The following is a 72,089-nucleotide window of genomic DNA, read 5'->3' on the forward strand; positions in this document are numbered from 1 at the left end:
CAAAATCTATATAGGGTCAATTAAATGAAAGACAAAATAAACCTCTCTGTACAATAAAGTAAATTAACGCGGGTAAGAAAAATGTGATGTATATCTACACTTGTTTATAAATATGAGAAATGGCAATAAAAAGATTTTTTTTTAAAAACATCCTTCCTTAAATAAAGTGCCCAGAACTGAACACAATACTCCAAACGTGATCTGACAAATGATTTGTAGAGCTGTAGCATCACTTCCTTGCTTTGATACATTATATCATAACAACTGTTTCAGCTTGCCTGGCCATCTTCAGAGAATTATGCACTTGAACCCCAAGGTCCCACTGCTCCTGTACTCCCCTCAAAGTTGTACCATTGAGCCTGTATTGTCTCTCCATGTTTCTTCCACCAAAATTCATTCCCTCACATTTTGCTGCATTGAAATTAATCTGCCAAGTGTCTGCCCATTTGGCCAAATTGTCAGTGTCCCTCTGAAGTCGCTCAGCATCATCCTCACAATTCACTATTCTCCCTAGCTTAGTATCATCTGCAAATCTAGAGATTTTCCCTTATACTCACTTCTAAATCATTTATATAAATGATAAAAAGCAAGGCTCCCAATACTGAGCCTTGGGGAACACCACTTAAACTCGTCTCCACTCTGAGAAATGTCCACCCTCTGTTTCCTATCTCTTAGCCAACTTCTAATCCATGCTGCCAAGGACCCATCAATCGCAAACATTTTTAATTTGCTAACCAACCTGCATTGTGGCACTGTGTCAAATTATTTCTGAAAGTCTAAATGTACAACATCCATGACTTCATCCACTGCCTTTATCACCTCGTCAAAGAAGTCAATTACATTTGTCAGACCTGCCCTTGACAAAGCCATGTTGACTGTCTAGTATTAACCTATTTTCCTCGAAGTGTATATTTCTCTCATCCATATTATGGCCTCCTTCAGTTTTACCACTATTTATGTCAAGCTGACAGGTCTGCAGTTTCCTAGGTTATCCTTTGCCCCTTTCTTAAAGAACGGCATCACATTTACAATCCTTCAGTCCCCCGTGTCTAATCCTGTGTTCAGAGAGGCCTGGAGAATCTCTGTCAATGGCTCCGCAATATACTCCCTTACAGTGGCGGACTGGGTCTAAAAATATAGGTTGCCAGGAGACAAAGGGGGCCCACCCACAACTACAATGCTATCATTTAATTTTCATAACGAATAAATAAAATTTTCAAAAAATACATATGGAAAAAAGGGTACAATTACAATTTTTGTGGAAAAAATGTGTATTTTTAGTAATTAAAGTGTACATGTACTGTACATATTACTGGCAGTAGATACCAAATGTAAATACAGAATGTTATAATTGAATTTTTTTATTTATTTTTTAAAATTGTAAGTAATTGGTTGATATTTTTAAATAGTTTACTGCACAATTTACACATTAACAGATAGTTCAAAAGCACAATAGAGCATTACATGCAGTCTACTATATTAAGAGCAATCGTTTGTGTTCGCTAGATGATTGTGCGAATCTGCCAATAATTGCTTCTGCATCTAATTCATCTAACAATTCCTTTTCAATGGATAGCAACATGTATGATTCCAAATTCTCCTCAGACAGCAAATTTCTTAACCTTGTCTTTGTGATCTTTAGCTTTGAAAATGTCCTCTCACATTGGACTTGAGTAACTGATAGTGTGCAGATGACTTTATAAAGTTCATAAGGTTATCATATGCCTTGTCATGAAGTCTGTTGGATACCAGAATTTTTAGTACACACGATGGGCAAGTGCTGCAAATTTTACAATTGTTGCAACTGGAATCCATATTCTCACCATCATTAAGCAATAACTTTAATACATCAAAGTTTGAAGCAAAAGAAAACAATTCCAATATTACTTGATCTTTGCTGATTTGTGGAAACAGCTTAATAATGCCTTCCAATGCTTCATCTTCAAGGCCCTTCTCTGCAATAGTTTTAAACTTTGCTGGGTCCAAGCAGGACAAATCTTTATACAACTGTTTGTGTTGGACAAAGCTTAATTCTAGTGACTGGACAATGCAGTCCATTATTAGGTTAAACACATTTACTTGAAAATCAGCTGGAGAATCTGAGGAATTTCTTTCATCATCAATAAGCTCATCTGCCATTCTTTTCTCCTTCCTCTGCCTCTTAACTGGCAATGCTGTTTCCAAAGCATCAATTTTCAATGTTTGATTTTCATCCATATTCATCTGTGAAATCCTGTCGTTACATTTATTTACAAATTCCAAAGCCTTGCTGTGAACGTTATCAAATGTTCTTGTCTGTTCCTTCAACTTTGTTGTAGCTGAATCTACCAAACTCCATGCAGTAAACATATCTTTTTTTAAAAAATAATTTTATTGGAATTTTTTGAAAAATATATATCGACAGAACAATAATAATAATAAACACCACCCGACACCCGTAACAACGCATATAACAACTCCCCCCCCCCCCAAACCCAATAAACAACAAAATAAATTAACAATAAGCAAATTAACTTAAACACTATCCCCCTAAACCCTGTCCCCCCCTCCCCCCCTCGGGATGCTGCTGTTGCTGACCTAGTACCTTATCGTTGAGCCAGAAAGTCGAGGAAAGGCTGCCACCTTCTAAAGAACCCTTGTATCGACCCCCTCAGGGCGAATTTGACCCTCTCCAGCTGAATGAATCCCGCCATGTCATTAATCCAGGTCTCCACACGCAGAGGTCTCGCATCTTTCCACTGCAGCAAGATCCTCCGCCGGGCTACTAGGGACGCAAAGGCCAAGACATCGGCCTCTTTCGCCTCCTGCACTCCCGGCTCCACCCCAACCCCAAATATCGCGCTTCCCCAGCCTGGCTTGACTCTGGATCCCACCACCCTCGCCACCGTCCTCGCCACCCCCTTCCAGAACTCTTCCAGTGCTGGGCATGCCCAGAACATATGGGCATGGTTCGCTGGACTCCCCGAACACCTGACGCACCTGTCATTGCCCCCAAAGAACCTACTCATCCTAGATCCGGACATGTGGGCCCGGTGCAGCACCTTGAACTGGATGAGACTAAGCCTCGCACATGAAGAGGAGGAGTTCACCCTCTCCAGGGCGTCCGCCCATGTCCCCTCCTCAATCTGCTCTTCCAGTTCCACCTCCCACTTAGCCTTCAGCTCCTCTACCAACGCCTCCCCCACCTCCTGCATTACCTGGTAGATGTCAGACACCTTCCTATCCCCAACCCACTCCCCCGAAATCACCCTATCCCTTACCCCCCGCGGGGGCAGCAAAGGGAACCCCTCCACCTGTCGCCTAGCCTACGCCTTGACCTGAAGGTACCTAAACATATTCCCCCGGGGAGCTCAAACTTCTCCTCCAGTTCACCAAGGCTCGCGAACCTCTCGTCAATAAACAGATCTCCCAACTTCCTAATGCCCGCCCTGTGCCACCCCAGGAACCCGCCATCCATGTTCCCTGGGACAAACCGGTGGTTCCCCTGCAGCGGGGCCTCCACCGAGCCCTCCACTGCCCCCAAATTTTGAGGGTAGCCGCCGCCACCGGGCTCATAGTGTACCTCGTTGGAGGGAGCGGCAGTGGCGCAGTTACCAGTGCCTTCAGGCTCGTGCCTCCACAGAACGCCATCTCCATCCGTTTCCATGTTGCCCCCTCCCCATCCATTACCCACTTACGTACCATCGAGACGTTAGCCGCCCAATAGTACCCAGAGAGGTTGGGCAGCGCCAGCCCCCCTCTATCCCTGCCCCGCTCCAAAAAGACCCTCCTTACCCTCGGAGTCCCGTGTGCCCAAACAAATCCCAGAATGCTGCTGTTCACCCTCCTAAAAAAGGCCCTCGGAACGAAAATGGGGAGGCACTGAAACAAAAACAAAAACCTCGGGAGCACCGTCATTTTACCGGACTGTACTCTACCCGCTAACGACAATGGCAGCATGTCCCACCTTTTAAATTTCTGCTCCACCAACCTAGTAAAATTGAGCTTGTGCAGAGTCCCCCAGCTCCTAGCCACCTGAACCCCCAGGTACCTAAAACTCCTCGCTGCCCTCTTTAGTGGGAGCTTACCAATCCCCTCCTCCTGATCTCCCGGGTGTACGACAAACAGCTCACTCTTGCCCAGGTTCAATTTATATCCCAAGAAACTCCCGAACTCAGCAAGAATCTCCATCACCTCCGGCATTCCCCCCACCGGGTCTGTTACATACAACAGCAAGTCAGTCCTGCATACAGCGACACTCGGTGCTCCTCGCCACCTCGCACCAAACCCCTCCACCTCCTCGACTCCCTGAGAGCCATGGCAAGAGGCTCAATTGCCAACGCAAAAAGCAAGGGGGATAGGAGGTACCCCTGCCTCGTCCCACGGTGGAGCCTAAAGTACTCGGACCTCCTCCTATTTGTCGCTACACTTGCCATCGGGGCCTGATACAGCAACCTCACCCATTTAATAAACCCCACCCCAAACCCGAACCTTTCCAACACCTCCCACACTAAAGACCTCATTGACCTCTGCCCCCTGCCGCACCACATTCCCACCCCTATCCTTCACTTCACCAATCTCCCTAGTCGCGTCCCGCATGCGGAGCTGATGTGCCAGCATCCTGCTCGCCTTCTCTCCATACTCATAGACCGCTCCCTGCGCCTTCCTCCACTGTGTCTCCGCCTTTCCTGGTGGTCAATAAATCAAACTTGGCCTGCAAGCTACGCCGCTCCCCGAGAAATCCCTCCTCCGGGGGCCTCCGCATACCTCCAATCCACACTCAACAGCTCCTCCACCAGTCTCTCACTCTCCCTCCTCTCCCCTCTCTCCCTATGGGCTCGGTTGGAGATCAGCTCTCCCCTGATCACTGCCTTCAGAGCCTCCCACACCATCCCCACCTGGACCTCCCCAGTATCATTGACCTCGAGGTACCTCTCGATACATCCCCGAACCCTCCTACACACCTCCTCAGCAGCCAACAACCCCACGTCCAGACGCCAAAGCGGGCGCTGGTCCTGCGACCTCCCCCATCTCTAGATCCACCCAATGCGGAGCATGGTCTGAAATCGTGATAGCCAAATATTCGGCCTCCTCCACCCTCGGGATCAGTCCCCTGCTCAAAACAAAGAAATCAATACGGGAATAAACCCTGTGCACATGGGAGAAAAAAGAGTACTCCTGAGCCCTCGGCCTCCCGAACCTCCAGGTATCCACTCCTCCCATCTGCTCCATAAACCCCCTCAACACCTTGGCCGCCGCCGGCCTCCTGCCTGTCCTTGAACTAGAACGATCCAGTAGGGGATCCAGCACCGTATTGAAGTCCCCCCCATGATCAAGCCCCCAACCTCCAGGCCAGGAATGCGGCCCAACATACACCTCATGAAACCAGCATCATCCCAATTTGGGGCGTACACATTAACCAACACCACCCTCTCCCCCTGCAGCTTACCGCTCACCATCACATATCTGCTGCCACTATCAGCCACAACCTCAGATGCCTCAAACGCCACCCTATTCCCCACCAGGATCGCCTCTTCGAGTCGAGCCCGGAGTGAAAAACCTGCCCCACCCACCCCTTCCTCAGATGGACCTGGTCCGCCACCTTCAGGTGGGTCTCCTGGAGCATGGCCACGTCCGCCTTCAGCCCCTTCAGATGCGAAAAAACCCGGGCCCGCTTAACCGGCACATTCAACCCCCTCACGTTCCACGTAATCAGCCGGATCAGGGGGCACCCTGCCTCCCTCCCCCTTCGACTAGCCATAACCCATCGACTGCTCGCCCCTGGCCAGCACCCATTCGGCCCGTTTCCCACGGCGATAGAATCTCACCCCGACCCCCCGACCCGCACCAACTCCTACCTGGCCAATCCAGCAGCAACTCGGTATCCATCCCAGGCGAGGACCCCACCTAGCCGCGACTCTCCCGCCACTGTACTCCCGTGAGCCAGCTGACTTCTGCTGAAACCGGCAGCTCCCGCTCTATCTCCGACCCCTCCCGATATGAGGTCCCCCCTCCTCCCCTGCATCAGCTCTTTGGCACTGCTTCAGCGCAGGAAACCCGGTCTATTAACCACGCCCCTCGCCACCAGCTCCACCCCCTCGTCCCGCAGCGCGGGAAACCAGAGAAAAGCCCGTGCTTTCACACTGCCCCACCCCACCAATGCAGCTCCGAAACCGCAGTCCCAACCCAACCACCAACTCCATACAAACAAATACACAGATCAACCACAAACCCCAGTACCCCCCCTTAGAACACAAAACCATAACCCACATCTTCCGAAAGCGAGAGAAAAAACAGAAACAAACAGAGTAGCCTGCTACAGCATAGAAAATGATAAAAAAATAGAGAAACTCCCACAGCCCCCAATCTCTAGTTCGAGTCCAACTTTTCAGCCTGCCAAAGGCCCACGCTTCCTCCGGGGACTCAAAGTAGTGATGCCGGTCCTTGTAGGTGACCCACAGGCGCGCAGGCGGCAACATGCCGAACTTCACCTGCTTTCCGTGGAGCACCGCCTTCGTCCGGTTAAACCCGGCTCTCCGCTTGGCCACCTCCGCACTCCAGTCCTGGTAGATACGCACAACCAAATTCTCCCACTTACTACTCCTCACCTTCTTGGCCCATCGGAGAACACACTCCCGGTCACTGAACCGATGGAACCGCACCAGCACCGCCCGCAGGGGTTCATTCGCCTTAGGCCGCCTGGCCAGTATTCAGTGGGCCCCCTCCAGCTCCAGGGGCAGATGGAAGGATCCTGCCCCCACCAGCGAGTTCAACATCACGGCCACATAGGCCGGCAGGTCCGACCCCTCCAGCCCCTCCTCGAGGCCCAGGATCCACAGGTTCTTCCTCCGTGACCGAAGCTCCATCTCCTCGAACCGATCTTGCCACTTTTTATGAAGCGCCTTGTGTATCTCCACCTTCCCCACGAGGGCCGAAACCTCCTCCTCGCGCTCAGAGGCCTGCTGCTGCAACTCGAGTATCGCTGGAACCCTGGGTTGTCTGGGTCTCCAGCAGCTTACTCGTCGTCACCTTCAGGGATTCCAACAACTCCCCTTTCAGCTCCGTGAAATAGCGCAGAAGGGCTGCCTGCTGCTCCTCAGCCCACTGCCTCCACTCCTCAGGGGCTCCACCGGCCGCCATTTTGTCCACCTTCCCCCGCTTTTCCAGGGGAGCTGCTGCCATTTTTCTCCTCGCCCCACTTCGAGTCCGAACCATAAATCCCGGGGGGTTTTGCTCCAGACCCCTTTATCCACCGGGAATCGTCGAATCAGCGTCATTTGGGGCCCTTAAAAGAGCCCACAAGTCCTTTTAAAGCGGGAGCTGCCGAACGTGCTGCTTTGCTCCGCATAGCCACAACCGGAAGTCCCGTAGTGAACATATCTAAACCACTTGTCTGTAGGTAACTTGATGACGGGGCTTGTAGTTTCAAATATATACAAGTAAGTAAATGCTGTCAATATGGTTTCAAACTTTAGACGACTTTGAAGTAAAACATTTGCTTCATGTTTTGTTTTTGCATCAAACTTTTCTGAATCTTGTATCATTGATAAGCATGTCAATAGATTTACGAAAGTACTGGCAGCGGCATCATCAAAACGTCCAAATATAGTTGTTGCTGCATTGGATTTTCCTGACCATCTGGTCTCACCAATTAGCTTTAATCATTTAATTTTTTCTTGTCCTAGATGTTTTCCAACAACTTCTAGCCATGCAGCCATTCTCTTGTATGATGCTTTCACAAAACTTGCTATATTCTGTAGAAAATTGAAAAAAGAAACTGCAGGCACACAACATTTTGTTGTTTCAGTTATCACCAAATTCAAGACATGGGCATAGCACCATATATGAACATGTTGATCAGCCACATCAGCAATTTTACTTTGTAAACCATTATACTGGCCATGGTAGCTTGCAGCGCCATCTGTGTTATCAGATAAATATTTTTGGGGGTCAATTTTAAGATGCTGTAATGTTTCAATCAATAGATCGAAAAGACCCTGTCCTGTACCATCATTACTTGGCACAACTGAAAGTAGTCGCTCACAGATAATACCTTTAAGCACATACCGAATAATAATGCTAAACTGATCGACGGATGAATTATCCTGTGTTGAATCAACCTGAATAGAATAATATTTTGCTTGAGAAACTTCATGACTAATTCTTTCTTGTATCATATTCTTCATAATTTTGATTAACCACACTGATATATTGCTGAGCATTTCTGACATGTGTTGTTGTCGATTCATGTAAAGTCAAGCTCTGGCTAATACGCCTGTAGTCACTAAAGCCACGTACAAAGGGTGATGGATTACAAGTGTTGGGAAACTCAAAGGCTAAGCAGTATGAACAATATAAGCATCTGTTTTCTTTGTTATATGTTAGCCATTTTCTTGGGACTGAGTCATTCATAATTTTCCTCTCATACAAGCAAGCATCAAATGGCAGATCATCAAGTGGCTGAAGTGGATGATCAGCAAAAAACTGTTTTAGCTTTGCTCGTGATGGATATTGGAAGATTCTAGTAATTGATCTTTCATTTTCTTGCATAAGTTCATTTACAAGATGTGCTTCAGAAACCAAGTCATTTATGCTTGAAGGAATATCTGATTCCCTGTCACTAGTTGAAGCTATGTGTTCAGATGTTGCAACTACAGGCAGTACAGATACCGGAACCAGGAAGCCAGAAGAAATATTGGGCCTGGGTTGATTAGTAATGGTTAATGGATGCACTTGTATTTGTCTTTACATTCAAAGTAGCTCTTCTCTGTTCTTGTAACTCGCATGTCATTGCATCATCACCATGAGCATTGTTTCTTGCTTCTTGATTATTTGTTGTAGAACTGTACATCGATGTGGATTGTGCTTGTGGTATTATAAACTCTGTAATAGGCCTGCATCGCTTGGCTGATTCCTTCCTTTCTGCTTCTTTTTGTTCTTTGCGTTTTAGTGACCCAGATTTATGCTTTTTATTTTCCATGCTGGTAGGGGTAATATTCCTGAAATAAAAACTTAATTAAAAATAGCCCACATTGGGAAAAATGAATATTGATGATTGCAAGAATAACTTGAAGGAACGCCAGATAAACCCCTACATAATAAAAAATATAAAATAACTTACTTACACTTCAATAGGCTATGTTCAATAATCAATACTACTGTGGCCTATGCAGCTTCAGAAGAGGAGACAATCCACTGTCCAGTGTTCACACCAGCAAGCAACGGAGACAACTGTTGAAACTTAGAAGTTTGGTCCGACTATAGTAAGACATTAATAATGGTTCCACGACCAAAGTTAACATGTCCAGTTTGATACCAGTGTAGTGTTACAAGTCGCAACCCTTTGAGTTTACCGATCTTGGCTTATCACTTCAATATCTTTGAACTCATGATTCACGGTCAAAGGTACCGCTTCTCTTTTTCGGTGACCTCACGACCCTATGTACTGCTTGATATCCTTTCAAGTTGCCGACCATCTCAAATCACGAACTGTAAAATTCACACACACTTGCTGAAAACGTGGATTTCCAACTATGTCCGACCCGGGTGAACCAGCCACCCCCCCCCCCCCTCCCCCCCCCCCCCCACCCCCCCCACTCCTTTTCACATCCGTTTAACACTGCTTTGTTCCTTCATACACGGAGTGATTATTTGTTTGTTTCTTTATTGCATTTTTATTTGGTATTGCTCTCTTTAAAAACAATTATATTTTATTAAGTTAGAATACAAATCTCAGGAAAGAAGTTGGAGATTTATTTATCTAATTAATTATAATTTTTAAGGGCCCTTCAGAGATTCACGGGCCCCTTCTTGGCTCTCCAGGCCCCGGACCGATGTACCGGCTGAACCAAGACTACTGCTTGATATCCTTTGAAGTTGCTAACCATCTCAAATCCCGAATTGTAACTTTATCTTTAAATTCACACACTCTTGCTGAAAACATTGAATTTCCTTAATTATGCCGACCCGGGCCCCCCTATTCCACATCCTTCCACTACCTCCCCTGATTCGTTCCTTTTCATGCACTGCTTATTTGTGTCCTGTTCTCTTTTTTTTCTTATTCCATTTTATTACTAAAACAGTTGTCTGTGTTTGTTTCTTTATTGCATTTTTATTTGATATAGGGGGCCCACTTCATCAGGGGCCCACATGCCATCGGGAAAGCTGACACCCTGGCCAGTCCGCCACTGCTCCCTTACTTCTCTCAGTAATCTAGGATGCATCCCATCCGGGCCTGGTGGCTTCTCCACCTGGAATGCTGCCAGCCTCTTTAGCACCTTTTCTTTATCTATCACTATACTGCTCAGTTGCTCAACACCCACATTTTCAACTGGGCCATTGTCACCATCTCCTAATTTGCTAAAGACAAAAGCAAAGTACTCATTCAGTACAACAATAATCTTTATTAGTGTCACAATTAGGCTTACATTACACTGAAATTAGGTTACTGTGAAAATCCCCGAGATGTCATACTACGGCGCTTGTTCGGGTACACTGTGGGAGAATTCAGACTGTCCAAATCACTGCACACAACGTCTTTTGGGACTTGTGGGAGGAAACCGGAGCACCCGGAGGAAACTCATGCAGACACGGGGAGAACATGCAGACTCTGCACAGTGACCTAAGCGGGGAATCAAACCCAGGTCCCACTGCTATACCCTCTGCTTCAGTGAGCAATTACCCTGCTTGTCCCTTATGGGCCCCACTCTATCCTTCACTAATCTTTCACCATTAATATGTTTGAAGAAAACTTTACTATTTGCTTGAGCACAGCCTACCATCCTTTCCTCATGCTTCCTCTTAGTCTCCTTATTCCAGCCTTAGCCTCTCTCCTGCATTTGAGATACTCTTCCTGATATCTATTGCTCTTATTCCTCCGGCATGTATCACCCTGCTGTTCCAGGCCGATCCCAGTAACCTCCCACAACTCCTTTACCGATACATTGATGACTATTTTGATGCCACTTCATGCTCTCGGCCGGACCTGGAAAAATTCATCAACTTCGCTTCCAGTTTCCATCCCTCCATCACTTTCACATGATCCATCTCAGACACTTCCCTTCCCTTCCTTGACCTTACTCTCTCTATATCCGCAATAGACTATCTACTAATACCTATTACAAACCCACTGACTCTCACAGCTATCTGAACTACACACCCTACACCCTGTAAGGACTCCATCCCTTTCTCTCAGCTCCTTCGCCTCCGTCGCATTTGTTCTGATGATGCCACTTTCCAAAGTGGTGCTTCGAAAATGTGTTCCTTCTTCCTCAACCGTGATTTCTCACTTACAGTTGTTGATAGGGCCCTCAACAGCGTGCGGTCCATTTTGCACGCCACTACCCTCACCCCCTCCACTCCCTCCCAGAACAAGGATAGAGTCCCCCTCGTTCTCACATTTCATCCCACCAACCTCCATATTGCAAAGCATAATCCTCCGCCATTTTTGCCAACCCTGGCGTGATGCCACCACCAAACACATCTTCCCTTCACACACTCTGTCAGCATTCCGCAGAGACTGTTCCCTCCGAGACAATCTAGTCGACTCCTCCACCATAATCAACATCTCTCCCATCATCCATAGCATCTTCCTATGCAATCGCAGAAGGTGTAACACCTGCCCCTTTACCTCTTACATGCTCAGCATCCCAAGCCCAAAACCCATTCTAGGTTAAGCAGCATTTCACTTGTCCCTCTTTCAATCTGGTCTATTGCATTCACTGCTCCCAATGTGGTCTCCTCTATATCGGAGAGACCAAACGCAGACTGGGTGATCGCTTTGCTAAGCAGCTTCGATCTGTGCGCATTCAGGACCCTGACCTTCCCGTTGCTTGCCATTTCAACACAACACCTTACCTTGTGTTCCCCTATTGTGTATTTTCTTTTATTCCCTTTTCTTCCCATGTACTTAATGATCTGTTGAGCTGCTTGCAGAAAAATACTTTTCACTGTACCTCTGTACACATGACAATAAACATATCCAATCCAATCCCATGCCCACATATCTGTTCTTGGCCTGTGGCAATGTTCCAGTGAAGCTCAATACAAACTGGAGGAACAGCATTTCATCTTCTGGTTAGGCACGCTACAGCCTTCTGGTCTCAACATCGAATTCTACAACTTCAGATGATTAGATCTACCCCACCTCAACCCCTTTGTTTTCATTCCATTTCATTTTAACTGACTTTTTCCTTTTATTTCTTTCTTGTCTTTCTTTATATATCTCATCCCCCCTCTCTTTATGTTTTCTCCCCTTTGCTTCTCTCCTTCCCCCTAACATCTGTCACAGCTTACCCTCTGATTTTAGTTTCTCTGCTGTTTTGCCTTTCACACTTTTTATTCACTCTAGGGACTGCCATTGGCACTCTTTTCCCTTGGTTTCTGTGGCTATTAACACTCTTTCCCTTGGTTTCTGTGGCTATTAACACTCTTTCCCCTTGGTTTCTGTGGCTATGACTCATCTTTCATTCCCTCACCCCACAGTATAAATATCTCCCATTTTCTCTGTCTTTTAGCTTTGCCAAAGGATATTTGGACTCAAATGTTAGCTCCTTTATCTCCCTACAGATGCTGCCAGACCAGCTGAGATTTTCCATCATTTTCTCTTTTGATCCCATGGGTACATACCTAGCTTGCACCTTATTCAATTCTCCTTTGAAAGTCTCCCATTTTCCACCACTGTTTTGTCCACCAAAATACGTTAACAATCAACCTGTTCCAGTTTAGACCCCTAAAATCTTCCCTTTTCCAGTCTGGGATCTTAATTCCTGACTGATTTTTATCCTTTTCCAACTTAATATTGAATCATATTATATTATGATTGCTACTTCCCAATGGCTCCCCCACTCAGATGCTCTCCACTGCCCTGCCTCATTTCCTCGGACCAGGTCCAGCACAGCTTGCTCCCCAGTAGGACTGGAAATGTACTGTTCCAGAAGGTTCCCCTGCACACACTGCAGGAATTTCTCCCCGTCCATGACCCACACTCTACTCACTTCTCAGAGTAGACTCAGGCACCATGGTGATACTTTCCCTCGAGTCATCTATGCCTAATTCAGTCGTGTCGCTCACTTCATAGGCATCTAAACTTTCATACCTGTTAGACAGCTTCAAGGAGTCCTGGGTTTCCTCGACCTGCTGGTCTCTTCCTTTTGATGAATGGTCATCCACTCTCCTGTCATCCCTACACTTCTCCTTGCTTGCCTATCACAATGTGGAGTGGCCATCCTCTGGTACGATTGTTCCAGAAACGTCTCTCCCTCTTCTATGGTGTACAGTGAAGAGAGTCGCTGATCCTAATCAGCCACATGTTGTTCAAAGACTGCTGTCCTCTGGCACTTCTTGCAGATAATGACTATCCCAGACGTCTTGTGGATCCAAAACCTCCCATATTTTGCATGCCACAAACATCACAAGATTTCCAAGAGACACTGACATCTTTACTGAGCAAGATGATGCACACTGTGAGGCTCTGCTGTTTCAAAGCCACAAACAATTATCTAACAACCTCTTTCTCTCTTGGGTTTCAGGAGGAGGGAAGGCTGGAAACACGACAGCAGTGTAATTGTTGGGACTTTATCGTTCTTTGACACTGGATCCTCCACGATCCCTTTCTTAGTTGTGGTGAGCGAGCCGACTTCGCCCAGAATCCTCCTCAGTCACTTCGCACTACCGCCCTCTTGGGGAAATTGATGGACATCAAGAGGTCAATGGTTATCCAACTCAAATATATACTTAAAGATCTTACAGAGTAATGTAAGAACATTTGATCAATTGATATCGTAGTGTGAGGCCGTTTATCATATAAGATGTTTTGTGTTTAAACCAAACCATAGGATGTAGCTAAATTAGATTACAATAAATCTGATCACTGGTGGGCTAGCGCCCATAAGCAAACTACGATGAAAACAGCAATATACTTTTTAAAATGTAATTAAATGGGGTAAGTAGACTTTCCTGAGTCAGGAGGGTCAGTTACAAGAAGACAGAGCTTTAAGTTAAGTGGCAAAAATAAAACAACGAAGAGCATTTCCTTTACTCAGCGAGTTGTCATGAGCTAAAATGCACTGCCTGGAAACATAATTGAAACTGATTCAATAGTAATTTCCAAAGGAATTGGATATATACAGCCCTCCAAAAGAAATAAAAACTTGAGAAGTTATGGAGGTGGGACAGGGTGGTGAGAGTAATTGTCCTGGATCAGTCTTGGATCAGTCTGTGATCATTTTTTATGCATTGAAAAGAATCAATATAACAGTTTATTTTCCAATAGGTGGTTCAAGACCATCTAATATAACTCTTAAAAGTATTTTTGAGAGCCTCCAATGGGTATGCTGACTCAACTATAATGACCCAACCACTCAATACAAGAGCTAGCGACCACATTGGGTCAGCATAGAGGAGACCATGCCCCTATCTACATCAATAGGAACGAAGTAGAAAGGGCCAAGAGCTTCAATATTTTAGGTGTCTAGATCACCAACAACCTGTCCTAATCCCTCCATGCTGACACTATAGTTAAGAAAGCCCATCAATGATTCTACTTTCTCAGAAGACTAAGGAAATTTAGCATGTCAGCTACGACTCTCACCAGCTTTTACAGATGCACCATAGAAAAGGGGCAGCACGGTGGCACAGTGGTTAGCATCGCTGCCTACGGCGCTGAGGACCCGGGTTTGAATCCCGGCCCTGGGTCACTGTCCGTATGGAGTTTGCACATTCTCCCCGTGTCTGCGTGGGTTTCACCCCCACAACCCAAAGATGTGCAGGATAGGTAGATTGAACACTCTAAATTGCCCCTTAATTGGAAAAAATAATTGGGTACTCTAAATTTATAAAAAAAAAAAAAAAAAAAAAAAATAGAAAGCATTCTTTCTGGTTGTATCACAGTTTGAAGCCTTACAACACCAGGTTAAAGGCCAACATGTTTGTTTCAAACATGTTTGTTTCAAACACTAGCTTTTGGAGCACTGCTCCTTCCTCATTACTCCTGAGGAAGGAGCAGTGCTCCGAAAGCTAGTGTTTGAAACAAACATGTTGGACTTTAACCTGGTGTTGTAAGACTTCTTACTGTGGTCACCCCAGTCCAACGCCGGCATCTCCAAATCGTATCACAGTTTGGTATGATTCCTGCTCTGTCCAAGACCGCAGGACACAATAGTTAAGAAAGCCCACCAACGACTCTACTTTCTCAGAAGACTAAGGAAATTTGGCATGTCAGCTACGACTCTCACCAACTTTTACAGATGCACCATAGAAAGCATTCTTTCTGGTTGTATCACAGTTTTGGTATGGTTCCTGCTCTGCCCAGGACCGCAGGAAACTACAACAGGTTGTGAATGTAGCCCAGTCCATCACGCAAACCAGCCTCCCATCCATTGACTCTATCTATAATTCCCGCTGTCTTAGAAAAGCAACCAGCATAATTAAGGACCCCACGCATCCTGGACGTACTCTCTTCCACCTTCTTCCGTCAGGAAAAAGACACAAAAGTTTGAGGTCACGTACCAACCGACTCAGGAACAGCTTCTTCCCTGCTGCCATCAGACTTTTGAATGGCCCTACCTCGTATTAAGTTGATCTTTTCTCTACATCCCAGTTATGACTGTAACATTACATTCTGTAATCTCTCCTGCCTTCCTTATGTACGGTATGCATTGTCTGTATAGCATGCAAGAAACAACACTTTTTACTGTATACTAATACATGTGACAATAATAAATCAAATAAAATAAAATCAAAAGGTGTTGGGTCATGACGGCTGACTTTTTATACAGATAAGCTACCTCACCCTAGTGGGGGAGCTCATACTCCCCAAGGAGCACGGGGAAACAATCATCCTCACACCGTATGTTCTGTGCTGGTTATTACATTCCTTCCCTCCCCGCACACCCAAAGTCTGAAGATCCTTTCAAATGACAATGAGGAGGCAAAGATGACAAAGAAGAAAACCCGAGAAAGACAAAGAGGAAGAAACTTGTGCTGCTGTCACAACAGCCACAGCCGGACAACAAAAGCATTTCGGCTCCAATAGGTTGCCGTCGAACAGATGACCAAACCAGTCAGTGGGGTATCTAACCAGTGGTTACATCTGACCCGTCACCCCCAGACATCACACAGGGGCCGAAATCGGCATCAGCTGAACACGGGGATGGCGCGCAACGTGGCGTCTGGCCCATCGACCCAAGGCCTGAATCGCTGCAGCGTGCTTTCCATGCCACAGAGGGTCCACGTGTGTGTGTGGGGGGGGGGGGGTGGGGGGGGGGGGGCAGCACCCGACAATGGTCAGCTCCATAACCTGCATCTCCTGATTGTGGAAAAAGGGAGATTTGCAGCGCCCACTGAAACGCTAGGGAGCTGTCGCCCAGAAGTTTTCTTTTGTGTTTCTTTCTTCGCTGATATTCTTCCGAGCTTCACAAAGCTCTGTCGCAAAAAAAACTAGCCGAGTGCTGTGCACACTGCCCCAGAGTCAGCATACTGATTTGGAATGAGCCAGACATTGCACCATAAAAGGCGTCTTCAATATCCTAGTTAGGAATTGGATAGTATATTCCAATCACACTTCACAGGTGAGCAGAGTGCTACCTGCAAAGGACAGTAACAAATGGTGTCTCCTCTGATCCCCAATTGCCTTCTCCCACAGTAAACAACCCTTCAGCATTTTAAATTGCAAAGCTCCCAGCCACATGGTAACCATCATCATGTCTTTAAAAGGTCATAGCCATTTACCCCACTGACCAACCGGTCACGGAGCATGTCAGTCAATACAATGGCGTACTCACAAGATGCGGCGATGTTCTAAAGTCTAGCAGCAAACTCAGCAATGGACACCCCAGCAAACTGTTCTACTCTATCGGACCTGTATCGCTAAAACAATGTTAGACGGAAACGGGTGGACACATCGCAGTACCAACGCGATGAGCGGATCAAATGGCACCGTATCCAGCACCGCCGCAAACATGAAGTTCCGGGCTACTCCCTATATATGCGCTCCACAGGCCGGCAGCAGAATCTCAGCCCGGTGCTTGTTTTCCGTGTCATTACTGACTGTGTAAAGCACCGCAGTCCAGACGTCCATACCGGGGTCAAAAGCATCCAGCTGCCCAAACAGGAACAAAGTAAACCAAACAACTCTGTATCGTGGCCCAAAAACTAAAATTCGGGGATGAGGTTCAGCTGGACAAGTGGCACGTCGACAGCTTCAGCTTTACCCTCATCACAGTTTAATGAAGCGCTGGGAGTCCACAGCGAGTTTAACATGAAATAAATTTATTTTACAACAGTTCATACATGAGGCCTGGTCAATATCACCGGGTACACTCTCTCTTGTCGGTCAGTTCCACACTGGCCGACATTTTATACAGGTACGGTAAGTGGGGGAGCTCGTACATCCCACGGAGCACGGGGAAACACTCATCCCACACCGTATGTCCCATGCTGGTTACTACAGTATCCATAAAACTAGTTGGAATAATGATTGTTACTGCCTCAAAACATTTCTGAGTGAGGTGCATGCTGTTATCACTCCTTCAAAATATCTTGCTCAGAAATAAACTACAAAGCTGTCAGTAAATAATTGCTTAAATTATTTAAGCATCACGTCACCATATATGGGTTATATTATTCTAGTCTCTAGGAGGTGATGTATTTATGACATCGCAATCTATTTTTAAATTACTTTTTAATGATCGGTTTAAATACAGCAGTAACAGGCAATTATTCAGAGATACGAGCAGTGCAATTTAGTTTCATTTATTGGAAGGCACAATTCGTCAATCAATAATGATTAGAGTTGCATTGCGTTGCAGGGAAATGACTTTAAAATGGCTTGGCATTTACTAGCACTCTGGAGACTGAGTTCCCAAACATTTGGCCAGTCACAGTAGGATGGAGCAGGGTTCCTGGCATTCATGGTGATGGGACCAATAATGTGGTTCAGGGAGCTTCCCACACCAGGGGCATCAACCCAATTGGGAGATTGAATGTCGGTGACCACAAAACCACTATGCTAGGGGAATGTTTAGCCTGGGAAGAGCTGAAGCAAAAGTCAGTTAAGTTTTTCTTCGACTCTTGGTGTCATTTTCAATATTGGTGTCTTTAAGTAGCCCTCAAGGGAATTCAGGCCAGTGAGAGTACTGGTGGGCCTTAGAAGGCCATGCTTGGAGGTATTCCAATTATTATCCAGCAACTTGCTAAGCTTCCCCTCTTGATTTTGGAACACTGACAGAAGACTCACCTCTTCCCAGGTAACTAGGATTTTGTGTTCCCTTGCATTGAACAAACATGCGGCGGGGACACTCGATAGGAGGTCTTCCAGAATTCAGCCGTCACAATACTCCCAGAATTTAAGAGTCTAAATATTTATCTTTGCATTAATCACAATTCTAAATGTTATAAAACACAGCCTAGCTAACACCCTAGAGGTTATCTAATGGATTTGCTGCGTCCAACATATACAGAATTGAAATCCATGATATTCTGTTATTGCAATCCAATCTGAAATGCTGAACAGGGATGGGCTTGTATTCATAAGTATATTTTCCGTAAGTCTAGGTGTTCATGCACTCCAGCAGTTAGGCTTTGCACCCTTCCGCTGTACATATCCATATAATATGGTTCATCTTGATATGTTACAATGGTGGAAACAGAATCCCAGAAATTCCAGAATGCCACCAATCCTGATGTACGACTGCTGATCCGTCTCAGCACCCAAATCTTTTACATCCTACACCCAACACATGCTTGTGTCAGTGAAGTATGGAAACTTTCCATAATATCAAAAATAGGCCTCATAAAATTTCCCAGCACAGTAATCCAATAATTTAAAATTTGTAGTAGTATATTAAGGTTATTACAGGGGTCACTGTGGGGTGTCATCCTGTTACAGAGGTCCCTGTGGCGGGTTTCGCTATTACAGAGGTCCCTTTGTGGGGTCCCTTTATTACAAAGGTCCCAGGCGATTCCCCCTATTACACACGTCACTGTGGGAGTCCCATTATTACAGGTGTCCCTGTGGAGATCTCCCTATTGCAAGGGTGCCTGTGGAGTCCCCCTTTTACAGATGTCTCTGTGGGGCGTCCCTCTGTCACAGGGGTCTTTGGGAGTGTTGCTCTATTACAGGGGCCCTTGTGGAGTTTCTCTCTATTTCAGGAGTACCGGGGAATGTTCTCCTGTAGCAGGGGTCCCTGTGGATGGTCTCTCTATTATCGGGGTCCTTGGAGTGGGGTCGCCCTTTTCCAGGGGTCCATGGGAGGGTTTGGTAGAGGAGGCATGGGCAGGCACTGCATTGTTGGGGGGGGGGGGGGGGGTCGATGGCTCTCGGATGGGCTCCATTGCCCCTTTGGCTCATTGTAAGGCCCACCACGCAAGGCCATTCTGGCAGAGACCACAAGTGATCTGTGCCTATGTGATTCCTGGCCACGGAGACCAGAGAATCATGAAAGGACGGAGCATAGGGCATCAGGCCCACTAAATAGTTGCAAATAGGTGCATTTATTTGCATGCTCTGGCTGGCATGTGGCATGGACCTCATTCCCGCCATCAGCAGGGAGTCAGTGCATTGTGATCGGGCCAGCGCCTCATTTTGCTGCGACACCCAATTTTCCATCCTATCAGGCATATGATCCAGCTGTGCCGGGACGGAGAATTCCGCCCAAAGTCTTTTCTCTTCCACTTACTTTTTTTTCCCTTTTCCACCACTCTGTGTTTGTCTGTCTTGTGGGTGTTTGTAGAGGGTGGGGAAGTAAATTAAAGTAGGAGTTCGGTATTTGTTCATGGTCAACCCACTGTAATTGCTGCGTATTTCATTATAGTTCTTGTTATAAGTAAACGGTAATCGTATTTATATTTACAAACCTGGTGACTGTAATTATTGGGCAGCCAAGGGCCAAAGTCTTTGGATATTTTTATAAGAATTATTGGTTAATACACTTGTGTTGTGGCTCCAGGACGAGTGGGGCTTGAATTGACCACGCACTTCCCCAGGGTTGTTGTAACAATACCCATAGCATAATAACTGGAGAAAGGCTACGATCACATATATACTGTTGGGAACTCTTTACTTCGATCTTCACGTATAATTCCCTGTTTGGCTTGGGATTATTCATCTTAAAGACTGGGCTGGATGCTCCAGCTCCACAGACATTTTTATCTTGGCGTCACGCCGGTCACTGGTGGCAGGATTCTGCTTTCCCAACGTTTCTCAATGGGATTTCCCATTGAGGTCACCCAACACTGCCGGGAAACACGTGGGCCGGGGTGTGCTGCCAGCAGGAAAATTGAATCACAATGACCGAAGAATTCTGGCCAGTGATTGTGTGTGGAATGGTTGCTTTCTTTAAGATTTTGAAGTTTAAATAGGGAGTGATGGGAGGTGGCTCAGTTGCTAACTTTCTCCTGGGTTGTGGATGAGGTCACTCAGGCTAGTTTACAAAGGGTGACTCAAACAAAACTTTTGGGCTTGGTGGAAAAGCTGAAGAACTTTATCTGAAGGAATGAGGAAGGTAGCGATAGTGCATGCAATGGCTCAGAATTTCAATTTGCCAGAGACACAGCTTGAATCGTTAGAATGAGCTAGAATTCAATAACAAATGAAACAAATAGAAATGCAGTAAAAGAAAAGCAAAGAAAGGCAATGTCAAGACCAAAGAGGAAAGAGAGAGAATTTGAACTTCACAAAATTGAAATGAATGAGAGGGAGTTGGAAAGGAAAAGAGAATATCAACTTAAACTGTTGGAGTTAAGGGCAGTAGTTGACAAAGGTCTAGAGGAAGGGAAAACGCTTCCTAGTCAAAAGCTTAGTAGCGATAGGTTTAAATATATTCAAGCACTGCCAAGGTTTGATGAGAAATATGCAAAAGCTTTTTTTATCTCATTTGAGAAAGTGGCTAAGCAATTGAATTGGCCAAAGACCATGTGGGTAGTGTTGGTTCAAAAAGCCTTGTTAGGTTGAGCTTGTGACGTATTTGCATCACTATCAAAGGCGGTATCTAGGGATTATGATTAGATGAGGAAAAACATATTAAGTGCACAAGAACTAGTGCCAGGAGTCTACATGCAGAAGTTTAGAAATCCAAGGAAAGAATCAGGTTAGACATATTTAGAATTTTAAAGAAATAACAAAATAATTATGATAAGTGAATAAGAGCATTAAAAATAGACCACACGTATGACACTCTTAGGGAAACAATTATTTTGAGGAATTTAAAGATTCACTTCCCATAGTAGTGAGAACTCATGTGAAAGAGCAAAGGGTTAAAATGTCTAGACTGGTAGCAGAAATGGCAGATGATTTTGAATTAGGTCACATAGCAAATTCTGGTTTTGGACATTCATTTCAATCTGTGAAGGATAGAAACTTGGGGAAATGAGAAATTCACAGGTAGTCAAGACAAAGTAGGTCTATCTAGTTGGTGATATTAAGGAGAGTTTGGCTTCGATTAAAAAGGAAACATATGACAGTGGAAGAGAGATAAGAAAACGTAAGTGTTTTCATTGTAATAAAGTTGGATCATGAAGTCGCAGTGTTGGTGGCTTAAGAAAATTACTGGTTAGATAGAATTGTTAAAACAAGATAATTCAGTGGGTTTTATTAAAGTGGGATGAAAAACCATTGTTTGAGTGGAAGAGGTGCAGTACAATGCCCACCTGTTCAGAGGTTGGTGGATAAGCAGGTACCAGAACCTTTTACGGATCTTATTTGTGGGAGTAAGGTTTACTTGTGTGTACAAGGTGGAGTAGGTAAGAAGATGAAGATCTTAGGGGATACAGGAACAAGTCGATCTTTAATGGTGACAGAAAAGTGGATGTCGTTTGGAAGGAGTATTTCCAGAAAAGGTGCTACTATGTGGAATTAATGGTGAGCGCAATAGTTTTGTAAGGTAAGGTAGAGAGTCAGGTGAAAAGTGTTGAAGTGATAGCAAGAACAATAGCAAAATTATCTTTTGTAGGGGTACAATTTATCCTAGGTAATGATATAGCTGGATTACAGGTGTGAATGCATCCTACTGTGGCTGAAAAGCCAGTGGAAAGTAATAAACTGAGATGTTGCAAGAAATATATCTGGGTCTTCATTGTATGGTCACATTTTACGTGGCCGTCGCAGCTTCAGTGAGGGTGCAGCGCCACATAAAACGCCACAGATCCTCCGCACTTAGCCTCAGAATCGGAGAATCCAGCCCTACGTGTTTGATCAGATAGTAAAGAACAAAAGCAGGTGGTGAATGAAGCGGATATCTTTAGTTCAAGCAAGTTGGTTGAATTACAGCAGATAGATTCAGAGATAAAGCAATTGTATCAGAAAGTGTTTACAGAAGTGGGATCGGAGTGTATACCAGAGTGTTATTACATTAGAAATAATGTATTAATGAGAAAGTGGAGACCTTTGCATATTCAAACAGATGAGTAATGGGCAAAGTTCATCAAGTAGTATTATTGATGGGTTATTGAAAGGAGGTTTTGCAGGTAGGTTATGACGTTCCAGTACAGGGTCACTTAGGAGTCATGAAAACTCAAGCCAAAGTACAATTATGTTTTTATTGGCCTAAACTGCATAAGGGTGTAATTCAATTTTGCTGTACATGTCAGGTAAAGGAAAACCTTAGACAGCAATGAAACCAGCATCTTTCATACCCATTCCAGCATTTGAGGAACCTTTTACTAGGGTCCTAATTGAATGCGTGGGACACATGCCTAAAACAAAAAGTGGGGATCAGTATCTGTTGACCATAAGGGGTGAGTCCACTGGATTTCCAGAGGCAATTCTATTAAGAAACATCACGGATGGGATTCTCCGAAAATGGGGCTAAGTCCATACGCCCGCCGGAAAAGGGGTGCGAATATCATTCCAGACTTTTTTCAAAACGTCCGGAGTGATTCTTTGGTTTTACGAGGGATACCAGAGTCCTAGTGTGTGCCGCGCAGTTCCAGCTGCCGATACGGGCCCTGCACTTCTGGCCGCGGGTCCGTGCATGCGCGCGGCGGCTGGGCATGGGTCTGTGCATTCACGAGCTGTCCGTTTACGCGCCGGCCCCCCGCAACATGGTGGAGCCACACAGCCGGCCAGCACGAAAGAAGATAGGCCCTCCCGCGGATCACGCACACCCGCCGATGGGTTGCCTCCAATCACAGACCTGTCCGTCATGGAGGACCCCCCCCAGATTCTGATCCCCCCCCGACCCCCACCAGGATGGCCAGCACGGCTGCGAGTCCGGCCTTCCGCCAGATGGAACCATATGGAACCACGCCGGCGGAACTCGGCAGGAACTCAGCTGGTCAGTCACGGAGAATTTCCATGGGGACCTGTTTCAATGGCCACCGACTGGCGGCGCGTCGACCACGCGCGCACAGCTGGCAGCGATTCTCCGGTCCACAGAGAATCGCGTCCCGGCGCCGTGGGTCTGAGACTCCATTCTCCACCCCCGCACCAAGCGCGATTTTGACGCAGTGGCTTGGAGAATCCCGGCCTACATCTAAGAGGGCTGTAGAGGAGTGGGTTCTTTCACGGGGTAGCAGATGAGTGTGAGATGGGTGGGTGGGGGCCAGCGAATCATGCGCACATGTTTTGTGGTTGTGGAAAATTGGGAAGATTCTGGGCGGGAGTGTTCGCGGTTTTAGCCAGGATAGTGAAGGAGGGAGTGGACCTGGACCCTTTGGTGGTGATATTTGGGGTTTCAGAGAAGCCGGAGCTCATGGAGAGGAGGAAGGCCGATGTCATGGCCTTCACCTCTCTGATTGCACGGCGACAAATTTTGCTGGAGTGGCGGTCAGCATTGCCACCGGGGTAGCAGCACGGTTGGGTGACCTGTACAACTTCCTGCGGTTAGAGAAGATAAAGTATGAGTTAAGAGGCTCAGCAGGGGAGTTTGAGAAAAGGTGGGTGATGTTCGTGACTGTGTTTGAGGAGCTGTTCATCGCAGAGGGGGGGGGGGGGGGGTGATGGGGAGGGGAGGCGAAAAAGGAGGAAAATCTGTACAAACTGTCTAGTTGATTGTTGGGAAGAATGTTTCCCAGGATGTTTATTTGCTGTAACCTACTTTGATACAAGTTTGAATAAAATGCGTTTTTAAAAAAAAGGGCTGTAGAGGAATTTGCCACATTTTTTACCAGATGTGAACTGCCGAAGGAAATCCGATCAGATCAGGGGTTCACTTTTATGTCAAAATTATTCAAGTTATGGATATCTTCGGAATAAAGCAATTTAATTCAACTGCGTATCATTTGGGATCAGAAGGAGCATTAGAAAGATGGCATCAAACTCTAAAGATCATGTTGAGGGGCTATAGTCAAAATTATGCAGAGGATTAGGATAAAGGAATTTCATTTATACTATTTGCAATTAGGGATGTATTAATAAATCAACTACATTCAAATAGATTTTTGGTTATGAGGTGAGAGGACTACTTAAATTGATCAAAGGGAAATTGGTGAGTCAGCGATCGGAGAATATGTTGTTGGACTATGTGTCAAACTTTAGGGAGAAATTAACTAGGGCTGGTGAGTTGGCTAGGAAATACTTAAGATTGTCACAACATGTGATGAAAAATGGGGCGGATAAGAAATCAAAAATTCATAGTTTTGTTAGTCGGGAGAAAGTACTAGTATTGTGACCAATGGTAGATGAACCATTAAAAGTATGATTTAGTGGAACTTACCGAACTGAAATAAAATTGACTGATGGAAGGAAAACTCACAGAGTGGGCGAAATTCTCCCAAAGGGAGACTGAGTGCCGACGCCGGAGTGAAACCCGGAGTGTTTCACAACGGCATCGGAGGCCACTCCTCGCACCCTATTCTCCTTCCCCAGGCGGCTAGGAGCGGCGGTTCATGAATCCCGAACGCCCGGCCTTGATGCTTGCGTCAAAGCGGCGCGCCGGGAATGACGCGGCCGGCGGCACCGAGGTGATGTCAGCCGTGCATGCGCAGGTTGGCTGGCTCCAACCTGCGCATGCGCGGTTGCCGTCTTCCCCTCCGTTGCCCCCGCAAGACATGGCGGCTTGATCTTGCGGGGCGGCGGAGGGAAAAGAGTGCGTCTCTTAGAGACGCCGGCCCGACGATCGGTGGGCACCGATCATGGGCCAGTCACCTCATGAGCACGCCCGTCGTGCTCGATCCTCTCTCCGCCCCCAACAGGCCCCACACTTACCTGTCGCGCGCTGTTCACGATGACAGCGAACAGGTGTGGTTGCCGCCAGCGTGAACCGGCTGGGTTCATCAGGCCGCCTGGCCCATCCGGGCCAGAGAATCGCCGGCCACCGTGAAAAACGGCGAGCGGCGATTCTCCAAGCGACGTGTCGAAAAACGCGACTCACCATTTTTGGGGGGGGTGGGAGAATCACGGGGGGTGCCAAGGCGGCGTGTCGTTATTCGCCCGGCCCTCCCGTGATCCTCCCACCCGGCGTGGGGAGCGGAGAATGTGTCATATTAATATGCTCAAAAGGTATTTTGATAGAGAAGGAAAGAATGAGGAAGTGTTAATCAGGGAGAAGAGATAAACCCAGGCAATTCACATTTTGACATTCCTCAAATTAAATTGAATAATGAGGAAATATTTTAAAATTGGGGTAAATTATTGAATTACCTTCTGGAGGAAAATCAAAATGACATAAAAGAGTTATTACAGTCACATAGAGCTGTATGTGGGAACAAATTGGGAAGTATGAAAATAATTATGCATGATGTAGATATAGGAAATGTTATTCCCATTAAACAACATCCATACAGACTCAATCTACTAAAGTTAGCAAAGGTACAAACATAGATTTCTGATTTATATAAAAGCCAAACAGAACTCCTTGACAGAGTTAATGAAGAGCTAAATGCCAAGGAGCAACTGGAATCGGAGCCTCATCAAGCAGAAAGTATAAGTGATGGTTACAAAGAAGAGAAAGCTAGCTAGGAAAGGCAGATTCAAGAAAAAACTGAGATCCAGCATCAAATTGCAGAGGAACCCTACCATAGCAGCAGTCACCTGTATAAGCTAGAAGAGGCGCAATAACATCTTCAACAAGAGAGGGAATTAATTACAAGAGAACAGGTTGCAATGAAAGAAAAAGCAGGAACTGTGGAACTCCAGTAGCAGTGAAATTCCTGTCATGGTAGTGACACAGGAGGTAATGATCCTAATATCGCATCAGGAGGACAAATGAAGGACTGGAGCTGTTTCACATAAAGCATCTTCAGTGGTATAATACCAGATCCGGCAGCGTCAGGATAATTTATCCTCGTCGCCAGATACAAAGATGCACATTTACAGACTTTATCAATGAAAACAAAAGATATTTATTGATAAGAATTGTTGGCTGTAGCTCACTCCCAAAATGTCTCTTTGCCTTTGAAGCCTCTCTCACCATGGGGTGATTCCACACTCTGTCCCAATTGGTCACACATGTGACCCTTACTCTGTTTTACTTCCCTTAAAGAGACAATCACAAAAAAAGGTGAGGTCCAGGAGGGAGGAGGGATGGGATTTGGGCGACTGTCTTGATGGCGAGGCCAGGAAGGGGTAAGAACCTGTGAAAGATGGATCTTGAGCTTTGAGGGGGGCAATATGGAAAGGAAACACTTGCCTTACCCACAATAGTAATAGTCAAAGACCCAATTTAATGCTCTTGTATACAAGAAGGTAAATGAGAAGGCTCCTTACTTTCGTTTTTTAAGGAGTTTGTTCCATTCAATTTTAAAGAAAAAAGATATTTAACAATCACTAAAGACTATAACTGCATTACCTACATCAAAAAAATACATTTTTTAATTTTTGTAATATTGAGAGGAATCCTATTGTGGTTTTGGAAATTGCCTTCTCTCAATACTTTAATCATTATTTTAGATTAAGGGAAAGAGTCAATTGATCTGACCATGAATATCAATATCAATCACTTCAAAGTGGTATTGATCTAATGAAATATTAATGATGCCAAAGTGGGATGCTCCATGTGAGTGAGGGAAAGGAAAATCTAATCCAATTAAAGCTGTTGCAATTATACATCTTGGTGTCGGCCACCAAGAATTATACCTTTTGATAGTTTAATAAAATCTGGGGCAGATCTTCTTGCTTGTTGCATTGGATACCCTGGGTGCAGTGGATAGAAGAAACCCAGATTTGAAGAAGACAGCTCCACTCAAGTTTCTGTCTATTGCAGTTAAATAATGGGCTGCTATATGAGCATAAACTGTTCCTAGCCTAAATATCCTCTATAAGCAACATTGGTACCGGATCCTCACCCACAGCTCCTGCAAAACACAACAACAATCTGCATTTATAAAACATTTAGGGCGGGATTCTCTGTTTCAAAGACTAGGGGCAGGTTTCTCCATCCTGCCGCATCAGTATTCCGGTTCAGCACGCCATCAGGATTCTCCGTTTCGCCGGCTGGTCAATGGGGTTTCCCATTGTGGAGCAGCCCCACACCGTCGGGAAACCCCCGGGGTGCCGGCAACACAGAGCACCCCGACGGCGGACAATTCAGCCCTAGGTGCTGATGCCTGGACAGAATCAGTGGACTTGTACGACAACAAAATTGACGTAGCTCTCGGCGTAATTCCGGAACCGTTAACAGGCTAGCACCAGTGCCACGTGGAATACGAGCGATTCCAATGAAAAATGGTGTCAGATTCGCTGGGGTTGGGATTGACACACGAGAGGCTGACAAGTTGCAGCCGCATATCAGCACTCCACTCCCCACACACACTCATCTCAGCCAACAAGGTGGCAGCATGGAGAGTAGCACGCCGGTATGCGGACGCAAAGCTGGAGACCTTGCTAGATGCCTTGGAGGAGAAGGGGGCTACCCTGTACCCTGGGGTGGGACGAAGGCTGCCACCAGTTGCTGTACACCAGGACAGGTCGCAGGTGGCAGATGTTGTAATCGGCGTCGGTCCCACCGCTAGGACAGGACAACAGTGCAAAATAAGCTGACCAACCTCCTCGGGCCAGCCAGGGTGAGGAGGCAGCACGCCGCCCCTGGCAGCAACCCCTGTTCACATCCCATAACCCTGCCTCCGCCCCACTTGCCCCCCCACCCGGAGGGTGTCCAAAACCAACCCACCAGCAATGTGTGTGCTCCCCACCTTGAACCACATGCCAGCACCCATCCCGGCTGCCATGGTCAGGTGCCATGGCCACTGAATCCACCAGCTACCCACCCCTGTGCTGCATGTGTCTGACTACCTAACACTGTGCACTTTCTGTCTCCATCCCCAGCAGAAGGTGGTGCATAGTCACTGGGAGAGAGAAAAGACTAGAGGGGGACAGCCAGATCTGCGCCGGATCACTGCAGCTGAGCAGCAGACACCAAACCTGGTCAGTGGGCCTGGAGGGAGGGCAGCATCAGGCGATCAAGTGAGTCCCTGCTGAACTGCAGTTCCCCATGGCGTGAGTGGCACACCCCTATCACCACCACACCAATCCCCACCACCACCCACCACCCACCATCACCACATCAACCCCCACCACCACCCACCACAGCCAAACCCCCATCACCATCCACACCCCCTCCACCACCCCTCACAAATACCACCATCCCCAAGCCCACCCCCAACCCCCACCCCCTCATAACCCCTTCACCACCCACAAAACATAGACCGCCCCAACATGTGATCCAATCATGTGTCATGCTTTGTGCTTGCAGGATCACCTGGCGATAAGGTGGCCCTTCTGCTTTCCCCCACTCCCGACCCCAATCCCAAGTGGATAGCAGTGAGGAGAAATCTGTCAGTGACAAGAGCCTTCGAACCGCAGCCCAAGGCACCCCGGAGTACCAGTCAGAGGTTGACACTGACGTCCCGACACAGCTGTCTCCAACATCCTCCACCATCCCAGAGACACTCACCTCGGTTGGGCACTTTAGCGAAGAGACTCCTGGGCCACAACTGATGAACACCACACATGCGCTATGGTACAGCAGGTGGAGGTAGAAATCCTGAGGGGATGGAGGGTGGGAGGGCGGCCTGACACTAGGGAGTAGCTGCCGCCAGACAGGTTTCAGGCTTCTGGAAAGGGCAGTCCCACCGATGCTGGAGATCCACTCACAAGCCAGAGACTGCATGAGGGGTTTTCAGCAGGCACCCAGCGCCTACAGATGCAATTGGAAGAGTCCAACCACCCGCTGGGGCAGGAGGCAGTGCCAACCATGCATGCCACCAAGGACAACACTGCACGTTGGCATCCACAGTGGAGGGTTTGAGGGCGAAGGAATTGGACATGGGTCTGGATGTCCAATGTGTAGGCAGTGGCCAAAGCGCAGGACAGGGTTGTCCTATCACAGGCAGTCATGTATCAGGGGCACCTGGACATTGCAGCTTGGCCCAGTAAGAGCGGGTCATGGCTGAGTGCGTTGGTGGCTTTGCCCGGGTGCTGGCTGAACTGCGGGAGGCACATAGGGAGGTGGCACAGTCACTGGCTTATGTGACTGATGTACCATCAATTGAACGCGAGACGAGTTGCTGTACAGAAGTATGGCTTTAATCAGCTAGATGTTAGCCCTGTGGTCGATTACAGTATATGGACGACCGCCGGGCATACTGGGTATTTATACCCCGCCCTGGAGGCGGGGTTAACTCAGCCTCTCAACCAATCGGGGAGCCATCACATGACTGGTCTCAACCAACTGGTCGAGAGGCATATGACCGACCAGGGCCAATGGTAAGCCGGTGTTCTGCACCAATGGCAGGCGGCTATACTAATCATACCACCACAGTGACCCAATCCCTGAGGGAGGTAGTCCACTCCCTGTGCTCCATGGTCGTGAGCATTGAGACCCTGGTTGAAACGGGAGCTGGCCTCTAGGATCAGCAGTGCCAGTTGTGGGGAAGCCTCAATGGGAGCCTCAGGGGTTAACTCCGCTTGCAGCCCCATGCCACGGAATAGTCCGGGGACCATCAGGCACCCCGAGAGAGGAGGTGCTGACTCGCCGATGACTCGCACAAGGGTGGTGCCGGAACACCACAGCACATCGGACTCCCCCACCCCTGCCATCCCTGGCGCATCTGATGGGCAGCGGGCAGAACAGGGTGGGGGCTGGGTTGCAAGGGTGTCAGGGTGGGGCACCCATACAGCCGGTGTCACTCTGCGCAACCACGGGCAACGGAGGGCAGTCAACTTGGTGCTCAGGAAGATGGCTGCCTCGCAGGCCGCAGCAATGGTGGTCCTGGATGTCCTGGTCCCATGGGGGTGGGTTACCCTGATCCCACGGCCCATGCCTCAGTCACCCCCCACTGTCCTCCCTCCACCCCCCCCACCCCTCCCCCCCTCAAGGCCTGGAAGTCACCACCAGCCCCCACCCCACCCCACCCCCCCACCAGCCAGACCAGCCAGTGCCACTACCAACATCCCATGGTAACATCTCTGCATGTCCTACCTCCTATTTCTCCATCATCAGCCACAGCGCCTGTTTCCCGATTTGTAAAACCACAAATGATACCCGCCATTAGTAATTCCCCCTAGCAAAGGTGGAACATTGCAGGAGCCCCGGAGAATGCCAGGTCAAGCCCACTAATGGTATGCCCATGGTGTTTACTGTAGGTGCGGAGTAGAATACATTGGCACCGCTGTTGATTGACACCAGAGCACGGCATTCTGTCGGGCACCCGGCACCTGCACGATTTTCGCCTCACGAGTGATTCTTCGCCAAACGTTTTCCCAATTTTGACATCAGCCGACGAAGATTTTTGCTCTTGGTTCTTGTAAAGGTTTCCCTCTGTGGTCTTCTGCGGTGGAATTCCTACAAGAGGTGCATAATAAATGCAGTGTTTGCACACATTTATTAAAAAATGTTGGGCAGGATTCTCCGTTCTGCCAGTAGAGTGACCACGGCCGTGGATTTTGTAGGGACGTAAGATGTCCACAATGGGAAATCCCATTGTCAGATGGCCGGATGGAAAATCCCACGGACGGTGAGGATGGGCTGACGAGGAATCAGGAACAGCTCATGCCTCACACCGTTCTGGCAGAGCACTGAGGCATTTTGTAACGGTGTGAACAGGTGTTTAATATGACAACTTATATACAAATTTGCACCCTAGCCCTAAGTAAACTGTGCCTGAACCTCTGCCAACTTAACTGGTGTCTAACTTTCTGGCCTTACAGGCCCTAACGCTATGTCTAGGTGGTCCCCCAGACGGTACATCAGGAATGGAAGCGGCCAGGTGTGATTCCCGCTCTGCGACCTGGGTTCCCATTGGCGGTCGCCTTCTGGGGTGACCAGGCCTGGATGGGCCCGGCTGCTGCTAGGGTATTCCAGGTGGGGTTGCAACGCCCTGTTCTGCCCGCTCCCACTAGATGTGCCAGGGACAGGAAGGGGCGGGGGAAGTCCGAGGCGCTGCGGCATTCCGGCACCCCCCCCCCCCCCCCCACACCCTCCCGCCCCCCACCCCGGCACGAGTCCAATCACCTCCTCCTCCCTCAAGGTGCCCGCTGGAAGAAAGAATATTTAAATGCAGCTATCAAATTCCCCTAATAAATTGCAGATATTTACAATTTTAAAAACCAGTCCTTCAAACTCTCTTTGTTTCTCTCCACAGATCGCTGAAAGAGTGGAGTCAGAAGGTGTGGAGGGCCCCAGATGGCTCCGTTTTTGATGATGACTCCCGACGTCTCCTTCTGCAGGCTGTAAGTGATAGGGCGGAGGTCCTCATACCCACTACCAGGAAGAGGAAACCTCTCAGCCAGACAGAAATATTCTGGGCAAAGGAAACAGTGGAGCTCAGCAGCCTTGGGGTCAGTCAGTGCAGTTGGCTGAAAGGGTGAGTCTGCCACCATTCTGGACATGTGGGTTGTGGTGGTTTTAAAAGTAAGTCTGAATGCCTCAGGGGTTCAAATAAATGAAGAGCTTTATTAGAAGATGTTAACACTATAGACTATTATGTTACACTGTTACTTACTTGGCAAAGAACACTAGCAATAAAGTACACATTGGCCACACATTTGAAGGTCTGATTGCAGCACAGTTTCTGCATTCCAATTTCACTTTTTATTTGCAGGAGAAGAGGGTGCACTGAAACTATCTGGTCTGCACCCAGCAGATACATGTACCTCAGTGGGTATGCACACTTTGAGTGTAATGGATAGACATCACAAAGCAAGAACAGCTGTCAGAGACTGAGCTGGAGCATGGCTTCTGGGAGCTGGAGGAGTGCTGGATGCCACCAATTGATATCCAGTCAGGTAGCAGATGCTGGACGTGTAGAGCAAAGTTAATGGAGATGTAGCAGAGATACCATAGGGGTTGCATGCAGTGGCGGACTGGCCAGGGTGTCAGCTTGCCCGATGGCAAGTGGGCCCCTGATGAAGTGGGGCCCCTATATCAAATAAAAATGCAATAAAGAAACAAACACAGACAACTGTTTTAGTAATAAAAAGGAATAAGAAAAAAAAAGAGAACAGGACACAAATAAGCAGTGCATGAAAAGGAACGAAGCAGGGGAGGTAGTGGAAGGATGTGGAATAGAGGGGCCCGGGTCAGGCATAATTAAGGAAATTCCATGTTTTCAGCAAGAGTGTATGAATTTAAAGATAAAGTTACAATTCGTGATTTGAGATGGTCGGCAACTTCAAAGGATATCAAGCAGTAGTCTTGGTTCAGCCGGTACATCGGTCCGGGGCCCGGAGAGCCAAGAAGGGGCCCGTGAATCTCTGAAAGACCCTTAAAAGTTATAATTAATTAGATAAATAAATCTCCAACTTCTTTCCTGAGATTTGTATTCTAACTTAATAAAATATAATTGTTTTTAAAAAGAGCAATACCAAATAAAAATGCAATAAAGAAACAAACAAATAATCACTCAGTGTATGAAGGAACGAAGCAGTGTTAAACGGATGTGAAAAGGAGTGGGGGGGGGGGGGGGGTGCTGGTTCACCCGGGTTGGACATAGTTGGAAATCCACGTTTTCAGCAAAGTGTGTGAATTTAAAGATAAAGTTACAGTTCGTGATTTGAGATGGTCGGCAACTTGAAAGGATATCAAGCAGTACATAGGGTTGTGAGGTCACCGAAAAGGAGAAGCAGTACCTTTGACCGTGAATCATGAGGTCAAAGACATTGAAGTGATAAGCCATGATCGGTAAACTCAAAGGGTTGTGACTTGTAACACGACACTGGTATTAAACTGGACATGTTAACTTTGGCCGTGGGACCATTCTTAATGTCTTACTATAGTCGGACCAAACTTCTAAGTTTCAGCAGTTGTCTCCGTTGCTTGCTGGTGTGAACACTGGACAGTGGATTGTCTCCTCTTCTGAAGCTGCATAGGCCACAGTAGTATTGACTAATGAACATAGCCTATTGAAGTGTAAGTAAGTTATTTTATATTTTTTATCAAGTAGGGGTTTATCTGGCATTCCTTCAAGTTATTCTTGCAATCATCAATATTCATTTTTCCCAATGTGGGCTATTTTTAATTAAGTTTGTATTTCAGGAATATTATCCCTACCAGCATGGAAAAGAAAAAGCATAAATCTGGGTCACTAAAACGCAAAGAACAAAAAGAAGCAGAAAGGAAGGAATTAGCCAAGCGATGCAGGCCTATTGCAGAGTTTATAATACCACAAGCACAATCCACATCAATATCCAGTTCTGCAACAAATAATCAAGAAGCAAGAAACAATCTCATGGTGATGATGCAATGACATGCGAGTTACAAGAACAGAGAAGAGCTACTTTGAATGTAGAGACAAATACAAGTGCATCCATTTGTAATCAACCCAGGCCCAATATTTCTTCTGGCTTCCTTGTTCCGGTATCTGTACTGGAATCTTCCAATATCCATCACGAGCAAAGCTAAAACAGTTTTTTGCTGAACATCCACTTCAGCCACTTGATAATCTGCCATTTGATGCTCGTTTGTATGAGAGGAAAATTATGAATGACTCAGTCCCAAGAAAATGGCTAACATATAACAAAGAAAATAGATGCTTATATTGTTCATACTGCTTAGCCTTTGAGTTTCCCAACACTTGTAATCCATCACCCTTTGTACGTGGCTTTAGTGACTACAGGCGTATTAGCCAGAGCTTGACTTTACATGAATCGACAACAACACATGTCAGAAATGCTCAGCAATATATCAGTGTGGTTAATGATGGCACCTTAGATAATTTTTTTGCAGCATCACTAATTAAAAGGAAAGAAGAAGTATTGAAGCAGAGAAGTATTGTCATGAGGATTATAGACATCATAAAGATGTTAGGCAAGCAAGCACTTCCTTTTCGAGGTCACAGAAATGAATCGGCCTCACTCTAGATAATGAGGTTCTGAATCATGGCAATTTTTTAGCTACAGTGCAGTTGATGGCAAAATATGACTCCATTATGGCAGCTCACGTTTCTGCAGTGCAAAACAAGTCTAAACAAAGAATCAAATGATTAGAGCAACAAGGAAAGGCTCAAAGTAAAGGCCATGGTGGACTTGTTACATACCTGAGTAAAACAACTATAAATATGTTAATCAAAATTATGAAGAATATGATACAAGAAAGAATTAGTCATGAAGTTTCTCAAGCAAAATGTTATTCTATTCAGGTTGATTCAACACAAGATAATTCATCCATCGATCAGTTTAGCATTATTATTCGGTATGTGCTTAAAGGTATTATCTGTGAGCGACTACTTTCAGTTGTGCCAAGTAATGATGGTACAGGACAGAGACTTTTTGATCTATTGATTGAAACATTACAGCATCTTAAAATTGACCCCCAAAAATATTTATCTGATAGCACAGATGGCGCTGCAAGCTACCATGGCCAGTACAATGGTTTACAAAGTAATATTGCTGATGTGGCTGATCAACATGTTCATATATGGTGCTATGCCCCACGTGGCCAAAGGACAGCTGCTGAAATCATCCCAGGCAAAGTGCATAAATACCCTTAGCTTGTCTTTAGTACAGCTGGCAGCTAGGGGGCAGCACCACACCATAGCATATAGAAAAGAATAAAGAAAACCCCACAGTTGTCACATATGAATGGTTTACTTATTGGGAAATGTTAAAATTGTTTTGATCTTTGTGAATAGAGTTTTCTTTTCACATGATTCTCTGGGTTACATATGTTCATTGTCTTTGCCTGATGTGATGGATTTGATATGGATTGTTTCTCTGCTATTATGAGAGATTGTGTTCATGTGGGGCCCTCTGATCCATGTTATTTGGTGCCTCACATTACCCTTATGCAGCCCTAGTGTTTATGGCAGGGAGCTAACAGGAGAAGGTGCCTACGGCCAAGAGAGTGTTATGGAGCGCAAGGAGATACTTTGATACTGGAATCTTCTAAGTGTAAGACCATATCTTGTCTCATGGGTATCCAGATCCTTTCTGCTGCTTGGTGCAGTTCACCCTCCTCTTTATTGATGGTGTCATTAGAGGACTTTGATTCATTCTCTGCCTTGTCCTGTACACTTGGTTGGCATGGTAGCGCCTTCACCCTTTCACCTACCACTGCCTGCCAGCTGCTGCTGTCTCTGTTTCACATGGTGTCTAAAAATAGCTTCTGCAGAAAGCCTTTCTTTTCCCAAAAGTTACTTCAGTGGTTCCTCTTAACCACTTACGATGATACCTCTTAAAACTGAATTGTTAGCATACCACTAGAGTAGTTTTACATAAGTTACTTTCTTAAGGATTGAGACAAATTATAGGACTGAGTAATCATTATTAACCATTAAAACATGTATTTTTAGGACATAGCAATAATAAGCAATCAAATGGGATTTAGGATAGCTAACTTGACCAAAAGGACATTACTTCTGCCATTTTGTCTTTGTGAAACAATTCAGGGTTGTTGCTTTATTAATAATGTTGGTGAACACTTCCGGTAGTGGCCATGCTCCCGCCGGGATCGGAGTTTCGAGCCTTTAAACGGAGCGGCAACGGCACTTTAGCAGTGATTCCCGGTGTGGCAAAGGACGCTGGAGAGGTTCCCCTCACTGCTGCATGGAGGGAACCAGGAGTGGGGCTGTTAAAAGAGCGATTGCGGGGAAGCGAGCGGAGCGGGTCCGGGAGGACAAAATGGCGGCCGGCGCTGACCAAGCAGCATGGACCCAGTGGTCGAGAGAGCAGTAAGAGATTTTGAGAAGCTGCTTCGCAGAGCTGAAGTCGGAGATGCTGGCTCCTATGAAGGCCCCCATGGAAAAGATGGTGGAGTCTCATAAGGTCCAGGAGAAGGCAATTAAAGAGGTGGCGAGAAAGATATCTGATAATGAGGATGAGATCCTGGGCCTGGCTGTCAGAGTGGAGGCGCACGAGACCCTACACAAGAGATGGCAGGAGAGACTGGATGACCTCAAGTATAGGTCCAACCTGTGGATTCTGGGCCTCCCTGAAGGTGCGGAGGAGGCGGACGCGAGCACGCATGTGACTGCAATGCTGGGGTCGCTGATGGGCGTGGGGGCCTTCCCGCGGCCCTTGGAACTGGACGGGGCGCATAGAGTCCTCGCGAGGAAAGCGAGGGCGAATGAACCACTGAGGGCGATGATGATAAGGTTCCTCTGGTGTTATGACTCGGAGGTTTACGGTACCTATCTGCCATTAGCGCACAGCACTCGCTGCCCATTGGCTCAGGTCGGTCATGTGCCTCTCTGCTGAGTGGTTAAGAACCCGTAGGACCTGGCAGTTGGCCTTTCTCTGTAAGTCGACTGCCGGGCACACAACTAGTTGATTAAAGCCTGATATTTGGAACTTCTTCATGACTCGAGTCCAATTGATGGTACATCAATTCCATCGCTTCACAGACAGGGAGCGTGTCCTGCATTGGGCAAAGAAGGAGCGGAGCAGTAAATGGGAGAACGGCGAGATTCGCATATACCAGGACTTGGGTTGATGTACCATCAATTGGACGCGAGACACGATGAAGATCCAAACTGTGGCTTTCATCAGCTAGTTGTTAGCCCGGTGGTCGACTACAGAGAAAGGCCGACCGCCGGGAAACCTGGGTACTTATACCCCGCCTCGAAGGTGGGGTCTACTTTCCTCTCGACCAATTGGTGATCAGTCACATGACTAGTCCCAGCCAATCAGACGAGAGGCACATGACCAGCCAGAGCCAATGGGAAACCTATGCTTTGCACCAATGGCAGTGCTCCCACTCATATCACCACAGGCGCTGAACTTGCGAGGAGGCGTGCGGGTTTTTACCGGGATAAGGCGGTCCTCCACAGCAAAGGGGTGAAGTTCGGGCTCCTGCATCCGGCGAGACTTTGGGTAACGTACCAGGACAGGCACCATTACTTTGATATGCCGGATGAGGTGTGGAGGCGCACGAAAAGCAGGATACGAACTAAGGGACAACTGCACGTGGGTGAAACACTCTGTCAGGGATGTGTAACCGGTTGTTGGCCTGATGTAAGATTGGCAGTAGAATTTAAGTTGTTCACTTTTATTTTTCTGGGGTTTTTCACTTTTAAAAAAATTCTGTGTTTCTTTCAGGGCGCAGGGTAACACCCGGATTGTGGTTTCCATTGCACGGGAAGGATCTGGATGGCTCATGCCCTCTTACCCTGTGGGGGAGGGGGGTTTGAGGGCCCGAAGGAGGAGACAATAGAAAGCTTGGAGATAGAGGCGGGAGCGGCCGGGGTCAGCATGGATCAGCTGACTTAAGGAAGCGTAATGGGGGGGGAAAGTCAGTGCTAAGCGGGTGCTTGGCACGAGGGGTTGGGACTCTGCTTTGCTGACTGACGGGGAGCCAACTGTTGGGTTGGGGGGCCTCCGGCGTGAGGGGTGGAGCGAGCGGGGGGCGCGGGCACGTGGCTGGCCAAAAAAGGGAGATGGCTAGTTGGCAGGGATGGGGGGGGGGGGGGTCAAACCCCATCCAGGCTGATCATGTGGAATGTGAGGGTTCTGAACGGGCCGGTCAAAAGGCCCGTGTGTTCTCTCACTTAAAGGGATTAAAGGCGGACGTGGCCATGCTACAGGAGACGCACTTAAAACTCGCGGACCAAACGAGGTTGAGGAAGGGATGGGTGGGCCAGGTGTGCCATTCGGGGCTGGTCTCGAAGATCAGAGGGGTGGCAATTCTGGTCAGTAAATGGGTGGCATTCGAGGCAGGGAGTATCGTGGCGGACAAGGGGGGCAGGTACATTATGGTGAGTGGCAAGTTGCAGGGGACCCGGGTGGTGTTACTGAATGTCTATGCCCCGAACTGAGACGACGTGGAATTCATGAGGCGCATGTTGGATAAAATCCCGGACTTGGAGTCAAGTAACTTGATCATCGTGGGAGTGGGGGGGGGGTTTAACACTGTCCTGGATCCGGCACTGGGCCGGTCTAAGTCCAGGTCAGGAAAGAGACCGGCGGCGGCCAAGGCCCTGTGGGAGTTCATGGACCAGATGGGGGGTGTGGACCCATGGAGATTCGCCCGACCAAGGGTGAAGGAGTTTTCCTTTTTCTCCCACGTCCACAAAGTCTACTTGCGGATTGACTTTTTTGTGTTGAGCAGGGCATTAATCCCGAAGGTGGAGGAGGTCGAGTATTCGGCCATTGCGGTCTCGGACCATGCCCCGCACTGGGTGGGCTTGCGACTGTGGGCAGAGTGAGGGCAGCGCCCTCTCTGGAGATTGGACGTGGGACTGCTAGCGGATGAGGAGGTGCATGGGCGGATAAGGAGGAGCATTCAGAACTATGTGACAACAAATGACACAGGGGAGGTAACAGCAACAACAGTCTGGGAGGTTATGAAGGCAGTTATTAGAGTGGAGTTAATTTCTATTAGGTCCCACAGAGAGAGGGCGGAGAGGAAGAGGCTGGTGGGAGAGATACTTAGAATAGACAGGAAGTACGCGGAGACCCCCGAGGAAGGGCTGCTAAAGGAGCGCCGGAGATTGCAGGCGGAGTTTAATTTGATGACCACTGGGAAGGCGGAGGCACAGCTGAGGAAGGTGAAGGGGGCAGTCTACAAGTATGGGGAGAAAGCAAGTAGGATGCTGGTGCACCAACTTCGCAGGAGAGAGGCGGCCAGGGAGATTGAGGGAGTGAGGGATAAGGAAGGCAATATGGTCTGGGCCCAGAGAAGATCAATGAAATCATCAAGGAGTTTTATTGTAAACTGTATGAGTCAGAACCCCTGAGGGGAGGGGAAGGGATGAAGCAATTTATGGATCAATTGAGGTTTCCAAGAGTGGGCGAAGATCTGGTGGAGGGACTGGGGGCCCCGATTGAGTTGGAGGAGATAGTTAAGGGCCTAGCAAGTATACAGTCGGGCAAGGCCCCGGGTCTGGATGGCTTTCCTGTAGATTTCTATAAAAAATTCTCGAAGATACTGAGCCCACTCCTGCTAAGAACCTTTAACGAGGCAAAGGAGAGAGAAACCCTCCACCCGACCATGTCGCAGGCATTGATTTCACTCATTTTGAAGAGGGAGAAGGATCCACTTCACAGTCGATCCTACAGGCCAATATCGCTCCTAAATGTGGATGCCAAACTGCTGGCAAAAAGTTTGGCTACCAGAATAGAGGACTGCGTCCCGGGAGTGATTGAGGAGGACCAGATGGGTTTTGTCAAGGGCAGGCAATTGAACACAAATGTGAGGAGGCTCCTGAATATTATTATGATGCCCTCGGATGGAGGGGATGCAGAAGTGAGGCACCCTCAATTACGACGTGAGAGCGAGGTTGGTAATCAAAAGCTTTAATCTACAGAGAACAGGACAGCATCCGAGAGAAGTGTGCTCGCTACATGGAGCCTTATCCTATACCGTTTCCTGGGGGCGTAGCCAGAGGCGGAGTCCCCCAGGGTTCCAAGCCTCTTAAAGGGACAAGGTGTTAAAGGTCAGGTACCTTTTACGGCAGTTATTAATACCATTCATCACAAGAAGTAGTGGCTGCAATGGATGTAGAGAAAGCCTTTGACAGGGTGGAATGGGAGTACCTGTGGGAAGCATTATGTGGGTTTAGATTTGGTGAGGGATTCATAGGGAGGGTCAATTTACTGCATCAGGCCCCCGTAGCAAGTGTATCCACGAATCGGCTGAGGTCAGAGTATTTTAGACTGCACCGAGGGACGAGGCAGGGGTGCCCCCTATCCCCGTTGCTATTTGCCCTGGCAATCGAGCCGTTGGCCATAGCGCTGAGGACTTCAAGGAACTGGAGGGGGCTGGTCCGGAAAGGGGGGGGGGAGCACCGGGTTTCCCTCTACGCAGACGACCTGCTGTTGTATATTTCTGACCCGCTAGAGGGGATGGGGGAGGTCATGCGGATCCTCAGAGACTTTGGGATACAGGTTGAACGTGGGGAAAAGTGAGCTATTTGTAATCCATGCCTGGGGTCAGGAGGAGAGACTGGGGGAGCTCCCGCTCAAGATGGAGGAGAGAAGTTTTCGCTACCCAGGTATACAGATGGCTAGGAACTGGGATGCCGTACACAAGCTCAATCTATCGCGGCTTGTAGAACAGATGGAGGGAGACTTTAAAAGGTGGGACATGCTCCCGCTTCCCCTGGCGGGAAGGGTGCAGACTGTGAAGATGGCGGTTCTCTCCAGATTTCCGTTCGTTTTTCAGTGCCTTCCCATCTTCATCCCTAAATCCTTCTTCAAGCAGGTGAACAGGATTATTACGGGATTTGTGTGGGCAAACAAGAGCCCCCGAGTTAAAAGGCTGTTTTTGGAGTGCAATCGGTGGAGGGGGAGGGTTGGCACTGCCGAACTTCTGTAGCTACTATTGGCCGGCTAATGTGGCCATGATTAGGAAATGGGTAATGGAGGAGGGGTCGGCGTGGGGGCAGCTAGAGGCGGCGCCATGCAAAGGCACCAGCCTAGGGGCACTAGTAATGGCACCGCTGCCATTACTAGTTCTCGCCGGCACGATACACCACACGCCCGGTGGTGACGGCTGCACTGAGGGTCTGGGGTCAGTGGAGGACGCACAGGAAGGAGGAGGGAGCCTCAGTGTGGACCCCGATATGGAAGAACCATAGATTTGCTCCTGGCAGGATAGACGGGGGGGGTTGCAAGGCTGGTATAGGACAGGTATTAGAAGGATGGGGACCTGTTTATAGATGGGACTTTCCCTAGCTTGAAGACGCTGGAGAAGAAGTTCAGCCTGCCCCCGGGAAATGCCTTCAGATACCTCCAAGTCCGTGACTTTCTCAAAAAACAGGCCAGGACATTTCCATTGCTACCCCCTCAAAGGATACAGGACAGGGTGGTGTCTGTCTTCTGGGTAGGAGAGGGGGAGGTGTCGGACATCTACCAAGAGCTACAGGAGGCGGAGGAAGCCTCAGTGGCAGTGGAGGAACTGAAGGGCAAGTAGGAGGAGGAGCTAGGTGAGCAGCTAAATGAGGGCCTGTGGGCTGATGCCCTGGGCATGGTGAATTCTTCCTCATCATGTGCCAGGCTCAGCTAAATTCAGTTTAAGGTGGTATTCCGGGCTCACATGATGACAGCGAGAATGAGCAAGTTCTTTGGGGTGGAGGATAGGGGCACGATTCACCCAAAGGGAGACAAAGTGTCAACGCCGGAGTGAAAACCGGAGTGTTTCACTCCGGCGTCGGAGGCCGCTCCTCACCCCCTATTCTCCCACCCCAGGGGGCTAGGAGCGGCGGCGCGTCAATCTCGCGCGCCGGGCCTTGTCGCCCGCGTCAAACGGCGCCGCCTGAATGACGCAGCCGGCGGCACCTAAATGACGTCACCCGCACATGCGTAGGTTAGCCGGCGGCAATCTGCGCATGTGCGGTTGCCGTCCTCCCCTCCGCCGCCCCGCAAGACATGGAGGATTAATCTTGCGGGGCGGCGGAGGGGAAAGAGTGCGTCTTTCAGAGACGCCGGCCCGTCGATCGGTGGGCACCGATCGCGGGCCAGACCCCTCGTGAGCACCCCCCTGGTGCTCGATCCTCCCTCCGCAGGCCCCACACGCAGTGGTCGCGCGCTGTTCACGCCAGCAGCGACCAGGTCTGGTTGGCACCAGCGTGAACCAGTCGGATTAGGCAGGCCGATCGGCCCATCCGGGCTGGAGAATCGTCGCTCGACCGGAGTAGCGATTCTCCGAGCAGCCTGTCGCAGAACGCGACACGCTGTTTTTGGGGGGGTGGGAGAATCACGTGAGGGTGCCAGGGCGGCGTGGCGTGAATTGCCCGGCACTCCCGCGATTCCCCCACCTGGCGTGGGGTCGGAGAATCGCGTCCCAGGTGTGTGAGGTGTTCAGGGAGTCCGACGAACCATGTCCATATGTTCTGGGCATGCCCGACGCTTAAAGAATTCTGGCTGGGCTTTGCGAGAGCTATGTCCAAGATCTTGGACACGCGGGTGAAGCTGAGTCCAACAATAGCGATCCTTGGGGTGTCAGAGGATCCGGGAGTGCAGGAAGCAAAAGAGGCCGAGGTGTTGGCCTTTGGCTCCCTGGTAGCCCGGAGACAGATCTTGTTAATGTGGAGAGACTCGAAACCCCGAGTGTGGAGACCTGGATTAGTTATATGGCTGGGTTCCTCAGCATGGAGCGAATAAAGTTTGCCTTGAGAGGGTCCTTGCTGGGGTTCTCCCGGCGGTGGCAACCTTTCCTTGACTTTCTCGAGGAGCGGTAAAATGTCAGCAGCAGCAGAAAGTGGTGGGGGAGGGGGGGGGGGCGGTGGAAGGGGGGGTCGAGGGCAAGGGTTTCAGGTGGGGGAACTGTCTATTTAATGTATATTTTATTTTTGTATAATGACAACACCCACCTACTTTTGTTAAATATTTTTACGTTTATTTTTCTGTTATTAGTTATGTAAAAATTCTGTTTGAAAAAGCTTTAATAAAAACATTTAAAAAAAAGATAATGTTGGTGAACCACAAGCCTTCCCTTATATCGATCAAATGACCACACAACCAGTTAGTTAGTTCAAACGATGGTTTATTTACATACACAAGAGTTATCTCAACAAGCAAACACAATATCTACTGTGAGTTAAACTACACCTATCAGCTACAATAACCTATACTTAACTTCAGGGCGACCGGCACTGTGCAAATGGGTAAGGCTTTATCTGGATTTCACTTGGCTGGTTCGAAGAAAGTGGCTCTGCTGGGCTAGTCTGTCAGGTAGAGATCGTTGGTCTTGAACATAGCTTTCTGAGTAAAGGGAGTTGTGCCAATCAGACTATGGTTGTACCAGTTGCTTGATTGGAGTTCTATTGTCCTGGGAAAATGGGCCATTAAAATGCAAATGAGCAGGGGTTTCGATCAGGCTTGGTTACCTGTGTTTCAGATACACATAGGCTCGGTATCTCTCTGACTCCTGGGTTGGCCATAATTCCCATAGTCCTTTGCAGGTGGCCATCTTAGATGGCTACAGGGTGCTGGTTCTGTTGTTCTGCCTCTCACAGTCACCAAGCTGCTGGGATTGTACACAGCTGTCAGGATGAGGATCAATCATGCGCTGCTTGCAATTCTATTGGGTGAAGTTTAAACACTGCTCGCGATTCTACTGGATAAGTTTAAAAGTAGCAGCTTCAGAGATTGGATTGCATCCAATTGGGATGGGCTATTGATTTTTGATCGTTGTATAATTACTGTGTTCTGGTCTTTGTTCGGCAGAACAGGTCTTGGCCGATATCCAGTCTGTTCTCCATGTATACGTAACAAGCTTGATTAAATAAGCCATCTTTGTCCAAGTTGTCGTGTTTGTTCCTCTCTGTACTGAGCTGAGCCACAGGGAATAACCCCAAGTGGAAGCTGACTCAATACACAGGTCTTGAAACTGCTCCTAAAGTTACATGACTATGCAAGCCACAGTACGCAAAAGGCAGCAAAGCACAAAGGCATTTCTCCAAACAGTCTCGCCTGACCAGCATTTTGCTCGACAGCAGATTTCCCACCTTCCTGTACCTTATGGACACTTTTCTCTGTTCCTTCTCCTCCTTTCCTCCTCACTGGAGGAGGTGCCTCCATCAGTATGGGCAATTCCCAGACCAAGACACCCATTTCCAGCACAAATGGTGCAGTGTTCAACGTTGATGAAAGCACTTCCTTTTTACCTCATTCACTGAATCTCACAGCTGCAGTAGCAGACTCTTCTTCTGAAATCAGCCTCGTCCAGTTGCAGTGCCTTTTCAACAGTCATGAAAATAAATATCTCTCACCCACTGTGTTTCCCGTAAACCCACCACATTATGGCACGGGCAACATTTTATTCCAGTCAATTGGCTTCCAAATAAGCTTAAAAGCTTGGAAATGTATATTAAAAAATGGCATGTGGACTGCCAATGTCAGGGCATCCAACCGGACTTTACGATCGTATACACATTGCAAATGTCAACTTCAGCCCCAGGCGCTCAGAGCTGATGGAAATCAATTACGTTGCTCAGGTCTTCCCAAGCAGAATTTTTGCCATTGCCACCATTTCATAGAGACAGATGTCTTGTGAATATAGCTCTTGCTGCAATGGCAGAAGCTGACCTCCTGCTAAAAGTGCCTCCATGGTGCCGTTTGCCCTCCTGCTGCTGGCCCATCAGCAGTGCCCACACTGCGAAGGCAGCAGGTGGCCCTATCCATGAACTGACTGGACTGGATTGTACTGACATCCTCACACCCGAATTTGATGGCATTCGCAGAGGCGGCACCAACAAGACCCCGCCCAGTGTCTCACCATGATCGCATTTGAGTTAATCGGGATCACAACCCAGTCAGGAAAGTCCTGCCCAATGTTCCAGGTGTAGATATCTATCGCTCCCCATTTCTTTTGGATCGGGAATTTCTTGTCTTCCATTGAATTACAGCACACGCAATTGTTTAATTCCAGTGATAATTTGGTGTACTATCCACAGAACCTTAGCAAGTAATATTGATGTATTTATTCCAAAATGCACTGCAGGAAGGTTAATGCGCAGAATAGAGGAAGGCCCTGCTCTGCATTTTATTTGTTTTCAAATAATAGCAGATAATCTGAAACCAATGTTTGTGGTTTGGCAATGGATTTTAAATGGAATGTTGATTCATCTTAATGATCACATTTATTCCCCTGAAAGACCAATTTTTGTTCAACAATTTGCTTTCAGTCCCAAAGAGTTATATAAAATCCCTGTGACAAGCTGCTGAATCACATGGATATAAAGATGCTGAATGCATCATTTTTAGCAAGATAATGTTCCAAAACAAAATAGTTTTCAAACCACCCGACATTTGATTACAGTCTGTGAAAAGGTAGGTGGAAGTGTCTGGTCAGCACTCATCTAATGATCATCCACAATTCACTGTAGTTCATTTTAAGACATGACAAAGAGGAATAAATTGGCCTCATGGCACCTCAGATGAAAGCCTTGGTTTTACACAGTATTCAGATATTCGACACAGTGCAGTTCCCCAAATTTTCTTGTGAAAGAACATTGTCCCTGGTTTCCTTATCGCAAATTAAAGCAGCTAATTTCTGAAGCCCGATTTCATCACTGCTTTTCAAGTTATTTTGCATGCAAACTGCTGATAACCATTTGTCAATGATACCCAGCATCTCATAAATCAGGTCCAAAGCAAACAGCGGTTACTTCTCAGTGACTTACTATGCCACTAAATAGTGCCTCCAGCCTCCCAGAACAGGCGCCGGATTGTGGCGACTAGGGGCTTTTCACAGTAACTTCATTTGAAGCCTACTCATGACAATAAGCAATTTTCATTCATTTTCATTTCAAATGGAGGCAAAGCTGTAATGCTAATGTTCTGTGAACATACGAGTAATCGTAGGTGAGCTCTAAACTGTTGATATAGTTTGTTATGTTTCTGAAGGTTTCAACATTGTATTTGACCAAAATAAAAGCAAAAAAGGAACAAAGGAAAGTTGCTGCAAGCAAGGTAAGTGACTGCATCACCATAAACCCCGTTAGAGTGTTTTACAACTAATCTGTTGCTTATATGCTTCTTCAACTTGACCTTCAACACATGGACCTTGTAATTTTTCTTATTTTATAGGGAATACTAATTAATTTGATATTATTGCCTTTCTCAACATGACAACAAATATTGTGACAAATAATATGAAGGGAAGGAGACTGATGTAATTGATGCTAATGAGGGAGGTGCTTCAGTCATAGTTAATGAAATTGGAGGCATGCCAACATCATTTATGGACCTCTTCTTAATCTCAAGCTGCACCATCCCTTACATTCTTGCATAAATGGAAGGACTGCAAGTCTCATAGTTGTTCAATTCACTTTTTCTAACCCCCACCCCCTCCTCCCCATAATAGTTTCCTGGCTGATCTCAGTGTGGAATTAGATACTATGGCAACAAACAGTGAGTCACAAAGGGGAGAGCGGTACTTAGACCAAGGCAGAGAAGTGTAATTGATGATGCCGTGACACCCCCCCCCCCCAGTATTGCCAGGGTATCACCCTGTCCGGAGCTCAATCACCTGGGAGACTTCCCCCCCCCCCCCCCCCCCCCCCCACCAAGTGCCAGTACACCTGGTCTATGTTAGTGGAAACAGCACCATTTCGGGATCTATGTGGTGCGGGCATTAGATCCAGCTCCTTGGAAAACTCTGGTGCGAACATATTCAAGTGAGCCTGACTGAACAGTTGCCCATGCTCAGGGTCTACAGAGCAGCCATGGTTCCCGCCCTCCTGTGTGCATCAGAAACATGAACGATGTACTGTAGTCATCGCAAATCCCTGAGTGATATCACCACTGTTGCCTTTACAAAGTCCAGCAAATCCACTGGCAAGATAGGTGTACCAACGTGAGCGTCCTTGCCCAGTTCAGTATCCCCGGTATTGAGGCACTGGCCATGTTCGATGGGCGGGTCATAATGTCCGCATGCCCGACACAGACTCTCGAAATAAGTACTCTACTCTGTGCTCTACAATGAGTTCTATTCCAGCCTTGGGTCACTATCCGTGCTGAGTCTACACGTTCTCCCCATGTCTGCGTGGGTTTCTTCTGGGTGCTCCTGTTCCTTCCCACAGTCTAACGTTGTGCAGATTAGGTAGATTGGCCATGGTAAATTGCCCCTTACTGTCCAAAAGGTCAGGTGGTGTGACTGGGTTACAGGGATAGCATTAAGGCATGGGCTTAACAGGGTGCTCTTTCCAAGGACTGGTGCAGACTCGCTGGACCGAATGGCCTCCTTCTGCACTGTAGGGATTCTATGATTCCATTCTATAATTCTATTAATACAGGGAGTCCCACCTACCCATCTCATCAAACACCGCCAGACACACCTGTGGCAGAGTATGCGGATCCAGGATTAGACTATTTAGCCATGGCAGAACCCCCCCCCCCCCCCCCCCCCAGCCCCCCGGAGTGGAAGTAAGTCATCCTCGACCCTGAGGGACTGCCAAAGAGAAGAAGGGATGTGAAGGCATTGGACTGCAGAAGAGGTTTGTGGGAATGATTCCAGGGATGAGAACTGCCGTTTTGAAGATAGATTGGAGAAGTTGGGACTTTTTTCCTTGGAGAAAAGGAGGCAGAGATGAGATTTGATAGAAGTATTCAAAATCATAAGGGGGCTGGACAGAATATATGGGGAGAAACTGTTCCTATTGGCGAGAGAATCGAGAACCAGAAGGCCCAGATTTAAAGTGATTTGCAAAAGAAGCAAAGGCAATCTGAGAAAAACTTTTTCACACAGTGAGTGGTTGGGGTCTGGAACGCATGGCATGAGAGTGTGGTGGAGGCAGGTTCAATCAAAGCATTGAAAAGTGAATTAGATAATTAATTGAATTTAAAAATGTGGAGGGTTACACAGAAAAGGCAGTAGTATGGCTCACGGCGATTTGCTCACTCAGAAAACCAGTACAGACATAATGGCCTCCTCCTGTGCTGTAACAACTCTGTGATTCTAAGAAAACAGCCTATAAGTCAGTCTTTGAAGCCTCAAATAGTCCTATAGTCCGGCCAAAACAGAGGCCAACCTATACGCCAAGCATAAAATGCAAAGCGTCAGTAATGGTGTAGGTGGTAGCCATTTTGAAATGTGAAAAATGACACTGGTGATTCAAATTAACTTAATGTGACACGTTTTCTTGAATTAATTCTGCAAGGATATCTTTAACCACAATCAAAATATTTTTATTAACATCAATTTGTCTTCAGCATCTGACACATAGAGTCATTCTGAGTGAATTTGGCAACAGTATCATCATACAGATCTCATTCTGGATCAGACTTGGCACTTTCAATTTCATAATTGTCTCTCCTCAACTAACCATCTTCCTCTCCATCAAATGAATTGGATATTGTACATTTTTTGAATGATCTGATAACAGTTTGTACATTGATGGATTCGATGACAAAACCACACAAGCTATTAAGTAGGGCACATTTCCACTCTTCATGAAGCTTTTTTCTCCATCAACCACCCACATATCCCATTCAATGTAAACATTATCCTTGAATGGCTTGATGCGGCACATGTCCAAAGGGTGACCTCCTGATATATTTGCAACTTGGGAGCAATTTCTTCATAGGCGCCTCTTGGTCTCATCATAGAACCATACAATTCTTACAGTGCAGAAGGAGGCCATTTGGCCCATTGAGTCTACACTGACCCTCTGAAAGAGCACCCAACTCAGGCCCACTCCCCTCCATATACCCATAACCCCACCTAACCTGCACGCCAGGGGGCAATTTAGCATGGCCAATCCACCTAACCTGTACATTTCTGGACTGTGGGAGGCAGCGCCGGCCCTAGGGTTGCTGGCGCCCCGGGCAAGCTGATCTTCGGCGCCCTTGGGGGGGGGGGGGGGGGGGGGCCGAGGGGGCGCGGGACCGAGGGGGGCGGGGGCGGGGGGGCCGAGGCGGGCGGGGGGGCCGAGGCGGGCGGGGGGGCGGGGCCGAGGTGGGCGGGGGGGCGGGGCCGAGGCGGGCGGGGCCGAGGCGGGGGCTGGTGGGGCCGAGGCAGGGGGGGGCCGAGGCGGGGGGGGCGGGGCCGAGGCGGGGGGGCGGGGCCGAGGCGGGGGGGCGGGGCCGAGGCGGGGGGGCGGGGCCGAGGCAGGGGTTAGATAGAGGAAAGGAACTAAATTGCACTTTAACCAGTCCTATCAGCTCCTCATGCACAGTTCATCCCAACTGATCCTAACCCTCCCACAATACAATGACTGGCCCCTCCACCAATTACACTTACTGGTCCTAGACACCAAACACCACCCCCTCCTACCCTTACACTGACTCTTACCCCTTTAAGCTGATCCTCTCCACATTACACTGACCCCATCTCATCGTTAATGATCACCTCCTGCCATGTTATTGAGCCCCTTCTTCAACACTCCGACACAGACACCCTGCCAACCACCCCCAGCCTCAATTAACTGACCTGATCCCAGATTCTTCCTGATAGACTGACCAGATCCCAGGACATCCACGCCACTTGATTCTCACTCTTTGTGCAGTTTTCCTGACCACCCACAGAACACATTAGGTGTTTGGGTGAGTGTTGAAACGGGACTCCGTACCTCGCACACACTGTGCAGATCTTCAATGAATATCTTCATTCTCGGCGGGGGGGGGGGGGGGGGGGGGGGCGCGGGGCCGAGGCGGCGGGGGGGGGGGGGGCGGGCCCGAGGGCGGATGGAAGGGGGGGGCGGGCGGACGGAAGGGGGGGGGGCGGGCGGACGGAAGGGGGGGGCGGGCGGACGGAAGGGGGGGGCGGGCGGACGGAAGGGGGGGCGGGGGGATCGCCCTGGGGGAGGGCGGCCACCGCGCATGCGCTGGTTGGCACCGGCCCAACTGCGCATGCGCGGGACCCGAGTCTCTGGCGCCCCCTAACACATGGAGCCCCGGGCGACTGCCCGAGTTGCCGGTGCCTTGGGCCGGCCCTGGTGGGAGGAAACCGGAGCACCCAGAGGAAACCCCCACAGACATGGGGAGAGCGTGCAAACTCCACACAGTCACCTAAGGCCAGAATTGAACACGGTCCCTGGTGCTATGGGGCAACAGTGCTAACCACTATACCATCGTGCGGTATCAGTTATATGTGATCTTAGCATGTTTGCATTCAGCAACTGCATTCTTTACACAGGCCACCAGGGTGCTTATTCCAAACATTATCAAGAATTTCACTCCATCCTCATCCATCCAGTTGTTGTCATGGACACGTACAAAACCTCTTGCAGAGAACATGATTTTCCGGGTTGACCCCCCACGCGACTGGGGCGGTGCACAGGCACGGACCACCATTACCACAGCCTGTAAGGCAGCTACCTAGATGCGCATCCCACTAACCACCCACCATGGCCCCTGGTTCTGCAGACTGACACAGACCGTATGGGTGCCCCCAAACACCCCCCTCCCACCACCCCTGCCACACCTCCCCCACCCGACCAACACCCGCTTGTGGGCCACCCAGGTCAACATCCACAGTAGCACCTACGCCTGGTGACTCCAGCTGTGCAGAGAGACAGTGTGACATATCTGCCAGATGATGGCACACCTGGCATGTGGGGGTATGGGGGAGGGCACGCGTTCCCAGCGGTCATCAAGGTGACGGTCACCCAGAACATTTACGCGGCGGGGTCCTTCCAGGCACCAAGTGGGGACCTGTCCGGGATCTCACAGATCTCAGCGCACAGGTGCATCTGTGCAGTCACGGAGGCCCTACACGCCCAGGTGACTCAATACATTCACTTCAATATGGACTGAGCCCACCTGGATGCCCGGGCAGCGGGGTTCGCCACCATCGACAAGATGGCCCATGTCCAGTGGGTGATCTATAGAATGCATGTTGCCCTACGAGCACGGACACATGACAGGCTGGTCTTCACAAACTGAAAGGCGTTCCACTCGATGAACGTGCAATTGATATGTGGCCATCAGCTGCATATCATGCACGTCTGCGTCTGATACCCGGGCAGTGTGCATGACGGCTTCATCCTGGCACACTCGACAGTTCCTGACCTCTTCGAGGTGCACTACCGGCTGAGGGGTGGCTCTTGGGCAACAGGAGTTAGCCACTGCTGCCGTCGTTGATGGCGCTTTCCGGAGGCCACAGGCCGACGCGGAGTGCCGATGTAACAATGCCCATGCAGCGATCAGGGGCATGATCGAGCGGTGCTCCAGCATTCAGAAGATATGGTTCAGGTGTCTGGATACTCTGGATGAGCTCCCCAGTATAGTGGTGGCCTGCTGCATCCTCCACAACATCGCGTAGCAGAGGAGCGACATGCCGGAGGAGGAGGATGAACGTCAGGCATCGTCTGACAAGGAGGATGCGGAGGAGGGCCAGGATAGTCCAGTCATGAGGCCAGGGCGGGCACAGTCGGCTGCACAACATGTGTGACTGTGCTAGCATGCATGGAATGCTCTGATCGCCTCCAGGCTGACCGACTAGAGGACAGCCTACCCCAACCCCACAACCCCCCCCCCCCCCCCCCCCTCCTTGTGCACCCTCCCTTGAAATGAAATGAAAATCGCTTATTGTCACGAGTAGGCTTCAATGAAGTTACTGTGAAAAGTCCCTAGTTGCCACATTCCGGCACCTGTCCGGGGATGCTGGTACTCCTTTACCCCCCTCCCTTGACCACCATCCCTATGCCACCACCCACCCGCCCACACTCCCCAACCCCACCTTGCAACCCTCTCCATCATTTCTACCTGTCTCACTACAGGCTGTGGGCCCTGGGTTGGCAGGAACAACTGTAGGTCCATGAGATGGAAAATTATCATAACCTGCTCTGCGATGATCTCCAGTGCACCACCCATTTGACAATGTCTGACTCTTGCCCATGGTAGCACATTCCACCGCCACCTGGGTGATTCCTGCATGCAAGCTGGCCATTCCATCACACAGTCCCACTGAAGAGGAGGGGGGGGTTCGGTGGTGGTGGGAGAAGGGATGGGGTTGGGACACCGGAGCAGTGAGCGCTGGATGAACTAGGGTCCCTGGGCCAAACCCACATCCACCCGCCCAAATCCCCCCCCCCCCCAGCGCCCCCTCTGCGGTTAACCCAGACCAGCGCATACTTCACACCCATCTCACAGAGCACCAAGGCAGGTTGTAACATTGTGAACATGTGTTTAACGTGAACAAGTGGACATATATATATTTCTTTCTGCCCTAGCACTTAACGCTGGGTGCACCTATGTGCTGCACCCGTGCAAACTTTTTTTTAAAATTTAGAGTACCCAATTGATTTTTTTTTTCAATTAGGGGGCAATTTAGCGGACAATCCACCTAACCTGTACATCTTTGGGTTGTGGGGACGAAACCCACGCAAACACAGGGAGAATGTGCAAACTCCACACGGACAGTGACCCAGAGCCGGGATCGAACCTGAGACCTCGGCGCCGTGAGGCTGCAGGGCTAACCCACTGCACCACCGTGCTTCCCACACCCATGCCAACTTAACTGGTGTCTACCTTTCTGGTCTCACGTATCCTAACGTTTCGCCTAGTTGAATCCCCAGGCTGAACATCAGGAGTGGAGGCAGCCTACTTTGGCCTGCTGTTGTTCCTGCCTCTGACCCTTTGGCAGACATTTTCTGGCCTGTATGGGTCTGGCCGCTGCTTGGGTGACCCAGGTGGCATAGTGCCACCCTATTCTGCCCACTGCCTATCAGATGCATCAGGGACAGGAGAGGGGAAGTCTGAGGCACTGTGGTGTTCCGGCACCACCCTGCGGGAGTGACCGGCACGGGGCCCCATCACCACCACTTTCCTTGGGGTGCTCGATATCCCCCAGGCTAATCCTCAACTGGGCCACGCTCTGGGCGCCACTGCGATGTCCAGATGGCCCTGGTACATGGCTGCCTGTGACAGGGCAGCACAGTCCTGGCCCTCGGACGCCGCCCAATGCCTTGAACATCTTGACCCATGCTGAAACCTTTGCCCCCAAACCTCCAACGTGGATGCCACTCGTGCGGTGTTGGCCTGGATGGTATGCATGGTTGGAACCGCCTCCTGCTCCTGTAGGCAGATGGACCCCTCCACCTGCACCTGCAGGCGCCGAGTTGCCAACACCCCTGTCATGCAGACATGCAGTTAATAATATACAGACAGGCACAGACAGGCAGCTAATGAACACAGAGAACAGGACATGACCAATGAGCAGGCAGGACACTGAGGGGTGGTATCTCACTATAAAAGGCACTGAGGCACTCACACTCCACCTCTTTCCACTGATGAACATCTACACAGTGAGTCAGAGTATATTTACAGTATCACACCTCCAGCACATGGCTAAGAGCTAGTCTGGTTCAGTCAGACAGAGTAACCACATTTAGGTTAGCAGAGAGTCGAACTCATAGAGAACTGAGCTAACTGTGCTACTGGTTCAATAAATCAGATTGAACTAACTTCAAGGTCTGGAGTATCTTTTGGTTAAAGCTGCATCCAGTTGCAGCCTGTGTTATCCCAGATTACATAACACAACAACCCCCTCATGTGGTCCTGTCTCTGCGACTGCATCTCCATTATCGATCGGACTGTCTGTTCCAGAAGCCCGAAACCATCCGGACGGCAGCTAGTCCTTGGGATCTGGACACCCTCCGACCATCTGCCCCGTGGGGTTCCTACACGTGTGTGGCGCGCTTCAGATAGTGTTCCGAGGTGTCTCAGGCTGCGGGTCGAGGGCTCCCGCTGCTACCTGTATCTTCCTCGCTGCTCTCTTCCAGGGGATGTGATTGGGGTCGGGGGTGGGGGGCACCAGATGGGCCCACCTCATCGCCAGGGGATCCTGAAAGACACAAGACAAGATGCATGATTGGACCATGGGTTGGGATAGTGGGTGGTGGTGGTGGTAGAGGGGCATATGGGGGTGGTAGTGGTGGAGAGGGGCAGTGTGTGGGGAGGGGGGAGATATCGCCTTCTGGGTGGGGGGGGGGGTTGTTACGGGGGCATGGGTTGAGGGTAAGTGCCAGGGGAATAGTGCTGCTTACTCATTCTGACCACACAGAGGAGGTTGTGCAGTTTCTCACGGCACTGCTGGCTGGGCCTGGCGGTGTTGCCCATGGCGAAATAGGGTGCCGCTATTCTTGCTGCCACCTTGTTGGCTGGGATGAGTGTGTGTGGGGAGTGGAGTGCTAATACGCGGCTACAGCTTGTCAGCCTCCCGAGTGTCAAACATGGTGTCGGTGCTAGCCTGTTAATGGTTGATGAATTGCCCTGGGAACAACGCCAAATTTCCTACCATAGAACACCACCGATTGAGTCCCGGCATCAACACTTAGGGCAGGATTCTTCGACTGCGTTTGGCCCGAGGTCAATGGAGTTCTCCAGTGTATGAGGCTCACCCGTTGCGTTCTTGTGGCAGGAGGGAGAATCCAGCCCTTAGTTTGTGGAATGGAGAATCCCACCGATGATCATTCAGATTTCGAGTTCCCACAGTAACTTACTTTTGAAGGAACTTTCTACAATGTCTGGGTACACAATTATTGGCTCCTACGCAGCATTTACGAGCAGGAGATATTCTGGACTCCATGTGATGGAAAGAAAGTTGGAGACTCTACCATCACTATCCATAAATCCAGTCTACGACATGCAAAGGTGCATTTTGTCACAGCATTTCAGACTCCCTGAGTGATATTTAACACATCACTAACACACGCTCCCTTATCATTCAATTCTATTCATGGCTTCTGTCCATGGAAATATTCTTCAGCATGCAGTATGCTAATTTTGCCAGAGCTGTTTAGAAAACATTATCATATAATCATACAGGTCTACAGTGCAGAAAAGTTCCCTCATCCCATCATGTCTGCGCCGGTCTAAAACAACCACCTCAGTATTCTAATCCCATTTTCCAGCACTTGGTCCATAGCCTTGTATGCCTTGGAACGTGCACATCTCAATACTTTTTAAATGTTATGAGAGTCTCTACCTCCACCGCTCTTTCAGGCAGTGAGTTCCAGATACCCACCACCCTCCGAGTGAAAAGGAATTTCCTCACATCCTCTCCAAACTTCCTGCCCCTTACCTTAAATCTATGCCCCCTGGTCATTGATCCTTCCAACACGGGGAAATGTTTCTTCCTGTCTACTTTATCTATGCCCCTCATAATTTTATACATCTATAGAATGTCCTCCCTCAATCTCCTCGGTCCTCCCTCAATCTCCTCTGTTCCAAAGAAAACAACACCAGTCTGTCCAAACTCTCTTCACGACTAAAGCTCTCCAGCCCAAGCAACATCCGAGTAAGTCTCCTCTGCACCCCTCCCGATGCTATCACATTCCTCTGATATCCAGGATTGCACACAATACTCTAGCTGTGGCCAAACCAATATTTTATACAGTTCTAGCTTAACCTCGCTGCTCTTAAACTCCACGCCTCTGCTAATGAAGGTAGATCATAGATCTTATAGATCATAGATCATAGAATTTACAGTGCAGAAGGAGGCCATTCGGCCCATTGGGTCTGCACCGGCTCCTGGAAAGAGCACCCTACCCAAGGTTAACACCTCCACCCTATCCCCATAACCCAGTAATCCCACCCAACACTAGGGAACACTAAGGGCAATTTATCATGGCCAATCCACCTAACCTGCACATCTTTGGACTGTGGGAGGAAACCGGAGCACCCGGAGGAAACCCACACACACACGGGGAGGATGTGCAGACTCCTCACAGACAGTGACCCAGCCGGAATCGAACCTGGACCCTGGAGCTGTGAAGCGATTGTGCTATCCACAATGCTACCGTACTGGGTACTATATCATATGCCACCTTAACCACTTTATCCATCTGCCTTGCCACCTTGAGGGACCGGTGTACGTGCACTCCAAAGTCCCTCTAATCCTTGGTGCTTCCCAGGGTCCTGTCGTTTATCATGTATTCCCTTGCCTTGTTTGTCCTGCCTAAGTGTATCACCTCACACTTCTCCGGATTGAATCCCATTTGTCAGTAATCAGCCCAACTGACCAGCACGTCATGTATCTCCCTGGAATCTAAGGTTATCCTCCTCACCATTTACCACTCCACCAATTTCCATATAATCTGTGAACCTACTGATCACCCCCCCCCCCCCCCCCCCCCCCACATTCATGTCTAAATCATTTATATAAACCACAAACATCAAGGGCCCCAGCAATGATCCCTACGGGACCCCACTGGGCACAGATTTCCAGTCAAAAACATCCCTTGACTATTACCCTCTGCTTCCTGCTGCTCAGCCAATTCGGATCTAATTTACCAAATTATCCTTGGATCCCATGGGTTCTTATCTTTGCGATCAGTCTCCCATGTGTGACCTTATCAAAAACCTTGTAAGGTGTACTCTGATTATTCAATCATCCATAAAGTTGCTTCGGCACCTCAAATGGGTCTGCTAATGAGGCTCCTCGTGCCAATTGCACTAAAAGCTATTTAATGCCTCATTTTACAATTTTGATTTTTCTCCCAACATTTTACTTCACCCACCAAATCTGAGTGCCTATTAATTGCTGCCAGAAATAGTGTACATTGTTGGCAAGACAATAACTGAAAATTTGCCGTTGGGAGGTTGTTTCATTTTTATGATTTCATTTCAATGCAATGCCAGAATTTCATTGCATTTCTTTCAAATAAGACTTTAAATCAAGGACACATCTGGGGTGGAATCCTCCGCAACGGCCGATGCCGTCGTGAAACCCGGAGTGTTTCACGACGGCATCGGAGGCCGCTTCTCGCCCCCTATTCTTCTCCCCCCCCCGGGGGGGCTAGGAGCGACGTTGCGGGGAACTCGGCCGCCGGGCTGAGAATGACGCGGCCGGCGGCGCCTAATGACGTCAGCCGCGCATGTGCAGGTCGGCCGGCACCAACCCGCGCATGCGCGGTTGCCGTCTTCCCCTCTACTGCCCCGCAAAGCCGTGGCGGCTTGATCTTGCGGGGCGGCGGAGGGGAAATAGTGCGTCTCTTGGAGACGCCGGCCAGACGATCGGTGGGCACCGATTAAGGGCCAGCCCCCTCCCGAGCACGGCCATGCTGCTCAATCCCTTCTCCGCCCCCGACAAGCCCCAAACTCACCTTTGGCGTGCTGTTCATGCCAGCAGAGACCAGGTGTGGTTGTCGCTGGCGTGAACAGGTTGGGAACGGCAGGCCGCTCGGCCCATCCAGGCCGGAGAATCGCCGGACGCCGTGAAAAACGGCGACTCGCGATTCTCCGAGCGACGTGTCACAAAACGCAACACACCATTTTGGTGGGGGGGGGGGGGGAGAATCACGGGGGGTGCCAGAGCGGCCCTCCTGCGATTCTCCCACCCGGCCTGGGGAGCGGCAAATGGCATCCCTGGTTTCACAGGACATGAAGGTTCCCAGAGGAGTATGGGAATTATCCCCAATGTTCTGACCAATGTTCATTCCTATATCAGCATCACAGAAACAAATTATGTGGACTTAATCACATGGCTGTTTGTTGGAGTTTGCTGTGCAGAACTTGGCTGCATTCCCCACATTACAGTAGTGACTACATTTCAAAAGTACGTAATTTGCTGTCAAGAACTTAGCAATGGCCATGAAAGGTGCAATATAAATGCATTTTTCTTTTTCTTCACAGTTTCAGCAGCAGGAATGGATGATTTCAGATGATCCTTATGTCTGTACAGTTGTCTGAGAATCTGACAAAACACCTTACAAAGCGTCATGGCCATGCTGATGTCATCTGCAAGGGTATCCAAACTTGGCACATTGATTCGTTGGGGTATATAGTTTTACTTTTGGAATCGTGTGAGGAGTCAAGTGAAAACTCCAATGAGAATAAGCAGCCCAATCATCGTGTAACAATTAAAGACTATTTATAAAATTAAAGAATAAACAAATACAAATGAACATGACTACACTACTCTAATACAATTAAGTATACAAACTACTAATATTACGATCCCAGACTAGACCCCAACAGTGGCTAGAATACTGGACCAAAACCCCAATATTTTAGTTTATTTGTAAGACTATGCAGAAAGAATGATTTGCTCCAGGAGTGGTTGCATGAAGAAATAGGGCTTGGGTATTTTTAAAACAAAACTTTGTTAAAAATACAACATTAAACATTTTAACTTCACACTCGAAAAGAACAGCTTACAATTACCCCTAAATCACTACTACTCAATTTCCCATTAAACAATGAGTAAATAAACATACAGCTCTCAATCTATTTTACTGTGGGAGAATTGTGGACTCAGCATCAGGCAGATCGGAATTCAACTCCTCGCTTCAAAGTTCCACCACAAAAACTGCCTCTCTAAAGCTTTTCAAAATGTCTCTCTGCATTCCTTGGCTCCACCCAGCAATGATCCCAACTCCCCAAGCTAAAAAAACAAATTTTCTCTGCAGGCTGCAAAGCACATTAACTCCCCAGGGACTTTCCCAGCCAATCCACACTCCATTAGCCCAAACTGAAAAATAAATTCCTTTGTCAACTTCACCTTCTTACTGCTAAATGCACCTAGTCCCTGCAAAACAGATTTTAAAAAAACATGACCACTGCAGTTAAACAGTATAACCCTAGGCTTTTAAACCTAAAATTTTCAAATACTTAGAACCCAATATTCCTAAAGTCTTCCAGTCGTCACACTAAACACACTCACAGTTTATATAAAACGTACCCTTCATTGCAAAATATATCTATAATATATTAGATAAAATATATCCCTGAACTCCTTAAGATTTTCCCATTCCACAAACAACAGCAAAATTAAATAAATCTATGAATTGAATCCAGATTCTAAGTACCACACAATACAGGCTTGATAATCAAGTCTGGGAAACATATTTTCCTAGTCTAATGAAGATATTTAAACTCCCTTTATGACGGTTTCTGCACTGTTTTGGCTCTGAGACGTAGATGCTGTTGGATGTAAAACTGACCTCCAGGCTGCTAGCTGTAAACTGGCCTCCCGTACTTCTGAGGGTGCTGGCAATTATATCATTGTTTCCTTTTGAACTTGTGTTCTATGTATTTGGCTGTCAGCCCCTCTCACATACCTGGACTCTAGAAATGAGCATGTATATGCCTCACTGAGTTCCCAATTGTACGTTTCTGCTAATAGGCGATTTACACCTGGGCTGGGATTCCCCCCTACCCAGCGGGGCGGGGGGTCCCGGCGTAGTGGAATGGTGCCAACCACCCCAGCATCAGGCCTCCCCAAAGGTGCGGAATTCTTCGCACCTTTAGGGGCTAGGCCCGCGCCGGAGTGGTTTCCACTCCGCCGGCCGGTGCCAAATCCGGCGCCAACAGCCTTTGGCGCCCGCCGCCCGGTGTCGGGGTTGGCCGAGAGGCTTTCGCTGGTCCGCGCATGCGCCGGTGCATCATCGGCCGCTGACGTCACCACCGTGACGTCCGCCATGGTGGAGGCCGTGGCGACGGCGGAAGAAAAAGATTGCCCCCACGGCACTGGCCCACCCACCAATTTGTGGGCCCTGATTGCGGGCCAGGCCACCATAGGTGCACCCCCTGGGTCCGATCGCCCCGCGCCCCCCCCCCCCCCAGGGGCCCGGGGGCCCGCTCACGCCGCCAATCCCGCCGGCACCAGAGGTGCTCCAATTCCCGCCGGCGGGAGAGGCCTGTCAGCGGCGGGACTTTCGGCCCATTGAGGGCCGGAGAATTGCCGCGGGGGGCACGCCGATCGGCGAGGCGTGATTCCCGCTCCCGCCGATTCCCGGGTGGCGGAGAATTCCGGCCACGGCGAGGGCGGGATTTACGCCGGCCCTGGGCGATTCCCCGACCCAGCGAGGCGTGATTCCCGCTCCCGCCGATTCCCGGGGGTCGGAGAATTCCGTCCCTGATTCTACCTAGATGCCTTCTAATCTCAACACAGGGAAAGCTGAATCTCATCCTGCCTTTTGATTTCTGGCTACTGCTGTTGCTACGCAGATTGTTTCTGGGCAAATTGCATCCTATTATGTGTTATTAGATTTGTGTTATTGCTGTTACTAGGCAAGTCCATGACACCAAGTAACACCAAAAACTTGTACCTACAGTTGTCAAAATGTATCTTTTAAATAATTTTTCAGTGAGTTTTGCTGAACAAAGTTTTAGTTGATGGTTTCTTCAGGGACAGGCTATTGGAAATTTCCTTAAACTCTGTATACCAGTTGCAGCTTGCACGCAGCCAGCCATCTATTGGAAATTTGTGAGTGCTGTTTTTCCAATAATCTACTGGTTGTGTTCACGGCCCCATCAGAGGCAGACGGACCTTGGAAAACATTGCCAAGTTCACCAACATTTTCAACTCGGAGTGCACCAATACTTACACATAACCACGTTCTCAATAAAGTCAGTCAGCTGAGGAGGATATAGAAAGTATAATAAAAGCAAAAAACATGAAACTCAGAATGAAAGTAGAAAATGCTGGAAATACTCAGCAGGCCTTCCACCACTTGGAAAGAGAAAGGACGGTTTAATGTTAGCCTGTCCTTTCTCTTTCCAGCTGCTGACACAGCCTGCTGTGTAGTTCCAGCATTTTCTATTCTTATTTTGGAGTGGTAAATTTGCTTTCCATAATTACCATTGTTCCAACGAGCGACTTCACCATCCAGCAACTGATAGAATAAATTAAATGATATATGTGCTTGAGCTCGACTTCATTATCCATTTAAATTTTCTGTAAACGAGAGATTGGAATGTCATTGACTGCTGGCTTAATTAAGTGTTGCTTTTAACTAACACAGTTATTAATTGTGCAACAGTGCTGAAAGTGAAATTATATCCAAACCTTGATTTCCAGTTGCGTATTGCACAAAATTCAAGTGAATGGAATTCTAATGGCCCATGATTTTCTGTCAAAATAATGATGAGGCTAATAGCACTCGTCAATATTTATCTGCAAGTTTGGCCAAGGGCAGATGGGCAGTTAAATATGGAAATTTAAACGTTGCAGCCAGTATATCCAGCTTTGCCATGAGCATTGCAAAAACAGCTTCTTGCATTCTTCAAACAGACATTGAATGGTATAAGGTTGGTGTCTTTACAGAGTAGATTTGAACTAAAATTCCCACAGGAAGTTAGTCTTGTCAATTTCAATAGCAGTACCTATTTAATGATGTAGCAAATGTTAAATTGCTGCCAGTCAATAGCACTTCACCTGATGAGAGAGTAGAATTAACTCTAATAATAATGTTAAAATACAATGGCCGTGATTCTCCGACCCCACGCCGGGTGGGAGAATCGGCGGGAGTGCCGGGCGAATCACGCCATGCCGCCCTGGCACCCCCATGCGATTCTCTCCCCCCCCCAAAACGGCATGTCGCGTTTTGCGACAGGCCGCTTGGAGAATCGCCGCTCCGGTCGAGCGGCGATTCTCCGGCTCGGATGGGCCAAGCGGCCTGCCGAATCCGACCGGTTCACGCCGGCGCCAACCACACCTGGTCGCTGCTGGCGTGAACATCGCGCGACCGCTGCGTGTGGGGCCTGTGGGGGGCGGAGCGAGGATTGAGCACCAGGGGCATGCTCAGGAGGGGTGCTCAGGGGTGCCCACCAATCGTCAGGCCGGCGACTCTGAAAGATGCACTCTTTTCCCTCCGCCGCCCGCAAGATCAATCCTCCATGTCTTGCGGGGCAGCGGAGGGGAAGACGACAACCTGCGCATGCGCGGGTGACGTCATTTAGGCTCCGCCGGCCGCGTCATTCAGGCCGCGCCGCTTTGACGCAAGCGTCAAGGCCCGGCGCGCGAGATTGATGTGCCGCCGCTACTAGCCCTCCCGGCGGGGGGGGGGGGGGGAGGGGGGGGTGAGAGAATAGGGGGCGAGGAGCGGCCTCCGACGCCAGAGTGAAACACTCCGGGTTTCACTCCGGTGTCGGCACTTTGTCTCCCTTTGGGAGAATTTCACCCAATTTCTCTTTCATAAACCATATTGACTCTGATTGTAGTATGATTTTCGAAATGTCCTACTACTCATTCCTTAATATGAATTCCTGAATATTCCCAATGACAGATGTTAGGCTAACTAGGCTCGAGTTTCATCCTTTGGTAAATACAAGTGTTATAATTACAGTTTTCCAATCTGATAGATTTTTCCACAATCTAGGAATTTTGGAAGGTTACAACCATGTATCCACTAACACTGCAGTCACTACTATTAAGACCCGAAGATGCAGACCATCAGGTTCAGGGGACACCTCAATCTTTAGTGCCATATGTCTTTGTAATTCTTATTCTCTAGTGACTATAATTGTTTTAAGTTCTCTCCTTCCTTTTGTCCTCTGATATTCTTTTATATTTGAAATGCCTTTAGTCTCTTCTCCCACGAAGACAGATACAAAATATTTGTTCAAAGTATGTACCCTTTACTTGTGTACAATTATTAATTCCCCAGTCTCATTGTACAAGGAACCAACATTTACTTTAGCCTATACTCCCTGTTGTATACTTATGAAAGCCATTTGTGGTGACTTACCAGGGCTTAGCTTTAAGGTCGATTGAATTATCCTAAATTAAAGAATTGGGCATTTTAAAATCACACTGCAGTCAAACCTCAGGCAGGCTGTTGGAATTCAGACTTGACCAAAGTCAAATACACAACCAACAGACAAGCTGCCAGAACTTGTCTGGACCTGCCCTGTCAATCGTCCACCAGGAGATCATCGCACATATTGATATGCACAGGTCTATTGTCAGTAGTCAATACTTTCTGTGACTTTCTGTCACCCACAGTTTCTGCTGTTACCTTATATGGCAACAGGTTATGTGCCGGAAATGGACACCTCGGGCGGGCTCAGGTGTCCTGTCAAACGGTCATCAACCGGACCTTTGGGTGCCGAGACCCCCTCCCGAGGTATCATTGGCAGAAAGCCAGAGGAAATGGCAACTGGGCGCGAAGGGAGGGGGATAAAGACAGGCACCCAAGGCACATCAGCAGCAAAGACTCCATGCACAGGACATCAAGACGACTGACCAGAGAAGGAAGGAAGGAAAGGAGAAATACCGTGCAAGACTCACCTTCACAACGATGGACCAGAAGAGGGACTCAGGAATTGGACCCACAGTTTAATCAAGCCATCTTTGCAGGTAGTACAACCGAATCTTGGCTGTTTCTAGTATTATATATTTTGGGTTAATTTATGGGTTAATTACAGCCTTCTCCAAGGCAATGTCCAAGGTGAGGTGAAGCCATGCCCAATAGTAGCAATCTTTGGGGTATTGGAGCAGCCAGAGTTGGGGAAGGGGGCTAAGCCCCTTGCTTTCCCTTCCCTAATCCTGCTCGGCTGCAGACCTGCAGCACCATCCACGGCTGCAGACTGGCTTGCTGACCACTCAGAATTTCTCCACCTGGAGAAGATTAAGTATACCATCCGATGGTCGAAGGAAGGCTTCCTGGATTATTGGGGGCAGTTTGTCGGCCTGTTACGAAACCTGTTTGAGGCCAGCAATGAGGAGTAAGCTAAGAATTTTAAAAAGATAGATGAGGAACCAAAGGACTCTGCAACCTTGAGGGGTGGGGGGGGGGGGGGGGGCAGTGGGGAAGTAAGGTGGGGACACCACAAGAGAAGAGGAGGGGTGCTGAAGCCAAAGGGGGGGCAATGGGGAAGGGGGGGAACTATAGACCGATCCAGAGGGCAACAAAACGTACATAGAGTCAGTTAAATGAAGGACAAGATTAATCTTTCTGTACAACAAAGTAAATTAGCGCGGACAAGAAAAAAAATGGAATGTATACACACAAAATCTCTTTGTAAATATGAGAAATGCCAATAAAAAGATTTCCCCCAAAAATTTATGGGTTAATTGTCTGTTGAATAAAGATTGTTGAATTTGTATTTGTGTTTGTACTTTGTTCCCCTCACTATTAAAAGACACCTAGGTAAAATCTTTGAGTATTGAGCTGGTCGTAAGTATCTGAATTGGACAGACAAAATACATTTGTATATATCTTTCTCGCTTACCTTTAATTCTGATCTTGTCTATTATTTGGTTATGCTTCACAATCCTCTGGCCTAAATCGTCGCATGTTTTTTCAATCAATTTGATACCATCTTTACACTTGCTTATGGGGAGATCGTTCCATACATGAAAAACTAGGTCAGACCATAAATACACAATGTAAATACATAGACATGAACATCGGGTGAAGCATACAGTTTGTGTTTCCAGAGGTGGAGAGGGGGAAGGGACAGGGATTGGAGGCACCATTGGGATTGCAGGAGAAAATGGAGTGCATCGGGTTGATGCAGTTGGGGAAGGCACTGGGGCCAGATGGCTTTCCGGTAGAATTTTCTAAACTGTTCTCAGCAAAGTTGGTGCCCCATCTCCTGGGGATGTATTATGACTCGTTGGCACGGGGGGCATTGCTGGCCACCCTTGCACAGGCACCAATCTCTTTGATCCCAAAGAAGGATGAGGATCCAACAGGGTGTGGATCCTATAAGCCCATCTCCCTGTTAAATACCGATGTGAAGCTGCTGGCTAAGGTGCTGGTGAGGGGGCTGGTGGAGGTCTAGGAGGATCAGACAGGTTTTATTCAGGGTAAATAGTTGGCGAGCAACATCAGGAGACTGCTGAATGTGATAATTGTAATGATATTTATATAGGTATGCCAGTGAAGGTTTAATTATTACACCTTCGTGTAATTTAAACACGAGAGGGCGCACCAGTTCCCAGTGGAAATATCAGTTCTCAGGGAATCTTGGGTAGTATTAGTAAGTGTTAGCAGAGGAGAAGTATTAATCACAGCTCAAGGAATAGTTTAGATTAGAGAGAAGTAGCACAAGGACATCTTTAGTTAATTCTAGATTCTAGATTACTGTTTAACAGACTCAATCTGACTTTATTCATAGTTATAGCTCTGTAGAATGTGCAAACTCTATTTAATTTAATTGTTATTCAATAAATCAGTTTTGCTTCAATCTAAAGATTGGTGGATTCTTTATCATCAACTCATCTGACCATTCTGGATCACAAAGCAGAGAATAGTGACATATTACCATAAAGCGTAATATAACAATAATGACTCTCGGGTAACGTGCCGGACGTTATCATGTTCATATGTTTTGGTCTTGCCTGAAGTTGGGGGAATTCTGGGCATTTATTTTCGAGATACTGTCAGAGATTGTGTGGGTGTGGATGATGCCCTGCCCACTGATGGCGATCTTCGGTGTTTCAGAGCTGCCGGAGCTACTAGAGGGGAAGGGAGCCGATGCCACTCTGATTGCCCGGTGGTGAATCGTGCTGAAATGGAGGTTGGCGGCACTGTTGACGGTATCGTCATGGCTGGGGGATGTGGTGGAGGTTTTACAACTGGAGAACAGCAGGATGGGGCAGCAGGGTAGCATGGTGGTTAGCATAAATGCTTCACAGCTCCAGGGTCCCAGGTTTGATTCCCGGCTGGGTCACTGTCTGTGTGGAGTCTGCACGTCCTCCCCCTGTGTGCGTGGGTTTCCTCCGGGTGCTCCGGTTTCCTCCCACAGTCCAAAGATGTGCGGGTTAGGTGGATTGGCCATGCTAAAATTGCCCGTAGTGTCCTAATAAAAGTAAGGTTAAGGGGGGGTTGTTGGGTTACGGGTATAGGGTGGATACGTGGGTTTGAGTAGGGTGATCATGGCTTGGCACAACATTGAGGGCCGAAGGGCCTGTTCTGTGCTGTACTGTTCTATGTAACGTTAAATTCGCTCTTAGAAGGCCTGAACCTGAAAGGGTTTCCTCCGGATGCAGTTTTCTCCCACAGTCCAAAGATGTGCAGGTTAGGTGGATTGGCCAAGCTAAATTGCCCTTAGTGTCCAAAAAGATTAGGAAAGGTTATTGGATTATGGGGATAGGGTGGAAGTGAGGATTTTAGTGGGTCGGTGCAGACTCCATGGGCTGAATGGCCTCCTTCCGCACTGTCCATGCTCTATGTTCTAATATGTTCTAAGCTCCTTCATAATCCTTAATATTTCAATGAGATCACATCTCATTCTTCTAAATTCCAGAGAATGTAAATCCAATTTACTCAGTCTCTCATCAGAGGACAATCCCGAAATCTCAACGACCCATCTAGTGAATCTTCAATGTAATTCCTCCAATGCAAGTACATGCTTCCTTAAATACGGATACCAGAATTGGACACAGTGTACCAGGTGCAGTCGCATCAAAGTGGCAGACAAGTGTAGCAAGACTATTTTTTTCGCTTTTGTTCACCAATTCCTTTGCAATAAAGGCCAAAGAAACAACTGTCTCTCTCCTCAGTACTGGTGTTAATGCCCCATGAATAGAAACCTATTGTTCCTCACCAGTTTTTGAGCCATACATTCGACTCTTTGACCTCATTACCCTATGCAAATTTACTTATGGTTCAGGTGTAATCAAAAATGGTGCTGCTTGTGGTTCTGCATTTTAATTAGCCCCTAATTATTCATACTTCCCTCAACAGAATGTCTTTCTTAGTTCTGACAATGTTATTGATTCACATGTTGACCACGACAACTGAATCTTTCCCTCCAAGTCCAAGTTCCTCTCCAGCCCAGAGGATATGTCCTTAACCTTGGCACTGGGCAGGCCTCACAGCCTTCAGGCCTCAGGCTCTCACTAGAGAGCAGTATTTATCCCCCTATCTACACTGTCCCCTACTACAAATACATTACTTTTAACGCATCCCAAAAATATCCCTGCATTGCAGTGCTGTGTTCTGTATCCTTATCCTCCATGCAGTTCCTGTTCTCAAAAGATTGCAACAACTACATACCAGTTGCACAAGTTTGAGGGCTGAGGTACCTTCAGTTCTTCCTTCTGGATCCCCATATTTAACTCACTTGGAATTACACGCTCCTGACCACGAAACAAATCTGAAGTATTTAACCTAAAAAGAGCTTCCTCGAACAACATTGTCCAGGTAACTTTCTCTGGCCCTGATGCACCCTGGGGCTGGTTTAGCACAGTGCTAAATCGCTGGCTTTGAAAGCAGACCAAGGAAGGCCAGCAGCATGGTTCAATTACCATACCAGCCTCCCCGAACAGGTGCCGGAATGTGGCGACTAGGGGCTTTTAACAGTAACTTCATTTGAAGCCTACTTGTGACAATAAGCGATTTTCATTTTTCACCCCATTGTCTAAAGCTTAGATTTCAGCTCATCAATTCTGTGCTGAAGTTCTCAAACTGCAGACACTTATTTCAGATGTGGTGCCATGGAATACAGTGAAGTCCACCAACTCCCACATCCTATAGCTGTAACACATCAGTTGTCCTGCCAACTTTATTTTATTTTTAATTTAACTAATGAGATTTGAATGTCATTCAATTGTCTATTCATAATATTTGATATTGTTTAATGTATTACATTTAGTTATTTTCATAATTCTTTACTTTTGAAGGTATCGTCATGGCTGGGGGATGTGATGGAGTTTTTACAACTGGAGAATGTTAAATTCGCTCTTAGAAAAGATTTAGTAATTTAGTCCATTTTTAAAATTGTCCTCTAAATCCCTTTTTTCTCACTGCCTTGATCTAATCTTTCTTTCCCTTACTTAATTTATCTTCCTGTACTTGATCTGAAGTTGAATTTACTCTAATTTACACTTTGTTCTCTTGCACTGTTGATTTCCAGTCCTTCAATCTGTTTGGTTTAGAAGGTACAAAGTTCCCTGCTCTTATCACAATTGCCCAGGTGCCAGGTTTCCCTCACTGTAATGTTAGCAGCTCACACTATCAACAACTTGCTATACAAAATATATTAAACGCCAAAACGTGCAATTGTAAATCTAATTAAGGGCAGACATTAAGGTACATCCACTCCGACAGCAAGTGTAGCCAATGACATTGAATGCTGTGCACACCCAACTTCTCACCATTATTTCTGCAATCAGTGGAAGTTCTTGTCCTAAAGTAGGCCGGCCATCTGCATATGGCAACGAGAAGCTGGCGTCATCATGATCCAGACGTTCAGGCACGCTGCGTATGTTGTTTGTGTACTGCACATCATCATAAACTGCCACAGTGGGAAAAAAAATGAATGTTCTTGAATTAACCAACTGTTAGACAGCACACAACAAGGTTGGGGGGGGGGGATAAATTTAAGCCTGTTTTTGGGCAGAAGGGTCACAATGGGTGGTCACCCTGTGCCTGGCCACATTAAGGTAGATGGCACATGCACTCCTTCCTCTTCCTCTGCTCTATTTCCAAATCACAGCTCACAGCTCAAGAGGAAATGTAAACACAGCCCCAGGTACTGAAAGAGATGTTCTTCTGACAGGCCTTCCAATTGCTGTGCAAAAGAATCCATGGAACTGCCAGATGTGTAGCGTGTAGGTGGCAGGCAATGCTTCACATAGAGTAGGAGGGGGATATGGTCACGTCCTTCTGTAGCAGAGGTGGATTTCCCAGTGTTGAGTGGTGGCATAGTGATACACACATGAGATTGTGGGGGTTAACCAAGGAGACACTGGTGATGCAAACCAAGCTGTAGGCTCACTCGCGATTGGTTGAGGCAGCAAATGAATGATTCTTTCTTAGCCGATCGACTGCAATGGCAATGCCTCAGCCTTTCTTCTATGCACGCTGCCGGATGATATAAAAATCTGCGGGAACCTCCAGTGTGAAGGAGTGGTGTGAACCACTCCGGCGTCGGGCCGCCCCGAAGGTGCAGAATCCTCCGCACCTTCAGGGGCTAGGCCGGCACCGGAGTGGTATGCACCGCGCCGGCCAGCGCGGAAGGGGCTTGGCGCCACACCAACCGGAGCCGAAGGCCGCAAGTTGGCGCATGTGCAGAGGGGTTCATCTCCGCGCGGCCATCGCAGAGGTCCACAGCAGCCGATGCGGAGGAATAGAGTATCCCCACGGCACAGGCCGCCCGCGGATCAGTGGGCTCCGAACGCAGGCCAGGCCACCATGGGGGCACCTCCCAGGCTAGATCCCCCCGGGACCACCCGAGGACCCTGGAAGCCGCACGCGCAGCCAGGTCCCGCCGGTAAGTACCTGTTGTAATTTACGCTGGTGGGCCCGGCCTCTCGGGCGGCCACTCGGCCCATCGCGGGCCGGAGAATCGCCGGCGGGTGGGGGCCGCTGCTAGTGGCCGCCGACCGGCGCGGCGCGATTTCCGCCCCAGCCAAATCCCCGGCGCCGGAGAATTCGGCAGCCGGTGGGGGGGTGGGATTCATGCCGCCCCTCGGCGATTCTCCGACCTGGAGGGGGGTTGGAGAATTCTGCCCCTTGTCTTTCAGGACCTTATCAGGAATCTTTACCTGTGTAAAGAAATCTAGTGAATGATGTGCTTTCTGAATTACTGTAATTTAAAAAAAATTAAAGTCACATTTCAAAGCAAATATTATTTTATTGCAGGGTCAGTGAGGGTGGTGTGGTGATGTGTGTGTGAGATTAAGGACTGTATAGCAGCTGTATTGGACAAGGTAAAGTGAGAGATGTGGGAGTGTGAGTGTGGAGGAATGCTTCTGGACACTGCAATGTCGTGTTAGTGAAGTCGTAGGTCTCCTGACTCAGTGGTAGTGTGACGGTTCAGTAATGTGATTGTTGCTTTAAATAGATGATCTACTTTACTCCAGGATGTTTGTGTGCAGCTCCCTGAGGAGTGTAACATTTCTATTCAACAGTGGCATAACTGACATTAAGGAAATTCGGAGCGAGTGATTTGCGCAACAGTCTGAACAAAAATATCTTGACAGCCACCATCAAGTCGACAGGAGTTCTGATCAATGGAGCATGACTTTACTTCAGCCCGACAGTCATTTATGCCTCTGAGAGGTAGCAGTACATTGCTGTGCAGTGCAGTGCTCCACCTAGTGAGTGAATTGGAGAAATTCAGTACATTCCACACAAGCACTCAGGATTTGGATGCAGCACTCCTCAGTGAAAGTTAGTGAATAATAAGATTGCTCAAAAGTTGATTTTGCTACAGAATTCAAGAAATTTGTTATGATCTATGGTAGTCATAATTTAAACATTCATAAATGAACTGCATACCCTCTTATCCTATAAACGATGCAGGGTGTGTGTGAGGTGGAAGGTACCGTTTCAGATGGGTGAAAAATGACAGCGTATTGGATACTCAACATGATTCTGCTCACTTCTGCTTTTAAACCGTGTGCCTTTGGAGGGCTGTTTGAGACGTCCAGGAACAAGTCAGGTCTGTTACCGCCATATGTCAAGAGATAATTAAATTGAAATTAACCCTGCACTCAGGCCAAAACAGCTAAAGCTGGGTGAAGTAAGTGGTAACAGAGAACGTTGATTAGGTTAGTACTACTGGTGTGATGGACAAAGACTTACAAAAGGCATTTGATACAGTGCCACACAATAGGTTTGTGAGAAATGTTATAACTCATGGAATAAGAGGGAAAGTAGCAACATGGATACACAAAATTGGCTCAGTGGTAGGAAACTAATGAATATACTTCAGACTGGAGGAAGCTTAGAGCAGAATTCTCCAGGGATCAATGTTGGGTGGATGATACAATAGTTGGAAGCATCGTGAACCATGAGGAGGTTTAGGTGGTGTGATTGAATGTAGGTATTGTATTATAGGTATTTGGTGCAGTAAGGGTTGAAAACCTGGGTTAGTGTGTGTGACTGCTGCAGTCATGTTTTAAAAGAATCTTAGTTTGAAAGGCAAGTATATTTTAGGAGCCAGGAGTGCAATTAAAGCATCGAAAAACGCTTGGGCTAATGGGATTTTGTTTTGATTAAGGAGATTATCTGTGGAGTTAATTAGATTCCAGCTTGTAAGGTGATGCTGTTACTCGGTGGAACTACGGTATCAGGCATTTTGTAGGAAAAGCAGGTCAGTTCAGTTCTGGATTAAGTTGTAACCACAAGTCAGGCATCTCCTTCCAGGTAGGAGCTGTGCTCCGAAAGCTAGTGATTCAAAACAAACCTGTTGGACTTTAACCTGGTGTTGTAAGACTTCTTACTGTGCCCACGCCAGTCCAACACCGGCATCTCCACATCTTGAGTCGTATTGTTTAAGGGGTAATTGTAAGCTATTTTGTAGTGTGATGTTAAAGATTTTAATACTGTGTTAGCAATAAGGTTTGTTTTAATATACCATATCCCTATTTCTTTGTGCAATCAGTCCTGGAGCGAAGTATCCTTTCCTCACAGTCTTACCAAATTAAACTAAAATATTGGGGTCTGTGCCAGTATCCTAGCCACTGTTAGGGTCTGGTATATGATCGTAATAGTGGAACTTCAAAAGAACATGGATAATTTGATGGAATGAGTGGACCTGTGGCAATTGAAGTTCAATACAGAGAAGTGTGAAGTGATTCATTTTTGAGTGAAAGAACATGGAGATACAATATAAAATAAAGGATGCAATTCTATTGGAGGTGCAGAAGCAGAGGGACCTGGGTACATAGCTGCATAGGTCATTGAAGGTAGCCAGACAGGTTGAGAGTGATTAATAAACCATATTGCATCATGGGCTTTATCAATTGGGGCATAGAGCACAAGAGCAAGGAGGTTATGATAAATTTGCATAAAACAATGATGCTGCCTCAACTGGAGTAACATATCCAGTTCTGGAGGTGGTTGCAGATGGCAGATGGAATGCCAATCAAGTGCCTTCCTGCACTCTTTATTGAACTTGGGATGATCCACCGGCTTGGTGGTAATGATAGAGTGGGGGATATGCCAGACCATGAAGTTACAGATTGTGCTTGAGTAGGTTTCTGCTTCTGCCACATGGATGTCCAGTTTTGAATTGCTCCATCTGTTCAAAATGTATCGCAGTTAGCATGGTGCTGGTGCCACAATGAGAAGATGGACTTCGGCTCCACAAGGATTGTGCAGTGGTCACTCCTACCAATACTATCAGACAGTTACATCTGCTACACTTGGGTTGGTGAGATTCAAGTATTCTTTTTCTCTCTTACTGGTTCTCTCACCACCAGCTAACGACTCTCTCTAGCTGCTATGTTCCAGTAGGACTCAATCAGCTTGGCCAGTAGCAGTTTTACCGAGCCACTCTTCTTTTCTTTTTTATAAATTTAGAGTACCCAATTCATTTTTCCAATTAAGGGGCAATTTAGCATGGCCAATCCACCGACATTGCACATCTTTTAGATTGTGGAGGCGAAACCCATGCAAGCACGGGGAGAATGTGCAAACTCCACATGGACAGCAACTCGGAGCCGGGATCGAACCTGGGACCGCAGCGCCGTGAGGCAGCAGTGCTACCCACTGTGCCACCGTGCTGCCCTACCGAACCACCCTTCGTGATGGACATTGAAGCCCCCACCCAGAGTACATTCTGCGCATTTGCCACCTTCAGTGCTTTCTCCAAGTAATGTTGAACATGGAGGAGTAGAGTGATAGAGCAGGATTTACCGCTCAACCTGCCTTGGCCAGCAGAGGGATCTTTTGGTCCCACTGTTGCTAATGGGCGTTCCCATTAAATGTACCCCTCACCACCGGGAAAC

The sequence above is a fragment of the Scyliorhinus canicula genome, chromosome 3 (genome assembly GCF_902713615.1).
Source record: "Scyliorhinus canicula chromosome 3, sScyCan1.1, whole genome shotgun sequence".
NCBI lineage: Eukaryota > Metazoa > Chordata > Chondrichthyes > Carcharhiniformes > Scyliorhinidae > Scyliorhinus > Scyliorhinus canicula.